Source organism: Capra hircus, chromosome 12, assembly GCF_001704415.2.
Source record: "Capra hircus breed San Clemente chromosome 12, ASM170441v1, whole genome shotgun sequence".
Classification (NCBI taxonomy): Eukaryota; Metazoa; Chordata; class Mammalia; order Artiodactyla; family Bovidae; genus Capra; species Capra hircus.
The window spans coordinates 20,454,733-20,526,821 of NC_030819.1; the positions used below are offsets into that span (position 1 = coordinate 20,454,733).

Below are 72,089 nucleotides of genomic sequence, written 5' to 3' on the forward strand. Positions count from 1 at the left end.
GTGTTCTAAGGTGAGATCTAAGACTGTGGTTCAAACAAGTTCCCAGATGCTGCTGGTGCTGCTGGTACCAGAAACACACTTTGATTTAAATCAGGGCCTCATAAACTAAAGGCATAAGCTAAATCTAGTCACCACTTGGGTTTATTTTTATAAATAAAGCTTTATTGAAACACAGCCACAACCACAGCAATTGTGTACAGCTGTTCTTGTGCTTTTGTGTCAGCGTTACATAACTGTGAGTGATTTGTGACCTGCAAAGTCCGAAATATTTACTATCTGACCTTTTACAGGGAAAAAACTGAAAATGCTGAACTCTAATTTAAAGGATCACTGTATTATTGTCTGGGATTCTAATACGACACTATTCCTGTGATTTTTAGTTGAACATTATCTTAATAAGAACAAATCCAAAGCAAGAATTATTTGCTTAAAGATTTTTTATGGTTCATCCTACAAACAGGTTCCAGAAAGTGTGGACTGAAGAGTAAAGTAGAAATTCCTTTCCACTCCCCTAGAGTGTGACTATGCCAGTAAGAAAAAGAGAACAAACTGTAGTAAAAAGAGCAAATTAGTTTGGAGACCAGACCTAATTTTTATTCTAATTTTGGTTCCCATAGTGAATATGTTCATTTTATTTACTAACAAAATTTATTTTATTGTAAATTATGAAAGGAATATCATTTTAAATATAATTTTTAAATGTCACTTTTTGCTTATTTTTTCCGAACAATGAGTTTTTCAGTAGATCATCCACTGGAACATAAATACAAATGTGAAAGCAATAAAATAACAAAAGATAAAAATGGCATCAATAGAATTGATCACTAAAAATTGAAAGAGATGTCAGACTGTCTCTACAGTTCTCCCCAAGGAACCTGTTAGTAAATAGTATCAGAACAGTAGATGAGTCCAATATACACATGCCTATTTGTAGCGTGCCTGCATGCTAAGTCGCTTTAGTCGTGCCTGACTCTCTGTGACCCTACAGACTGTAGCCCGCCAGGCTCCTCGGTCTATTAGATTCTCCAGGCAAGAATACTGGAGTGGGTTGCCATTTCCTTCTCCAGGGGAATCTTCCTGACTCAGGGATCGAACCCACGTCTCTTATGTCTTGAAGCATAACTCTTATTATTTGAGATGAAAATAAGACTAGACTTTATTGCCCTGTTATGAAGGGTGTCACCTCAAAATTTATATGTTGCAGCCTTAACCCCAAATATAATTGCACTTAGATACAGGGGAGATTAAGGTTAAATTAGATCATAAAAGTAGGCTCCTAATCTGACACAGCTGGTATCTTTACAAGCAGAGGAAGAGACACCAAAGATCTCTCTTTCCTTTGAGCTGATGGACATAGAAAAGACCATGTGAAGACACAGTGAGAAGACAGTTATCTGTAAGCCAGTAAGAAGGGTCTCACCAGAAACCAAGCTTGATGTACCTTAATCTTGGACTTCTCACCTTTAGAATTGTGTAAGAACAAATGTCTGCTCAAACCATCAGTCTGTGATATTCTGTTATTTCATACTGAACAGACTAATCCATGTCCCTATTGCAAAAGGACCTCAGCAATAATTAAACGTCACCATTTTTATAAATATATTTGAACCATACATCTTGCAAAGGTATTTGAAAAGAAATTGCAAGTGTTTTCAAGGAAAGGTACTAGAATTTCTATACCAAAATTGAGAAAAACATAGATGAGAAACTTTAGGAGGCGTAGAAGAAATAGACAAATAAGAAACTAAGAAAATGACAAAGATATCCTTTCCTTAAGTGACGGGAATTAACTAGAGGAGACAAGTATAAAGAATTAATTGTAATACAGTAGAATAGTGTAGTGACATTGTGTTGTTGCCATAACAAGTTACCACAAACTTTGCAGCTTAAAACAAAATTTATTATCTCACAGTTTGAAAGGTCAGAAGTCCAGTGTGGAATTCACTAGACTAAAATCAAGACACTGGAAAGCTGCATTCCTTACTGGAGACTCTGGGAAAGAATTTGCTCCCAAACTGATTACAGTTGTTGAGAATATTCAGTTGTACGTGGCCAGAGGACTAACATTCTTTTCCTTGTTGATTAGCAATGGGGGCCATTCTTAGCTTCTAGAGACCATATGCATGCCCTGTCTCACAGCCCCCTTCACTGCAAAAGCCAGGTCAGGTCCTTCTCATACTTTGATTCTCTCTGACCTTTCTGTTTCATCTCTCCTGGTTCTTCTTTTCCGTCCCCCCCCACCCCGCCCACTTTGGCTTTTAAAATCTCAGAAGTGATTATCTTTGGGCTCACTCTGTCTTAAAGTCAGCTGATTAGTAACCTTAATTCCATCTGCAGCATTCCTTCACAGCAGAACCTAGAATAGTGAATGAATAACCTGATGAGGGGAGTCTTGGGAGGGGACATCCTTGGAGACAGTGTCTGTGATCATGTTACCTGTTAAGGTACATTTAGAACTCTTAATACCAGTTTTTTGTTTTTTTTTTTTTGCCACCGCTGCAACGATTAACTTCGGCACCATTACTCCTGTCATAGGAAGGTATTTAGAGAAAGCTAACTTTTGTGTCACTCTTTCCTTTGCAGCCTCTTTGTCCTAGGACACAGGCAGAAGTCTTTGGGCATTTGGCCAGAGAGCAATCTGATGTAAAAACTACTGTGCAGAACCTTTCTTTCTGAAACAGTCTCACACACACCTACCTTTTCTCCCCTAAGAATGAATTCTTCTCCAGAAAGATACTTGGATTCTCATTGAAATAGACTCCCGTTCTTCCTACCTGTTAGGACCTATAGGTTTGCCCAGATATGCCCAAGTCTTAGGATAAAGATAGATTAGGTTAAAACTGAAATTCTTGCTAAATCATGCTTCAAAAATGTACAGTGGAACCTTCATTTTTCTTAGGTTTGGGGTATAATTTGTTCAGACTCCCCAGGTTCATGGTCTGTGAGAATTCAAACCCTTCCCCATGGTTTCCACACACTCCCCTCCGGCATACTTCCTCATGATCCTGTTTCCCGTTTCTCTGTGTGTGTGTGTGTGTGCATGTGTGTGTGCATGTGTGTGTGCATGTGTGTGTGCATGTGTGTGTGTGTGCGTGTGTGCGTGTGTGTGTGTGCATGCTCGGTCACATCTGACTCTTTGTGACCCCATGGACTATAGCCTGCCAGGCTCCTCTGTCCATGGGATTTTCCAAGTAAGAATACTAGAGTGGGTTGCCATTTCCTACTCCAAGGCATCTTCCCAACTCAGGGATCCAACCTGCTACTCTTGAGCCTCCTACATTGGCAGGCAGATTTTTTTCCACTGCACCATCTGGGGAGCCACCTTTTCCTATGTTTGCATAAGTATGAGTTAGGATTTGCTTTTAGAAGCAGTGTAACAGGAATGTAACAACAATGGCTCAAACAAATAGGTGGTTATTTTTCTCAGTCTGGCTTTACAATGTCCTTGTTGCCCTGGGCTCTTTCCTTCTTGCTGTTCCTCCGTGCTCAGTGTAGGGCCGGACTCTTACCCTCCTGGGTGCAAGATGGCTGTTTTACCATCATTCCTCTGAACACACTTCGGGCAGGAAAAAGGAAAATGAGGAGTCAGAGAGTCACCTTCATAAGGAGACATAGCTGTTATCCAGCTGCATTTCAGTGGTGAGAATTGTGTACCTGGACACATTCATCTGAAAAAGAAAAAAAAAAAAGAAGCTCTGTTAATTAATTAAGAAAAACCAGGGTAGGAGTTATTGGACAGGTACTAGCAGTGGCTGCCGCAATGAGTGTGTCCTGTGTGCTAACTTGCTTCAGTTGTATCCGTCTCTGTGCGACCCCATGGAATGTAGCCCGCCAGGCTCCTCTGTATATGGGAATTCTCCAGGCAAGAATACTGGAGTCAGTTGCTATGCCCTCTTCTTGGGGATCTTCCTAGATTAGGGGTTTCTAGATTGTAAATGAGCAACGCTACTCATTCAGTGCCACTTGAAGGATCTTCGATCCTGACCCAGGGATCGAACTTGTATCTCTTATGTCTCCTGCACTGACAGGCAGGTTTTTGTTTTGTTTTGTTTTTACTACTAGCACCACTTGGGAAGCCCTTCTAAAGCAAACAGTCCTGCTCCTCATCAATTCCTACCAAGGATCACTCCACAGCAAGTCTTTTCAGGAGTTTAAGGACTTTCCTGAAGAGCTGAGATGCTGGGAATGGTGCAGTTTCTCAAGTGTCTTGCAGGCTCCACCTGTTACTGCTTTTCGCTCCTCATTTCATATGAACTGGTCTGGCCATCAGTGCAGAATTCCTAAGACACATGCCTATGCCAGCCATTAATATAGTAATTTCCCACTCTGCTGCATACATGATGCTTTGATGGAAAAATACATATTGTAACAAGAAGAAAACTTTCATGCTCTACATTTGTATTGTCAAAATAATTCTGTTTCCCACCTTCACACAATTGCAATCTCCAGGAAGTCAATATCACAGCCCAGGTGGAGAGAAACTGCTGGGAGAAACCAGTGTTTCTAAACTGTTTTTCTGAACTTAAATAAATTGTTAAAATTCAGTAGGGTTGTAGCAGCATGGTTGTACAGAGTCTGAAGCTATTTCATTAGGAGTTGGGAGACTTGAGTCCTGCTTCTTTGCCGTGACACTAAGAATGACTGCTATAAGAGGCTGTAAGAGTCTTTTTTTTTTTGGATCCCGTGTTCCCATCTGTAAAATGGAGCTGGTCAGGATGATCTTTAAGGTCCCAAAGTATTCTGAATTGTCAGGGGGAGCAAAAAGCTTGTAATCAGCCATTGTTTTAACAGAAAGGAGGAATATAAGAAAAAGAAGGTGGGAATGAAAGGAGAAAGCCATAGACAAGAGGCAGGGAAAGGAGGAGAGAAAGGGGGGTGTGGAGAATGTCTAACCTGGTCAGGCAGACAGTTACAACCTAAGAGAAAGTAGAACCCAGGGAACACGTAATTACCGTCCTCCACTCTTGGCTGTGGCAAAGCGGTTAGTTCTGTCTTGTTTTGTAAAGCAACAGTGAAAGGTCAGTTCCCCTGGGAGCCTGGGACACACTGGCTTTCATTTCTGCGACGCGCTGTGTGATGTTCCCTCAGCATGAAGACACTAGTTTGTATCAAAGCACTCCTTTTTCCATCACCATGCTTGGCTTATTTCCAGCCACCCTTCCAAAGTTAACATAGGAAATATCTTTGCTTTTGACCTTTATGCCCATTTCCAAAATTGTGTTGTTTCTATGTGCTCTTATACTTCCTATGTGTTCTATCAGATGTATGTTTATATACAGGTGTAATTATTCATTTTTAAATTTTTTTAAAGAAAATATTTAATTGGTAGTTTTTTAGAAAGAAAGGTTTTCATCTAGTACAAATATTTGCAGTCAGAGCACTGAGAAAACCTAGGCAATACAAGTTGTCTTTCAAATTAACACATAGTTGTTGTTGTTTAACCACTAAGTCATGTCTGACTCTTTCCAACCTCTTGGACTGTAGCCCGCCAGGCTCCTCTGTCCATGGGATTTCCCAGGCAAGAATTATTCATTCATTTTTGTAGAGTGCTTAGTCAACAGGATTTATTGAGTAGATACTATGAAAGAAAGCACTGTGATAGGTAATAGGGTCAAAGATAAGTAAGATAGTGATGCTTTCAAGGACTGAATAAGGGTACCAAGGGAAATCTCTTAAAAGGGAAAGATAAACGTTATAAAATACACACACAAATCCATGGGAGCAGAGAGGAGAGGTATCTAAATAAAACTGAAGGAATTAGAGATGGGTTTCCCGAAAAGACTCCTAAATTCAGACCTAAAGATGAAGAATTATCTAGCAAGAAAGAAGGTACAAACACATATGCCAAGCAGAGGGCACGGTGTAGGCAAAGGAAGAGAGTGGGGCTGTGAGAGATCAGTGTGACTGCAGGAGAGGGCTGTCCTGCAGATGGTGAGCAAAGGATGTTCAGGACTGTCCTGGGCACCGAGTTCAAGTCCAAGCCTATGAAAGCCGTGGAGAGGTTTGAACTAGGGGTTTGACATGATCACTCACACATGCCATTTTATCCATTTCTACCCTCTGCTTGGCATGCGTGCTTGTGCATCTGTTTTGGCTAGGTAATTCTTTGTCTTTAGGTCTGAACTTAGGAGTCTTACCTGGAAAGCCATCTTCAATTCCTTCAGTTTTATTTATATACCTCTCCTCTCTGCTCCCATGGATTTGTGTGCATATTTTATAACATTTATCTTTCCCTTTGAAGTGATTTCCCCTGGTATCCTTATTCAGTCCTAGAAAGCATCACTGTCTTACTCATCTTTGACTCTATTACCTATCACAGTGCTTTCTTCTGAACTGTTAATAAAAAAAAAAAATACTGAATTTTGAATTGTAACCAAGTATTTCTTCTGTTTTGCCTAGTAGACTATGGATTTTTTTGAGGGCAGGAGTGCTGTTTCATTGGCATCTCATCACTTAGCAAAGCTTTCGCGTAGTAGATAGGCATTTAGTAGAAATCTGTTGGATGATGAATAAGTGAATGAAAAAAGTGAACAGGGGAAGTTGTACTGAAAGAAAAGTGAGCTTGTTAAATGCATCCTGAGACACTGTTAAATCACAAACTGAATAGAAAAGACTTCAGTCTCTCTAAAAGCTAGGCTAATGCCTCCTGACCTTGAGGCTGCAGTAACTTGAGACCCAGAGTTATTTTTCAGTGTCTTAAATTTTGAAAATAAAAATACCTTTACATATGATAGATTGATAGTGTTAACAGATTTAGAGACAGATATGAATTGTTAAAAGGTATTTACTTCCTCATGCCAGTATAATATGTAAATAGTAAGTAAGCAGTATTTAACAGTAAGCTGTAATGTTAATGACATGATTTTTAATGAAGAAAAAAAATCCTTGGCTAGGTCACATGCATGTTTTGATATACATTTTATGCCTACCTTTAATTTTACATTTAGATTTCTAGATTGTAAACCAGCAGCACTACTCATCCAGTGCCACTTGTAGGATGGTGTCTAGGATTAAGTATTAATAGTAACCAGCTTTGATATTTATAGTTCCAACCACATTTCAGAACGAGTAAATGCATACAAAAATAGTGAGAAATTACCGTTGTCTTTCTTAAATAACCACATCAATGAGAAGCCTAGTTATTCAAGACCATGAATCTATAAGATCAAACCACATATTTGGTGTCATAGAATCTTAAACTATAGCTGATTCTTCGAAAATAAATTCTTTCAAGATAACTGGTCTTGCAAACTCACACCTATAAAATACAACAATTTTATATACGGTTTTAATCTTTATTGCAAGGACCTTCAAATGCTTTATGGACAGATTAATCCTCATAACCTTTGTTTGGGAGATAGGAAGTACTGTCTTCATCTTATAGAGTGAAAAATTGAGTCATCTAATGATCCTGGCTTGTATCCAGTAAGCAAACTGGAACGTGAAGGGGAAGAAAAAAAGCACCTTAAGTCGGCTGCCTCTTGGTTTAGAGCTTCAGTCACTGAAGGTTGGCAGCCATGGAGATGGTAAATTACAACATTTATTTCCTAGTGAAATTCATTTTTGGCAGGTGTTTCCTCATTGATAGATTTCAAAATGTATACTGCCTATGGAAGAAGCACATTTTCTCCCAAGATTTGGCCTAGTAGACTTTGAAAATGCTGTTGGTTAAAGAGCAACTTTGTTGTTTTTTTTAAGTTAAATAAGTCTATCATTTAATAAAGATTACATTTTAAAACCCCACTTTTCCTGTTGAAAACTAATATTTTTTAAGTTAAAAATTAACTACATTTGTTGAAATGTCCAATAAATTTATCATTCATTCATGTAAAACTACATGTATGATATATGTGTGATGTAAAGATAAATGTATGGCATAACAAAATAATAAAACTAACACCAGTGTACCCACAACCCAGTTTAAGGAACACACTACCAATATTTTTGAAGCTCTCTTTCTTCATCACCAGGAGTAGCCACTGAATGATGTATTTATCATTCCTTTGACTTCATTTATAGCCTTACCAGATATGAATATTTTTTTATCCAAAAACAAAATATTGTTGAGTTCTGTCTGCTTTTAAGCTCTATATAAATGGAATTATACTGTGTATTCTTTTGTGGCTTATATCGTTTTGACTCTAGTATTCAATTCCATTCTGAATGTACCACAATTTATTATTCCATTCATGTGTCAATTGACTTTTCTGATTTATACACACACACACGCATATATAAAACACTTTTTTTTGCCCTTACAGATAATGCTGCTGTGGAAATTCCTAGTGGCAATTCTTAGCTTGAGATCCTCTGAGAGCAGAACTTGATTTACAGTATACAGATTGTTTATTTGAAAAGTTATCTTGAGAGGCAAGAATAGAGATAAGTTTGTGAAGGATGATCATTAATTCTTACTTAAAGATTTGGTAGAATGTGAATTGTGAACACATCTCATTTGGAAGTCTCTGTCTTTTTATAATTCAGTTGTGATTGTGTATAGTAAGTGTGGGTCTTGGAGTTTATCCTCCTGTGGATTTGTTGAGGTTCTTATAAATAATGTACTTATTTACAAGTATATTTTCTCCACCAAAATGTGAGCTCTTAAGAGAAGGGATATGGCCGTATCACTTATCTCTAGCATTTGCTGTCTAGAACGTAGTAAGTATTTTGTTACATTTGAATCAATTAATATGAAGAAGGTTCATATCCCAATACTGTGTAGCCACAGCTAGACAAAGTAGATCCTCTAGGAGATTTTTATGCCATTTAAAGAAATGGATACTTTTTGTTATATGGAATTAGTTTTAGAATAAACGAAAATATCATGAATTTCTTGATTTATTGTACAATAAATCTTATCCTGTAAGACAGCCTAGTGTAGTGGTCAGAGTACCAGCTTCTGAATGTGCCAGCCTGAGTTCAAATTGTTGCTCTGCCTCTTGTTACTTGTGTAGCTTTGGACCAGTGGTCACCTATAGGCTTATATTTCATCTTGTATAAATGAGAAGGAGTTGCTATGAGTATGAAATGACATACAGTGGATAGAAAACAATTGGCATAGTCAATATAGCAAACACTCAATAAATTATATCATTAATAAAATATTAGGATTCCACTATAGAGAAAACCAGGCTTCCCTGGTGGCCAGATGGTAGAGTCCGCCTGCAATGCTAGAGACCTGGGTTCAATCCCTGAGTTGAGAAGATCCCCTGGAGGAGGGCATGGCAACTCACTCCAGTATTCTTGCTGGAGAATCCCTATGGACAGAGGGCCTGGCGGGTTATAGTCCATGGAGTCTCAAAAAGTTGGACACAGTTGAGGGACTAAGCATAGCACAGCACATAGAGAAAACCATAGATGAATCTCATCAATATACATAGACATAAGATATTTTAAATAAAATGCCACTTCATATGATTTAGTAAGTAAAAATATTTTCTTATGACCAAATAAAATGTTCCCAGAACTAAATAATGCCTCAACATATGGGATTCTAATAATAGAACAAATTTTTTTGCTTCTGATCTTTCCTCTATATTTGATACGCTGTTGGTAGAACTACCAGATTACTTCTCCTAAAACATAGTACTTATTTGTTTCATTAATCTGTAAGGATTTTTTTCCCCCAGTGGATTTGCATTATCTGTAGAATAAAATGCTTAACTTGTATTCAAGCCTTAAATCTATCTAAAGTCTGGTCCTCATCATTTAAGGTTTTCTTCTGATATATCCCCTTGCTAACATTAGGCTAGAAATAGAGTCACCCTTATCTTTCCAAATGTCTCATACTTTTCTGTCTCTGCTTTTGTTCATGTCATACTGTGCGTGTGTGCATCTTAAGTCACTTCAGCCATGTCTGACTCTTTGTGACCCTATGCACTGTAGCTCACCAGGCTCCCCTGTCCATGGAATTCTCCAGGCAAGAATACTGAAATGGCTTGTCTTGCCCTCCTCCAGGGGATCTTCCTGACACAGGGATCAAACCAGAAACTCTTGGATTGGTGCCACCGGTTAAGTCCCTCAGGCCATTAATACCATCCACCCCCAAAACTGTAACTCATACTGTTTCCCTTGGATCATTGTTCTAGATCTGTGAACAGTCCTATAACAATCATATATTTTGTGTGAATTTTTCTTACTTTCGTAGTCATGAGTTGAATGCTATTGTTAAAGGACCTTTTTTTAAAACTAGACTTCAGTCTTCTGTAGAAGAGTCTAGTTACTTTTGTGTAGACTCTTATGTGTGATGCTTTTGGTTACTAAGGAAGTATGTGTTGACTTTAAAACCTTCTTTCCAAATCACACTTTGTAAAAGTTAAGTCTTAGCTTGTAATCTTTTCCAATTATGGAGAAACCACTTCAAGTTACTTTTCAGGAAACTTGATGAGCTCTGATCAAACGCATCTGTTTGATGTTCTATTCTAACATCAATTTAAAAATTTAAACTGTATGTTGGTTCACAAGGTGAGTTTATCGGGGAACAGATATGTCTGTTTCACAGTGTGATGGTTGCCGTAGAAACAAATGGATGGGGCTAAATTATTAATTTGGTGATTTTTAAGGTGAAAAAATGAAGACCTTTAGAGTGAGAATATTCTATATAATGTAAATATAGAACAGCGCTTCCGCAAGGGAAAATTTGATTGGAGGAGAACAATTGTTGAGATTCATGATCTTTATCTTCTGGCCAGTGGAGGCAGGCTGGAGAGAGGGGCCTGAAGATGAGGTTCTGTTTTTGGTATCAACTAACCGTTCTCCATGAGGAACTGTTTTTGTTTGTATTATGCAGGACTGGGAAAGAAAAAGGAAATGGGAAAACATTGGCTATCGCTTTTGAGAAGGGAAAAAAAAAAAAACACAAAACTACTGCTTTTGTAGCCAGAGTTCTCTATGTAACCTGATAACAGAGAGAGGATAGAAAAAACTGTCCTGTCTTTAGCAAGGATAAAACAAGAATTCAGTAAAGCATCAATAATAATCGAGGCTAAGTATAACGGATGGCTAGTGTTACCTTCTGTTTCTTTTAAAATTACTTCTTTAAAATATACTTCGCTCAGTAATGGCTACATTTCTCTGACATTATAAAGAATTATTGAACGTAGACATATATCACTTTCACCCTCTCTCAGTTACCTTATGTTTCAGAAATATGGATATTAGATCCTGAAGATTTTAGAAGCTACCACTTATCTCATGGCATTATATTTTAAACAGAGGCAAAGTAGCTAAAAAAAATAAACAGCTTCTTGCATATTGAATTCATGTGTCCATATTTATTAAGTCATAATGTCGACGCTGAGCAACCATGTCAGGAAGTCTATCTTATATTTAACCAGAAGCCTTATATTTCAACTTTCATTTCTCAGTCTGTCGGTAAAGAATGTATCCTTTGTTGCAGTGGGATTTACCATGAAACTAGTCAAGTTTAGCTTCATGGTTTCTTACTTGCATAGATCCCTTCCTAAGTCCTAGAAGGGATTCTAGCATTGTGCCACATGATTATATATATTTTTTGTGAAATTGGAAAAAAGATATTTTAATTGTACTTAGTTAAACTGCTATCACTTTATATTCATATGTACTCTCTGTCCTGCTTGCCTTTGGTGATAAATGGTGGTAGAATGGCCAGGGGCATTTTGGGGATTCAACTGAAGGGAGGTTATGTTGGATACATTATTTTGCATGTAGGGAACATACTTTCTTCGTGGTTCATAGTCATGTCTAAATGTAGTTCAGTTGTTGCTTGTTACCTTTAAGAAGCCTTAACTAGTGCTGAGAAATGAAGATTTAGGACCAGATATTGTAAAATAATATGAGCCTTTTCCCTGGACCTATGTGAGAGCTGAGGAAAATTAAGAATTGACGTGTATGGAGCTAAATCTAATGTGTGGGAAATGCATCTATTTTTCAGGCATGTAAAATTATAAGCAAGAATTGGTTCTCACTATCTAATCAAAATGGAAATTCTCCTTTATCAGGGATACTTGATAATGCTGCGTATAAAATTATCCAACGTTGGAAAGACAGTCTCTTCAACAAAGTGCTGGTGCTGGGAAAACTGGACAGCTACATGTGAGAAAATGAAATTAGGTAATTCTTTAACACCATACACAAAAATAAGCTCAAAATGAGTTAAAGACCTAAACATGAGACCAAACACTATAAAACTTCTAGAGGAAAACATAGGCAGAACACTCTCAGACATAAATCGCAGTAGTATCTGTTTAGACCCATCTCCTAAAATAATGGAAATCAGAAAAATAAACAAATGGAACCGACTTAAACTCAAAAGGTTTTGCACAGCAAAGGGAACAATAAACAAAAGAAAAAGACAATCCACTGGTTGGGAGAAAATATTTGAAAATGATGTGACCCACAAGGGATTTGTCTCCAAAATTTACAAACAGCTCATGATGCTTAACAGCATCAAAACAAACAACCCAATCAACAAATGGTCAGAAGACCAAATAGATATTTCTCCAAAGAAAACATACAGAGGGCCAAGAGGCACATGAAAAAGATGTTCAACGTTGCTAATTATTAGAGAAAGGCAAATCAAAACTACAATGAGATATCACTTCACACCGACCAGAGTGACTTTCATCAAAACATCCACAAATAATAAGAGGGTGTGGAGAGAAGGGAACCCTCCTACACTGTTAGTGGGAATGTAAATTAGTATAGTCACTATGGAGAACAATATGGAGGTTCCTTAAAATGCAGACTCTGCAATCCCACTTCTGGGCATATATCCAGAGAAAAACATGCTCTGAAAGGATATATGCACCTCAATATTCATTGCAGCACTGTTTACAATAGCCAAGACATGGAAGCAGCAACCTAAGTGTCCATTGACAGAGGAATGGATAAAGATGTGGTACATATATGCAGTTGGGATTGAAAGGAACGAAACAATGCCATTTGCGGTAACATCAAGGGAGCTAGAGATTGTCATACTGAGCAAAGCAAGTCAGACGGAAGGAGAAACAGTATATGACATCCCTTATATGTGGAATCTAAAAAGAAGTGATACAAATGAACTTACAAAATAGAAAGAGACTCCCAGATTTAAAAGAATGAACTCATGTTTTCTGCAGATAGGATGGGGGGAACGGGATACTTAGGGAGTTTGGACATGTACACACTGCTATATTTATAATGGATAACAAACCAGGTCCTACTGTATAGCACAGGGAACTCTGTTCAGTGTTATGTGGCAGCCTGGATGGGAGGGGAGTGTGGGTAGAATGGATACACGTATATGTATGGCTGAATCCTTTTGCTGTTCACCTGAAATTATCACAATATTATTAATTGGCTATCAGTTCATTTCAGTTCAGTCGCTCAGTTTTGTCCGACTCTTTGCGACCCCATGAATCGCAGCACGCCAGGCCTCCCTGTCCATCACCATCTCCCGGAGTTCACTCAGATTCAAGTCCACCGAGTCAGTGATGCCATCCAGCCATCTCATCCTCTGTCGCCTCTGCCCCCAATCCCTCCCAGCATCAGAGTCTTTTCCAATGAGTCAACTCTTCGCATGAGGTGGCCAAAGTACTGGAGTTTCAGCTTTAGCATCATTCCTTCCAAAGAACACCCAGGGCTGATCTCCTTCAGAATGGACTGGTTGGATCTCCTTGCAGTCCAAGGGACTCTCAAGAGTCTTCTCCAACACCACAGTTCAAAAGCATCAATTCTTCAGTGCTCAGCCTTCTTCACAGTCCAATTGTCACATCTATACGTGACCACAGGAAAAACCATAGCCTTGATTAGACAGACTGTAGTCGGCAAAGTAATGTCTCTGCTTTTGAATATGCTATCTAGGTTGGTCATAACTTTCCTTCCAAGGAGTAAGCGTCTTTTAATTTCATGGTTGCAGTCACCATCTGCAGTGATTTTGGAGCCCCCAAAAATAAAGTCTGACACTGTTTCCACTGTTTCCCCATCTATTTCCCATGGCGTGATGGGACCGGATGCCATTATCTTCATTTTCTGAATGTTGAGCTTGAAGCCAACTTTTTCACTGTCCTCTCTCACTTTCAAGAGGCTTTTTAGTTCCTCTTCACTTTCTGCCATAAGGGTGATGTCATCTGCATATCTGAGGTTCTTAATATTTCTCCCAGCAATCTTGATTTCCAGCTTGTGTTTCTTCCAGCCCAGCCTTTCTCATGATGTACTCTGCATATAAGTTCAATAAGCAGGGTGACAATATACTGCCTTGACATACTCCTTTTCCTATTTGGAACCAGTCTGTTGTTCCATGTCCAGTTCTAACTATTGCTTCCTGACCTGCATACAGATTTCTCAAGAGGCAGTTCAGGTGGTCTGGTATTCCCATCTCTCTCAGAATTTTCCACAGTTTATTGTGATCCACACAGTCAAAGGCTTTGGCACAGTCAATAAAACAGAAATAGATGTTTTTTTCTGGAACTCTCTTGCTTTTTCCATGATCCAGTGGATGTTGGCAATTTGATCTCTAGTTCCTCTGCCTTTTTGAAAACCAGCTTGAACATCAGGAAGTTCATGGTTCACGTATTGCTGAAGCCTGGCTTGGAGAATTTTGAGCATTACTTTACTAGCATGTGAAGTGAGTGCAATTGTGCAGTTGTTTGAGCATTCTTTGGCATTGCTTTTCTTTGGAATGGGAGTGAAAACTGACCTTTTCCAGTCCTGTGGCCACTGCTGAGTTTTCCAAATCTGCTGGCATATTGAGTGCAGCACTTTCATAGCATCATCTTTCAGAATTTGAAACAGCTCAACTGGAATTCCATCACCTCCACTAGCTCCAATACAAAATATAAAGTAAAAAAAAAAAGAATTATTAATTTATCATCTATAATTTTCCTTTCTATTGAGAATTACACAATGGAGAATTTATAGAATATCTATTTGTAGGGCACAGACTTGCAAATACTAAAGGAAAAAATGTGTGTCTGTGTGAAGTCGCATGTTTTTATGCACCCTAACTTCAGTGATAAAAAAAAAAAATTTTAACTGACAATTAACCACACTATAATTGTCTCTCTATTCTCGCTCTATAAAATGTTATCAGAATATTGTCATATGAAGAAAGAAAATCTAAGGGATATAAAGATGTGCTAGAGAGTCACTAAAAATGCTAGTTTTGAATTTCTATGTTTGTCAGCTTTTAAAAATTATAATTTGTTGTGATTTCTTTTATCTTTCTGTAAAAATGTTCTAAGTAACTATCTTTTTAAAAAGATATGCCCCAAAGTAAATATGGTTAAAATCCATAAAATCTAGTTTTGTTATGTAATGATAGTTGGAACTTCTAATCAATTTAGTTTAAAAAAAGCTGACTCACTCAAATTTTTTAAATGTTTAGAAACAGCAGAAAAATTCTTCGTGTGGTGCAAGTCATCCATTCCTTTTTTTTTTTCTGAGAGCAAAAAATCTGAGTTACTTTCATCCTTCTTTAAGTGTTATATTTTGTACGCTGTCCCTGGCCAATAGAACTTTCTGTGATGCTAGAAACACTCTATATGTTTGCTGTATACTATTACAACCACTAGCCATATGTGGTTATTAAGCATTTGAAATGTGTGGTTGGTGAAACTGAGCAACTGAAGTATTTGTTCTGTTTTACTTAATTTACATTCACATTGACATGGCCACACATGTCTGGTAGCCCTCATATTGGACAACTCACCTGATACTCTTAATCAACTTTGGGATTAACTCTGTGTCTCATATGCATTTCTATCTAGTCATTGAGTATAGATTTTTAGGTCGTTATGCAGTACAGTCCTAAGTCCTGACTAATGTAATATATTATTCAGAAAGTTGGTTTCATTTTTGAGCAATTTCTCAAATATCCTCATATTCTGATGATGCTGTGGGCACTTTTATAGGCAGGTCCTTATTTATTATTACATTTATTGTTGGCAGATGCTAGAAAGTGTAATACTCTTGTGGATATCCTCCTTTCAAACACACTTCTCAATATGGTGAAACAATCAATCAAAGAGTGTTTTATTTGGAGGAAAAGATGCATAGACTCCTGTCAATAAAGCATTCTGCTTTCCTAAAAGTAATGATCACTAGAATGAGCCTGACAAGGGTTTGACATATTCAGCAACTGGAGACGTCCTACTCTATAGAATGAATTTAACAGCGATAGCCAGATTATGCTCTACAGTTGAGAGTGATACCCAAGGCCTGTCCCTGGAAGATGATTGTTTACACCCAAGAGCAATTCCTGGAATGTAACAGGAAGCTGTGCATGACCACAGAGCTGAGCTGGATGTTTCTCCAGGCTTCCTGTTGGAGGGATGACTGTTTTTCATTCCCCTTCAGGAACACATGAAAATCACTCTGAAAACCATACAGAAGAAAATGCTTTTTTAAAACAAGTATGACTTTCCCCAGATATATGATTCTGTGTAGAATAATCTCAAGATAACTATTACAACAAAAGAAGTTGGAAACCTAAATAAAACTTCAGAAAAATCAAGAGCAGTCTAGACATTGAGGAACAGGATACTGCAAAGTTACACTGAAGTTTAATATTAGTATTGAAATGATTTCTCAATCTTTAGGCCCACAAAAATTTACAAAGCCTACAAATTTGATTAAACACCTTTTTCATTCTTACTTTCTCTGTATTTTGATGATATCCTTATGTTTTTGTCCACCCTTTCCTTGTCACTGGATTAAAAGAAAACAGTGAATTTTCTATTGAGTATAGTACTCAGTGTGGTATAGTGCTAGATATAGGATTAAAACTAATATAAACCATAATAAGGATTTCTTTTTATTTAGTTTATTGTGTCCTTAAGGCAAATGGATGATGGCATTTTTTTTGTTGTTGTTGTTTTTTTAGTCTTTATTTAGAATGAATCAGTGCTGGATGTATACGAATTCAATTTGTTTAAAAACAGAAAGCCATAAAAACACAAAATACTAACAGCTTTTTTGGAAGCCTAGTTTTATTTATTCTTATATTTTTAGATTCTTGAGGTATATACATTTGCTAATTTCTGTGGCAGAATTAGGAGTTTATGTAGAAATATAATCACTTTCATTAAACTGATATATCTAGGGGACTTCCCCGGTGGTTCAGTGGTTAAGGCTCTTGTGTTTCCAGGGCAGAGGATGCGGGTTCAATCCCTGGTCAGAGAACTAAGATCCCACATGCCGCACGCACACTCAAAAAAAAAATTGGTAAGTCTGTATATGAAATCCTGGAGATGACAACAGTGTCCATCAACAGGTGAGAATATGAACAATCATGGTATGTTCATACAATGAAACACTACACAAACCAAAGGAATACATACCGCAGTATGGATAAATCTCAGAATACTTAGACCGAGTGAAAGAAACCAGGAAAAAACACATGGACTATTTATATAAATCCATAAATGTATTTACTTGTAAATACAAATATGTAAAGATTATATACATTTCTTTAAATTACATCCTACTGTATAGTGACAGAAAGCAGGTAGTTGTTGCCTGGGTCTGGAGTCGGGAGGGCTGTGGGAAGGGGTGTGTGAAGGAGGGATTACAAAAAGCCAACAGGAAACTTTGAGTGGTTGTGTATATGTTAACTATTTTGCTTGTAGTGATGGTTCACAAGTATACATATGTCAAAGCTTAACATCTTGTATGCTTGAAAAAACATAGTTTATGTCAATTTTATCTCAGTAGAGCTGTCTAAAATTCTTTTTAATTAAAATATAGTGCTCTAATTTTCAACTAGTCTTCCCAGGTGGCTCAGTGGTAAAGAATCCGGCTGCCCATGCAAGAGACACAAGTTTGATGCCTGGTCTGGGAAAATCCCCCGGAGAAGGAAATGGCAACCACTTCAGTATTCTTGCCTGGAAAAATCCCATGGGAAAAGGAGTCTGGTCGACTCACAAAAGGATCGGACACAACTTAGTGACTAAACAACAACAACAATTTTTGACTACTCAAAAATAAAGCCATATACCCAAATAATTTTCACAGTCCAATAAAGGAGAGTAGGTGGGGTCCTAGTAAGTGCTGAATAAAATATGAGACACCTCAAAGAAGCAAGCAATCCATTTCCCAGTGAGTGATAATAGAAATTAAGGGAAAAAAGCCAATCAGAAAGTATCATTTCCCATCTCTGTGAATAGCATCAATTTTCATATGTTGGCTAAAGCAAGATCCCTGTGAGTCCTCCTGGACTGACTCTCTCCACTGCTCTTTCATCCAGTGAGCTACAATTTCTTTTCCATCCTATACTAGATATATTTTAAGTGCATGTTATTTCTGTCTTGTTTTCTCTGGCCCACCTTCCACTGATTTGATCAGATCCCCACTATTTCCTGTCTGCAAGTATTTTCTAGTAATCTCCCCACTTCCCATCTTCTTCCCTTCCAACCCATCCCCCATGCAACAACAGGAGCTGTTACCTGTAGGGGCCAGGGAAAGAGTCATCTCCCAAAAGCAGGAGAAAGAGAGAGAGTCCTAATGGTAGGAAGTCAGATCACAAGAGTTATGGCCTTTGGTAGAGCAACATGAAATTCCCAGGTGGCTCAGTGGTAAAGAATCCGCCTACCAGTGCAGGAGACACAGGTTCAATCCCTGGGTAGGTAAGATCCCCTGGTGAAGCACTGAACAGCAGCAGCTGAGAAATACAGTCGTTGCTGATCCACAGCCTGGAGGGAAACAGATGCTAGCTTCATACCCTCTTCCCTGCAGTGCCTTGCCCATGACTTTTACTGGTCATACTGAAAGTCAGGAAGCCCAGTGGATGTAGTCCATAATGGTTGGCATAGCGGGGCACAGAGCAGTATGGAGAAGGGAAAGAGTAGATCTGGAAACACCAACAGCAACTATATTAGCACATCCTTCTAAAACATGAGATGGATCACACTGTTCCCTTAAGAAAATAGCATTGTCAGGGGCTATTTGTGTTTGGAGGTTGGAAGACCTTTGCCTCTACCTTCAAAGTTGAAAAGTAATATTTTGCTCATGTATTTGCTGAATAAAAGATACTGTAATTTATTACATGTGATTGGCACGTCCCTAAGTGCTTTACATATATTATCTCATTTGCATGCATGTGTGCTAAGTCACTTCAGTCATGTCCGACTCTTTGTGACCCTGTGAACCACGCTTCTCTGTCCATGGGATTCTCCAGGCAAGCATACTGAGGTGCGTAGCCATTGCCTGCCCCAGGGAGTCTTTCCAACCCAGAGGTCAGAACCCGCATCTCCTGAGGCTCCTGCATTGCAAGAGAAGCCTGTAATCTCATTTACTTCCCTCATTATCTCTGAGAAAGAGATGTTAGTTTCATTGTCTTAATAATATTGAAGCATATCAATGTTTATAATGCCATCACATTACATATGCATACTAAAAAATTTTATGTGAATTCCCTAATACTTGTACGGAAGAAGATAGGAAGCAAAATGACAATTTAAATAATATGGATGAACCCACCTGCTAGTCCAGTTAACGTTAGCGAGAGTCTAGAGTTTACTTGGAGAAGGAAATAGCAACCCACTCAAGTACTCTTGCCTGGAAAATCCCGTGGATGGAGGAGCCTGGTAGGCTACGGTCCATGGGGTCATGAAGATTCGGACAAGACTGAGTGAATTCACTTTCACTTTTCAATTTCATGCATTGGAGAAGGAAATGGTAACCCACTCCAGTGTTCTTGCCTGCAGGATCCCAGGGATGGGGGAGTCTGGTGGGCTGCCGTCTATGGGGTCGCACAGAGTCGGACACAACTGAAGCGACTTAGCAGCAGCAGTAGCAGCAGAGTTTACTTATTTTGTACAGTGTGATCCTTAAACATACACTGGCTAGTTTATCGGATACTTAATGAAAGAACTAGGGGAATACTCAATGCAAAGAAATAGAGGAAAACAATAGAATGGGAAAGACTAGAGATCTCTTCAAAAAACTTAGAGATACCAAGGGAATATTTCACTGGACACAGTAAAGGACAGAAACAGTATGGACCTAACAGAAGCAGAAGATATTAAGAAGAGGTGGCAAGAATACACAGAAGAACTATACAAAAAAAATCTTAATGACCTATATAACCATGATGGTGTGATCACTTACCTAGACCAGACATCCTGGACTGTGAAGTCAAGTGATCCTGGCCTTAGGAAGCAGCACTATGAACAAAGCTAGTGGAGGTGATGGAATTCCAGCTGAGCTATTTCAAGTCCTAAAAGATGATGCTGTGAAAGTGCTGCACTCAATATGCCAGCAGATTTGGAAAACTCAGCAGTGGCCACAGGACTGGAAAAGGTCAGTTTTCATTCCAATTCCAAAGAAAGGCAATGCCAAAAATTGTTAAAAATATTGCACAATTGGACTCATCTCACATGCTAGGAAAGTAATGCTCAAAATTCTCCAAGCTAGGCTTCAACAGTACATGAACCGTGAACTTCCAGATGTTCAAGCTGGATTTAGAAAAGGCAGAGGAACCAGAGATCAAATTGCCAATATCCGCTGGATCATGGAAAAAGAAAGAGAGTTCCAGAAAAGCATCTATTTCTGTTTTATTGACTATGCCAAAGCCTTTGACTGTGTGGATCACAATAAACTGTGGAAAATTCTTAAAGATATCCTTACCTGCCTCTTGAGAAATCTGTGTGCAGGTCAAGAAGCAACAGTTAAAACTGGACATGGAACAACAGACTGGTTCCAAATTGAGAAAGGAGTATGTCAAGGCTGTATATTGTCACCCTGCTAATTTAACCTATGAGAAGAGCATGTTATGCAAAATGCTGGCCTGGATGAAGAACAAGCTGGAATCACAATTGCCAGGAGAAATATCATAACCTCAGATATGCAGATGACACCACCCCTATGGCAGAAAGTGAAGAGGAACTAAAGTGCCTCTTGATGAAAGTGAAAGAGGAGAGTGAAAAAGCTGACTTAAAACTCAATATTCAAAAAACGAAGATCATGGCATTGGATTCCATCACTGCATGGCAAATAGATAGGGAAACAATGGAAACAGTGACAGACTTTATTTTCTGGGGCTCCAAAATCACTGCAGATGGTGACTGCAGCCATTAAAGTAAAAGATGCTTGTTCCTTAGAAAAAAAGCTATGACCAACCTAGACAGCATATTAAAAAGCATATTAAAATGCCAACAAATTAGTTTGCCAACAAAGGTCCATCTAGTCAAAGCTATGGTTTTCCCAGTAGTCATGTATGGCTGTAAGAGTTGGATCATAAAGAAAGCCGAGTGCCAAAGTATTGATGCTTTTGAACTGTGGTGTTGGAGAAGACTCTTGAGAGTTCCTTGGATTGCAAGGAGATCAAAACAATCAATCCTAAAGGAAATCGGTCCTGAATATCCTTTGGAAGGACTGATGCTGAAGCTGAAGCTCCAATACTTTGGCTACCTGATGCGAAGAACTGACTCTTTAGAAAAGACCCTGATGCTGAAGGCAGGATAAGAAGGGGATGACAGAGGATGAGATGGTTGGATGGCATCACTGACTAGATGGACATGAATTTGAATAAGCTCTGGGAGTTGGTGATGGACAGGGAAGCCTGGCGTGCTGCAGTCCATGGGGTTGCAAAGAGTCAGCCATGACTGAGCGACTCAACTGAAGTGAATGGAAAGATCAAAGCACAAAGAAAGCTGGTGATTATGACTTACAAAGAGATGATATGTTGTTTTGCAAGGCGGCCCAATTCTCAAAGGATTTTCAAAGGTAAATTTTGTGTACCTTATTTTCATCTCCTTGATTGACTTGAAGACCTAACCCTTAGATAAAATTAAACCCTGGATTGAGACTTGAGAATTAAACCCTGGATTAAAACACAGCCAGCTTATAAAATGTCTGTCTGATTATAAACTCTTTGCTCTTAAGCATTATCATGTCATGTATAGTCTCAAAAAAAGATAAACATTGCCAGTTCTTTCTTTCTCTCTGCAAAATTGAAAGCTTGAGATTATTTTTCTTTTTCTCAATTTGCTGTTACTGAATATTTTGGGGTGCCTGCAGCTTGAAAGGCAATGGACATTTTATATATGCTACCATTGTCTTTTATTAGCCTGGTTTTTTAATGAAAGGGTATGGCTTATAAAGTAGGATTCATATTTTAGTGTATAAAAAATGTCAGATTTTCTATTGGATATAAAAAGTTTATTTCCATAGCTTATAAAATACATGTTAGAAAAATTTTAAATGTTTTTACAACTCAAAGAATTGTCTTCTCTTACTATTAGAGTTCTTTGTGTAAATATTGTGCATTGAATATTCATTGTTCATAATCTAACATTGTTGGAGATCCAAATACATCCAATTTTAGAGCAGATGTTAATATTTTTTTAAAGAAAAATATTATTTATTTGGCTACTTTGTATCTTAGTGCCACGTGCAGGCTCAGTAGTTGTGGGTGTGGTGTTAATTGTACCATGTCCCCTGTATTAAAAGGCAGATTCTTAACCGCTGGACCACCAGGGAAGTCCCCAGAAGAATCTTTTAATGAATAATATATACTGATTGAAGCAATCGTATATTTTTCTTTGAGTCCACACTCTTGCTTTAAAATGTCTTTCTAACTCCCAGTGTGCATTCATTTACATCATTGTTACACATTTGCAGGCTTTATCTTAATATTAACTTGAAGCGAAGTGAAGTGAAAATCGCTCGGTCATGTCCGACTCTTTGCGACCCCATGGACTATACAGTCCATGGAATTCTTCAGGCCAGAATACTGGAGTGGGTAGCCTTTCCCTTCTCCAGGGTATCTTCCCAACCCAGGGATCGAACCCAGGTCTCCCGCATTGCAGGCAAATTCTTTACCAGCTGAGCCACCAGGGAAGCCAGATATTAACTTGGAAGTGCATTTTTCTTAGTTGTATTTTGAGGATACCTAAAATGTACCTGCAAATAACAGACATTCAGTGAATGTCTGGTTAATAAAATGAATGAATGTCCTCAATGTCAGCTGCCAAGATTTATTCAGAATTTTCATTAATTCTGTTTATAATTGACCTACAAAATTAAACTTTTTATTAAGAGGTAATGTGTGTGTGCATGCTCAGTTGCTTAGTCATGTCCAACTCTTCGCGGTTCCATGGACGTAGCCCACCAGGCTCTTCCGTCCGTGGAATTTCCCAGGCAAGAATACTGGAGTGGGTTGCCATTTCCTCCTCCAGGAGATCATCCCTACCCAGGGATCAAACCCTTGTCTCCCATGTCCCTTGCATTGCAGATGGATTCTTTACCCTCTGAACCAAATGGAAAGTCAAGTTCACAATAACCCAGGTTACTGGAATACCTTCTCACCCAAAGCTAACCATGGAGTAATGCTCTGGGACATAAAACCCAGGGCGCTTGAAACAAAATACAAGGCCCCCTTAATGATTAACCACAGCACTACAAGACCTCAAGGGCTGCCTCTCTTACCTTCTTATACATATTCAAGTTCCCAGTGAAGCTTGTCTTCAGAAACAGGGTCTGTTTGTGATGCTTGAAATTCAGATAAATTCTAGAAGAGGATAGTGATAATAATGACCATTTTAATTTCAATTATTTGTCTGTTAATTTAATTAATTGAACAAGTGGGTAGCTCTTGAGGGAAAATCTCTTTATTATGCAGCTAGGGAGATTTTATAAGAAACACTGAATATTTTTTTTTTTTAGAAAAAGCTTTTTATTTATTGAGATTTTTGGATTTAAATGTAAAACTATTTTGAGTCAACTTCTCATCTTATTTCATACTGCTACATGGGACCGATTTTAGCAAAATAAACAGAAGGCAAATTAATCATAAAGTCCAACAAAATCGATCGCTTGAGTTCTGATTTTGCTAGTTAGTTCTTATTTTTAATTATTCTCCAGAACTGAACACCACAGTTCGGTGTATATATACCCACATATTAATTCCCTGGAGAAGGAAATGGCAGCCCACTCCAGTATTCTTGCCTGGAGAATCCCATGGACAGAGGAGCCTGCTGGGCTACAGTCCACGGGGTCGCAGAGTCGGACACGACTGAGCGACTTAATTAGAGAAATACCAAATAATGATTGTGAAGTTCTTCCTATACAGATAGTAAGGTAAAAATTAGATAATGACCCACATAGTTGACAAAAGCCCCCTTTTTCTTTAAGGGCATATTTGGAGTTTGAGTTGCCTCTATTCTTCATTCACTAATTCCTAGCCTGGTGAATATTTTTTTAAATCAAGTTATTTTCTTAATTAACTATACAAGAGCCCAGTCTCACACAATAGGATACAGTATTAAAAAGGATTACAGCCTAAAATTTCAGAATAGAAAATTAAAAGTAACTTAAGTATATTATTTTTGCAAGTTGTTAATAACCAGTTTGTGTAAACTATTGACAATGAAAAAAAATTCCATTGTATAACAGATTTTTAAAATATTTTGTCTTTTCTGTCCTTTTTCTCTTTTACAACATAAACTGCTTAAAAAATAAAACTTGTTTGTCATGTTAAAATAGCTGTTGATTAAAAAAAACTTTTTTGTCCTGACTGTCAGAATATCCAGTGGAAATGGCTGGCATGTTAGAGTGTGAATAACACAGTAATCCGTAACTGTCTGCCCTTTCAGTCCAAGACGAGAGTCATTGATTAGAAATAGAATTCATGATTTTGAGTTCAGACAAACTGCTTCCAAAATCTCTGCAAAAAGAACATTTTTAGTGATCCAAGAAGTCTTATGAATTTCTTTGAGAGTACTATCTAGCAAGCAAAGTCCTAAAATTAATCACAAATTACCTCATATTTATTTAGCTCCATTCTCAACTACAATCACTTTTTTGGAGGTTACCTTAAAAAAAGAAAAAAGCATGCCCAGCATTTCCATGAACAGCTACTCATCTCAGCCTCATCATCTTTTTTTCCCACTCTGGAGTTTTTAATTTTTCTCAAATGAACAAACTCTATTCCCTTAGTCAACCTGTCTTGAAATTTTTCCTTTATGCCTTTTTTCTCCATCTTCTCCAAATCCAGTAATAAGAAGCTGACAATTATTTCTTCTTGTCATTGATACCTCATTTTAATTCCCACTGTCATTATCTTGGTCCCAGAACTCATTACTTCACAGTGAGACTGTTTTAATAATTTCTTAGCTGATCTTTCTTGATCGTATTTCTGGCCTCTTCAGTATTTTTTATATACCACTGCTTTCTTTATGCAGTTTATCTTTGATGCTCAGAATCCTTCAAGACTTCCCCTTCACCAACAAAATAAATTTAAAATTCCCTTGTCTATGATCTCAGACCCTTCACTACTGACTCCAATCTATTTATCTAACCTCATGTACTCATTTGGGCTTCCCTGGTGACTCAGATGGTAAAGAATCTCCCTACAATGCAGGAGACTCAGGTTCCATCCCTGGATTGGGAAGATCCCCTGGAGAAGGGAATGGTTACCCACCCCCATATTCTGGCCTGGAGAATTCCATGGACAGAGGAGCCTGGAGGGCCACAGTCCATGGGATCACAGAGAGTCAGTCACGACTGAGTGAATAACATGGACTCATTCAACAGACATTTTTGAGAGTTGCTCTGTGCCAAGGACTGTGCTTAGGAGGTTGACACATAAAGATGAACAAGGTATATCAGGACTTCCTGCCAGTCCAGTGGTGAAGACTGCTTGCTTCCACTCTAGGGTTGTGGGTTTGATCCCTGGTCAGAGAACTAAGGTTTCGTATACCGCGAAGTGTGGCCTAAGTAAACAAACTTAAAAAAAATAATAAAAGGATAAATAAGGTATGTATGGTTCTTGGTCTTCACAAGTGCACAGTGCCTCTCAGTAACGCTTTCCATGGCCTCCTCCACAATTCCAAGTGCTATATTCTCATCTAGTGACATTTTATTTCCTCCATGAAAACTTCTTTAACCGTCCCAGTCCATTTTGGTTTCTTTCTCCTCTGTGCCATCAGATTTGTCTGATGACACCATCAGGAACGTCTGTGCCATAAGATTTGTTTATGATAATGTAGAGGACTTGCTGTTCCCTCTACCTCAGCTTTATTGAGAGATAATTGACATGTAACATTACATAAGTCTAAGGTGTACAGTGTGATGACTTGACACTTGGCAAAATGATTTAGTAAGGTTGCTAATAACAAGGTTAGTTAAGATATCCATCTCCTCACATAATTATGTTTTTTCTTATATGTGCGGCGAGAATATTTAAGATCTACTTTCTTAGAAACTTTCAAGTAAACAATATACTGTTAACTACAGTCACCATTCTGAATAACAGATGCCCAGACCATACTCATCTGATGACTAGAAGTCTGTACCCTTGACATCTTCTGTTTACCTCTAACCTCCAGCACTGGCAATCACCATTCTGCTCTGTTTCTATGAATTTGGCTTTTTTTTTTTTTTGGTAGATTCCCAATGCAAGTGAGATCATACAGCATTTGTCTTTCTCTGTCTGACTTAATTCACTTAGCTTAATGCTCTCAAGGTCTGTCTGTGTTGTTGCAAATGGTAGGATTTCATTTCTCTCCTGTCTGAATAATATTCCATTGTATTTATAGCCACATTTTCTTTATCCATTCATCCGCTGAGGTTGTTTGTGTTTCTTGGCTACTGTGAATTGTGCTGCAGTAAACATAGGGGTACAGATAGATCTTCAAGATAATGACTTCATTCCCTTCAGATGTACACCCTGTACAGACTGGTGGCCGTTTGTGTATCTCCTCTGGAAAAAGACGTCTATTCAGGTTCTCTGTCCATTTTTTGGTTAGATTATTTGTTTTATTGCTGTTGATTGTATGAGTTCTGCATATGTTTTGAATATCAACCCTGAATCTGATATATACTTTGCAAATATTTTTCCATCCCTGTGTTGGGAAGATCTCCTACAGGAGGAAGTGGCAACCTACTCCAGTATTCTTGGCTGGGAAATCCCACGGACAGAGGAGCCTGGCAGGCTATGGCCCATAGCTTACAAGGCGTCATACACAACTGAGCGACTGAGCATGGAAGCACGTGTGGCATGCAGGATCTTAATTCCCCAATCAGGACTGAACACAGACCCTGGCCGTGAAAGTGCCAAGTCCTAATCACTGAACTTCCAGGGAATTCCCTAGATGACTTGCTCTTAACCAGGGCTGTTTCACTCCACACAGAGCACTTAGCAATGTCTGGAGACAATGTCCATTTATAGTAGTCATGACTAAGACGGTGCTACTGGCATCTAATGGGTAGAAGCTAGGAATGCGAAACATTTGAAAAATGCGTTGGACAGCCCCCCACAACAAATAGTTATCTAGTCCCAAATGTCAATACTGAGAAGCCCTGATCTGGGAGATTGTTTATCTATGCACACAAGCTTTTTACTGATTGTGCTATAAGCTTATTGAAGTAGAAGCCATTTACCTCTCCATTTCCTTTCCTTTCTTTAAAAGACATAGTATATTGGATTGAATGATGGTTCCCCCAAAGATATATCAAATGTCTGGAATGTGTGAATGTTTCCTTATTTGGAAAAAAAGGGGACCTCTGGAGATGGAGATTAAAGTCTTGAGATGAGGGGACCACCCTGGATTGTTGAAATGAGCCCTAAATCCAATGAGAAGTGCCCTTAAAATAGACCCACAGGAGAAACAACAGAGAGAAGACACACAGACAGAACAGCAGGCGGAAATGTGAATCCCGAAGCAGAGACTGGAGAGATTGGAGTGCTGAGGCCACAGCAAGACACACAAAGGAGAAGGTGATGGGAAGATGAAGGCAGAAGTTGTAGTGATGTTGCCGCAAGCCAAGGAATCCAGGGAGTACTGACAGCTCCCCGAAGCTTAGAGGCAAGGAAGGTTGCTTCCCTAGAGCTCCAGAGGGAGCACAGCCTCCCTACACCTTGATTTCAAACTTCTGGCCTTTAAAACTGTGATAGAATTCATTTCTGTAATTTTAAGCCACAGTTGGAAAAGACTCTGATTCTGGGAAAGATTGAGGGCAGGAGGAAAAAGGGGCGACAGAGGATGGATGAGATGGTTGGATGGCATCACCGACTCAATGGACATGAGTTTCTGCAAATTCTGGGAAATAATGAAGCACAAGGGAAGCCGGGCATGCTGCATCCGTGGGGTCACAAAGAGTGGGATGCAACTGAGCGACTGAACAACAACAAGCCATCAAATGTGTGGTAATTTGCTATAGCAGCCTCAGGAAATTTATACATATAGTAAATGCAATGCCTGACCCATAGTAAATACTTAATACAATTTCATATTTATGGTAGAACTGTCTTGCTTCCATGAAGAAATGCAATTATGTTTTCTTACAGAAAAGAGAAAGAAAGTGAAGTCACTCAGTCATGTCTGACTCTTTGAGACCCCCTGGACTGTCGCCTACCAGGCTCCTCCCTCCATCCATGGGATTTTCCAGGCAAGAGTACTGGAGTGGGTTGCCATTTCCTTCTCCAGGGGATCTTCTCGACCCAGGGATTGAACCCAGGTCTCCCGCGTTTTATGCAGTCGTGAGCCACCAGGGAGACCTCTAATCAAATGCATATTCTTATAGCCCCATGTAACTTTCCTCAGTGCTACAGTGTGTCAAAAGCTAGACACATTAGACATATTAGCACATGAATGGACTATCACCCAGAGAGGCCACTCAATGCAATTAGCAGATGTCAGTGTACCAGCTAAAAATTTGTTTGTGTATGCATGCCTGGGTGCTAAGTCACTTCGGTAGTGTCTTACTCTGTGACCCTATGGACTGTAGCCTGCCAGGCTCCTCTGTCCATGGAATTGTCCAGGCAAAAATACTGGAGTGGGTTGCCATGCCCTCCTCCAGGGCATCTTCCTGACCCAGGGATCAAATCTGCGTCTCTTATGTCTCCTGCATTGGCAGGCAGAGTCTTTACCACTAGCACCATTTGAGAAGCCCTCGTTTGTGTATATGCTCATTAATTTATTTCAAATGTATACCGTATCGATGTACTGTACTGAACTTATCAGCTATAAAATGTAATGTCGTTCATTAATAGAAGCTAGCTGTGGTTAATGTAGCTTGTAGCAACGTCAGCTTTAATCTCTAGATGGCACTATGTTATAAGGAATCAGCCTAAGGTCTGCTACTGCAATTTTCATATAACTGTTTCTAGAAATGAAGAATGTCTTCCTACTAAAATCTTCCAAGAAATTTTATATAACACTATGAAAGTTCTATTTTACTAAATGTGGCTAAGCTTCTGATTTTCATATTACTTTATGATAAAGAAAGATAATAGAGGAATTGAGTTCTAAAGCATGCTAGCCAAAAGAATCTATCAGAAAAGGTTGTTTTCATTAAAGTTTTTTTGATTATTCTGCAGACATTTTGTTGGAAAATGTACAAATAAAAACTGAGATAGCTCTGTTTTCTCATGTGAGAACATTCACATAGCCTGGAACTTTATCTTTGATTTTTATAGATGAGGATTAACAACCTATTCTTCAGTTTAGCTTAAAATATAAATAAGATGACATATATGTATTCTTTATCCTTATTGAAATTCCACCTTCAGCTTCAGAAGGGATGAGATAAACCACTGGTATCATCTTTTCCTTAATTCTTCTTTACATTCATGACTTTCATTTTTGAAGAATATTTTTTTGCCTTGAGTCTCCAGTGACTTCTAGGAATTAAAGAATTTCTATATTCCTGAAGTCTTTAGTAATTAGACCTTGCTCCGTTTGCATAGGTGGTAAATTCATTTAGTCGGGGAGGGAGGAGGGAGGGGGGTTCAGGATGGGGAACACGTGTATACCTGTGGCGGATTCATGTTGATGTATGACAAAACCATTACAATATTGTAAAGTAATTAACCTCCAGTTTAAATAAATGAATTTATATTAAAAAAATAACCCCCACACACACAAATAATCTCTTATCTTTGTCTTCTCCACTTTCAAAGCATCTTGAACCACTATTAAGGTTCCTTTTTCATTTATTGTTCTGTATTTTAATTATTTGCACGCAGATATTATTTTCTTTGTATGCCTACAGGGAAGGCATCCTGACTTATTTACCGTTATGCAGATGATATATGCTTAGTTCCTGTCTTTTAAATTAAACGGGTATGATCTTATTCAAAGAAAAAAATAACACATTTGTTATTGCCACTTGTGGCTACATGGATGGACCTAGACATTATCACACCAAATGAAGTAAGCCAGACAGAGAAAGACAAATATCGTATAATATCACTAATAGGTGGAATCTAAAAAAAATGGTACAAATTAAATTACTTTCAAAACAGAAATAGTCTCATAGAAAATGAACTAATATTTACCAAAGGGGAGGGGGAGGGATAAATTAGGAGTTTAGGATTACTAGATACAAATATATATATTTGTAGATATATTTGTAGCATATGTATAGTATATATATACTATATATAAAATAGATGAATAGAAGGTCCTACTGTATAGCACATATCATATCACAGAACTATATTTAAAATCATATTTGTATATGAATCACTTTGCTGTACACACAACATTGTAAAATCAATTACATTTCAATTAAAAAAATGGCTATTTATAAATTGCTTCCTTTTCTGAACATTAAAAAAAACTCTAGTTGTCTTTGATTTGAAGTACAAAATGAGGTTACCACGTAAAAACAGATTTTCTAGATCAGATAAATGATGTGGGATTAAATTTGTTATTGAGTAAAATTTAAGGGTATTCCAAACCAATATTGAATTTATTTGAATTTTTCATTTCCCACATGCAAATGGTAAGCAAGTCTATCACCCGCCCTACCAACTCCAACCCTTAGTTTTTACTCTTTCTTCAGATCTCAACTTATCTCCCAAATCTTGCAGACATAGTTATTTGATTTTTAGAGAGAAATTACTCTTTTATGTTCCTAGACCACACTGCCCTTTCTATATTATAGCTGCTACCTTGGATTTTCACTGTTCATTTGTCTATGTCTTTTTTTTAAATATAAATTTATTTATTTTAATTGGAGGTTAATTACTTTACAATATTGTATTGGTTTTGCCATACATCAACATGAATCTGCCACAGGTATACACGTGTTCTCTATCCTGAATCCCCCTCCCTCCTCCCTCCCCATACCATCCCTCTGGATCATCCCAGTGCACCAGCCCCAAGCATCCAGTATCATGCATCGAACCTTGACTGGAGATTTGTTTCATATATGATATTATACATGTTTCAATGCCATTCTCCCAAATCATCCCACCCTCGCCCTCTCCCACAGAGTCCAAAAGACTGTTCTATGCATCTGTGTCTCTTTTGCTGTCTCACATACAGGGTTATTGTTACCATCTTTCTAAATTCCATATATATGCGTTAGTATACTATATTGGTATTTTTCTTTCTGGCTTACTTCACTCTGTATAATCGGCTCCAGTTTCATCTACCTCATTAGAACTGATTCAAATGTATCCTTTTTAATGGCTGAGTAATACTCCATTGTGTATATGTACCACAGCTTTCTTATCCATTCATCTGCTGATGGACATCTAGGTTGCTTCCATGTCCTAGCTATTATAAACAGTGCTGTGATGAACATTGGGGTACACGTGTCTCTTTCAATTCTGGTTTCCTCGGTGTGTATGCCCAGTAGTGGAATTGCTGGGTCATAAGGCAGTTCTTTTTTTTTTAATATAAATTTATTTGTTTTAATTGGAGGCTAATTACTTTATTGTATTGGTTTTGCCATACATCAACATAAATCTGCCATGGGTGTAAATGTGTTCCCCATCCTGAACCCCCCTCCCACCTCCCTCTCCATACCATCCCTCTGGGTCATCCCAGTGCACCAGCCCTGAGCATCCTGTATCATGCATCGAACCTGGACTGGCTTTTATCATTCTTTAAATTTCAAAGGGGCAAGAACCATGTATACCTAATTGACCCTTACATACCCAGTGCCCAGCACAGAGCCTGTTGCACCATGACCATAGTGCTCTCCATGTGAACAAGAACTGAAAAACTGATTTAAGGATGAAAGGGAAACCTTTACATCATTAACTTTATAAATGTTAGATACATGTTAATGTGTCAAGAACTATGCTAAACCCAGTAGATAAAACAGTAAGTGTAGTAGATGAATCCTCCTGCCTTCGTGGAGCTGCATTTTCATGGCTTGAAGACAGGCAAGTCAGTAAATAAATACATAAGCACACAAGCATGTAGACAAGTGAATACAAAGCAAAAGATAGTTAAAAATAGCTATGGCTATTAATAAATGCATATTGATCTATAACATATAAAATGAGGCAGGCAAATGCATTAAAGAATGTTTGAGGTGGTTCGAGGAAGGCTTTTCTAAGGAGATACAATGAGGTGAAGTGGGGGAGGTATCTGTGTGTATTTATGGCAGAACATGTTTCTCAGAGGACAGTTAATGCAAAGAGCATGATGCAGAAACTGGCTTCACACTTTCCAGGAACACGGAGATTGGTGTGAGTGAGCTAGAGAGAGATGTGGTTGGAGATGTAACTGAAGAGGAAACCTGGCGTCAGATAATAAAAGATCTTGTAAAACCCAACAAGGTCTTTGGATTTCATTGAGAGATGTCTTTGCGGGGGATGGTGGGGCTGAGGGTAGAAAGACGTGGTCAGATTTGATTTCTATTTGAGTTAGAGTTCTCAGACTTGGCTGAGAGAATAGACTTTGCTGTGGGTTATGAGGGGAAGGGGGACATCCATGGTGGCTCAGTGGTAAGGAATTCACCTTCCATCACAGATGTGGGTTCAATTCCTGAGTTGGGAAGATCCCCAGGAGAAGGCAATGGCAACTCATTCCAGTATTCTTTCCTGGGAAATCCCATGGGCAGCAGAGGCTGGTGGGCTGCAGTCCATGGGGTTGCAAACAGTCGGGCACAACTGAGCGACTAACACTTACCTCCTTTTTTTGTTTTGTTTTGTTCCTATGAAATAAGAAGTGAGATTATCAGTGGAGAAGATAAATGTTTGAGGTTGGAAAAGTTATAGATGGTAGATTTTTAATATGAGATGAATAATGTATCATATGTATTACTCCAAATGGCTAAAAAGACTCAATAGTGTTACAGCCTTCGTGATGTGGTTACATCTCAAATTCATATTTTTATTTATTTATTTTCATTATTTTGACTGTGCTGAGTCTTTGTTGTGGTGCTCAAGGTTCCTCTCATTGTGGCACACAGACATCTTTTGTTGTGGTGCATGGTCTCTAGGGCGCACAGGCTCAGTCGATTCAGCAGGTTTAGTTGCCCCATAACAGGTAGGATCTTAGCTCCCAGACCAGGGATGGAGCCAGTGTCTCCTGCATTGGATGACCACTGGACCGCCAAGGAAGTCCCTCAAGTCTATATTTTTAAACTAACAGAATCCAATGGAACAACAAATAGTTTACCAAGAACTATCATGGTTCTATATTTAACTGCAGTAGAAACCAGATGATTTAAATATAATACTAAACATGTTTGGGAACGCATGTAAGAATTAAAGATTTTAAAATTTAACAAATAAAAAAAATTAAAAAATTTAAAAAAAATAAAAAAAATAAAAATAAAATAAATATAATACTAAAAATGAAAGTGAAAGTCACTCAATCGTGCCCAACTCTTGGCAACTGCATGGACTAACAGTCATTAAAATTCTTCACGGGAGAATGCTGGAATGGGTAACCTTTCCCTCCTCCAGGGGATCTTCCCAACTCAGGGATCAAACCCAGGTCTCCTGCATTGCAGATGGATTCTGTACCAGGTGAGCCACAAGGGAAGCCCAAGAATACTGGAGTGGGTAGCCTATACCTTCTTCAGTGCCTCTTTCCAACCCAGGAATTTAACCAGGGTCTCCTGCATTGCAGGTGGATTCTTTATCAACTGAGCTATCAGGGAAGCCCACTCACAAAGTCACTAGAAACTGCAGGTATTTTGAATAGCATAGGAATATGGTAGGCTGAATTTGGGTCTGCCTCTTTTTCCCACCTGTGCTCCTTTGACTAAGCTGCTTCAGTTACCCAGATGTCACGCTACTAAAGTAATGCTTAAACTTTTCCAAGCCAGGCTTCAGCAATATGTGAACCATGAACTTCCAGATGTTCAAGCTGATTTTAGAAAAGGCAGAGAAACCAGAGATCAAATTGCTAATATCCACTGGATCATTGAAAAAACAAGAGAGTTCCAGAAAAACATCTATTTCTGCTTTATTGACTATGCCAAAGCCTTTGACTGTGTGCATCACAATAAACTGTGGAAAATTCTGAAAGAGGTGGGAATACCAGACCACCTGACCTGCCTCTTGAGAAACCTATATGCAGGTCAGGAAGCAACAGTTAGAACTGGACATGGAACAACAGACTGGTTCCAAATAGGAAAAGGAGTATGTCAAGGCTGTATATTGTCACCCTGCTTATTGAACTTATATGCAGAGTACATCATGAGAAAGGCTGGGCTGGAAGAAGCACAAGCTGGAATCAAGATTGCCTAGAGAAATATCAATAACATCAGGTATGCAGATTACACCACCCTTATGGCAGGAAGTGAAGAAGAACTAAAGGGCCTCTTGAAGAAAGTGAAAGGGGAGAGTGAAAAACTTAAAGCTCAACGTTCAGAAAACGAAGATCATGGCATCTGATCCCATCACTTCATGGGAAATAGATGGGGAAACAGTGGAAACAGTGTCAGACTTTTTTTTTGGACTCCAAAATCACTGCAGATGGTTATTGCAGCCATGAAATTAAAAGATGTTTACTCCTGGGAAGGAAAGTTATGACCAACCTAGACAGCATAAAAAGCAGAGAGTTTACTCTGTCAACAAAGGTCTGTCTAGTCAAGCTATGGTTTTTCCAGTGGTCATGTATGGGTGTGAGAGTTGGACTATAAGGAAAGCTGAGTGCCAAAGAATTGGTGCTTTTGAAGTGTGGTGTTGGAGAAGACTCTTGAGGGTCTCTTGGACTGCAAGGAGATCCAACCAGTCCATCTCTAAAGGAGATCAGTCCTGGATGTTCATTGGAAGGACTGATGTTGAAGCTGAAACTCCAATACTTTGGCCACCTGATGCAAAGAGCTGACTCATTTGAAAAGACCCTGATGTTGGAAAAGATTGAGGGCAGGAGAAGGGGACGACAGAGGATGAGATGGTTGGATGGCATCACCGTCTCAATGGACACGGGTTTGGGTGGACTCTGGGAGTTGGTGATGGACAGGGAGGCCTGGCTTGTTGCGATTCATGGAGTTGCAAAGAGTCGGACACAACTCAGTGACTGAGAGTGGACCGAACTAGAGGTCAGAGGCAAAATCAGAGGAGTTGAAAGCTGGAGAGAGATTGGATGGGCTCTAGTGGTAAAAACCCGCCTGCCAATGCAGGAGACATAAAAGATTCAGGTTCAGTCCCTGAGTGGGGAAGGTCTCCTTGAGGAGGGCATGGCACCCCACTCCAGTTTTCTTGTCTGGAGGATCCCATGAGCAGAGAAGCCTGGCAGGCCATAGTCCATGGGATCGCAGAGTCGGATATGGCTGAGCAACTGAGCATGCACAGGTAAACTAAAGTCATTTTCTTGGTACAGCCTTTTCAGTCAGATTGTAATAACTTGAGAAGGGAGGATTGATATAAGAAAAAAAGACTCAAAACAACAAGTGGTATGGGAAGCTGAACCACTCTGGAAGAAGGCCAGCTGTAATTAACACAGGAAAGTGTGTTAGTTGCTCAGTCATATCTGACTCTTTGAGACCGCATGGACTGTAGCCCACCAGGCTTCTCTGTCCATGGGATTTCCCAGGCATGAATCCTGGAGTGGGTTGCCATTCCCTTCTCCAGGGGATCTTCACAACCCAGGGATCAAACCAGAGTCTTCCCGCATTGTGGGCAGATTCTTTACTATCTGAGTCACCGAGGAAGCCCTAATCAACACAGAAGGAAGCACTCAAATGAGCTGGGAGATCTAGGAGTGGATATTGAAGGGTCCTTAGCAAGTTCAAGTTCTAGGATTCCTTGCCGTAGAAATTAAGGATGAAACCAAACAGCAATTCCTGCAGTGGACTGGAGGTATTTAGGGCAGACAGGACCCAAACAAAGTTGTATTTGATTTTTCTCACATTGATTTTGCCCTTAATATAGATTTATTTTAATTAGACTCTAATATCTGACACCTCAATTCAAAATAATGACATTATTTTCGAGTCAGTGCTTCTTACAGGTCATCAAGTCTGGCTGATACTGTCTTCTAAGTTTCCCCTATATTTCTATTTCTTTTGCTAGCCCCTTATTCCAGAGCTTCACTCTCTGGTGACTGTTTCCTACTACAAACCTTTACTCAGCCATCTGCAAGGCTGTTTCTGTATTTCTCTGGGCAAGACACACCCTGCCCAAACCTTTCTTTCCTCATGTCCTTCCCTGCGCTCCTGACTTCTCAGAATTCTATCTTGCCAAGACCTTTGGTTTTTCGGCTTCCTTCACTTTATGCAGGAGGAAACTGAAGCCAGAGTCTTTACTCAATGTAAGAGCAATCAGGGGGTGAGATAACCTAGACACTATCTCCTGATCTAGTTCAGTGCTTTTTCCATGACACTTTTCAACTTCTCAGAAAGGCTTCAGGGCTTTTCACCTGTTATTTCCAACCTCACTTCTCCACTCTTACTCTTTTTAGTTCTCACTGTGAATCAACCACTCCACACAGCCTGTTTCCCAACTGCCCTTGGAATATGTAACTCACCACATTCCACCTAATCGATGCCCCCTCTTTTCTTCTTTGCTTTTCATAGTTAGGGTGTTTGTGCTTGCTGGTCACTCAGACTTACACAAATTTCTCCTTTCTGAATTTCGTCAGCATCCACTGTGTATATCACTCACTAACACATGAAGTTCACAAGCCACCTTATTTAGATGTTGATGATTCTAAACAACTGGATAACTGTCTTCACGTTCAAAGAAGATTATACATTCCTGGATAATGCCTATAGTTTCTCTTTCATTTGTAGGCTGCTTCATGTACAGCATAAATAAGTAATATGTTGAATTAAATTAGTCTTAGTGCTCTTCTGTACCATTTACATTCTAAATCAACTAATATCTGTTGAGGGCTATTTACTATTAGGCAGGGGGCTGGCAGCAAGGTGTGGTAGGCTAAACTTCTGTCTCAAATGAGTTCACATTCTTTAATCATTTTTTTAAAGTATAGTTGATATACAGTGCTGTCTTAATTTCTACGATATAACAAAGTGACTCAGTTATACATATATATATATATATATATATTCTTTTTTTGTATTCTTTTCCATTATGGCTTATCACAGGGTATTGAATGTAGTTCTCTATGCTATACAGTAGGACTTAGGTGTTTATCTATTCTATATATAAAAGCTTACATCTGCTAACTCCAGCCTCCCACCATCCCCCCCAAAACCCTCTTCCTTGGCAACCATCAGTCTGGTCTTTATGAAATAAACTCACATTCTGGGGAATTTGGGCAAGTGAATTGCTCTGAGATATTATGATAAATACATTGTATAGTAAGTTTGGAGGTTTCACTATTCCTATTACCAATCCATTGATTACAGGAAGTAGGGTCTCATGGTTGGTTTTGATCATGGTGTGGCTTTTCTCAGATGAGGCTATTGGCTAATGCAGGTATTTTGCCATGATACATGTTACACTGGTGCCATGCATTAGCCAGTCCACTATACTCAGTTAACTAGAAAATACTACAGCAAAGCCACATTTTAAAGGGCTTGCTACAGCATGGATCTAATTATTCTGAGTAAATAACCTATCTGCTTAGATGCCCTATTGTATTTTCATTTGAAAGATGCTCTGGTCCAGAGCCAGTTAATTAAAAAATCTATTTTCAAAATTCCAAACACATATGCCTTTACCTTATTGTGAGCAATGTAAAGTTTAGACTATTGGCCCTTCAGAAACATGCTGTAATTTAATTATAATAAATTCTGTTTATGATGATAAATTATAATAAATTATGTTGCTTTGACAATGGCTGCAAATGAAAGCAAATCTTTTCTGCACAATACTTTCTAAAAAGGCAAAAAAAAAAAAAAAAGAGAGAGAGAGAGAGAGAGAAAGACTGCAGAGTCCAGTTGACAAATTGCAATCACTCTGAACTAGGGTACTTTAGTACATCATTCAGTATCACTGAAATGTAAAGGCGCTTTGTTAGGATTTGAAAATCAAGGCCTTGGATTTCTACCCAGTTGCAATAACACAGTGTAGCATTGTTAGCTCTGATTCAAGTGCAACTGATCAAAAGGTTATTGAATATTCCTTGTCTCTCGGCCAACCCTGAATGTCTTCTCCCTGACTGGAATATTTGGATCCTGTTGTTCATGAATGCTTATCTTACATTCCATTCACTATCATTATCTACCTTTCTCAGTAATTAGCTAATTACATTTCAAGATAATTAGTTTAATGAAAGTGTGGGAAGTATGCAGTAAGACTAGGTGATATTGTCATGACCTCTACATGTTGATTAAGTGAAAAATAAGCAACACCAAAAAAAAAAATTTTAAAGAAGGAGGATTTACAATATTATGTATGTTCAAAACATACTGTTTGTTTTACTGAATTATTTCAAATTAGTGCTAGCCTCCTTAGGGTACCATTGCTCCTTGTGGGTATGTTGGGTGTCACAAATGTGAATAATTCAAGCCACTGGGGCAGCTTTTTGGCTCTTACAGATATAATGCTTGCTGCTGCTTGTCCTGTTTATGGATTTCTCAAGTACAAATAGAAAAATATAGATATGCTTAGATTAGTAAAGCAACTATTTAAATAGAGGGACTAGAGCCATATTTGTAGTATATGTGCATTTTAAGACCATACAAATACATTGGACCTAAATGCTTATATATTATCTGATGCTTTATTTCTTTCAACATAGAGATGTATCTATGTGTGCCTTCATTGACCATAGCACTCTGTTAATTTCTGTATAAGAAAAAAAACTATGTTGAAGATCCTTTCTATCTATAAAGAGATTGCATGTGTGTATGCTAAGTCACTTCAGTCATGTCTCATTCTTTGCAATCCTATGGTCCATAGCCCTCCAGGCTCCTCTGTTCATGAGATTCTTCAGGCAAGAATACTGGAGTGGGCTGTCATGCCCTGCTCCAGGGGATTTTTCTGATTCAGGGACTGAACCCACATCTTTTGCATTTCTTGCATTGACAGGTGGGTTCCTTACCACTAGCACCGCTGCAAAGCCCATAAAGATGCTATTATGCCCTTAATGGCAGTCACAAGCATGTACCTCTCAGGTTCTCCGACTACACAGAGCATCGTTGACCGAGGACTACTGCTTATTTGCACTGAGTCCATGCTTCCTAGAGGCTGCTCCCAGCCAAGGAGCAGAGAGGCTGAGCCTCTGAGTGAGAGACCTAGTCATGCTGAGATTCTGAGGCAGGTCTGTTCCTGGGAGACATGGGACTGCTGGACCAGCTCTACCTTTGGTTTATAACCTTCTCCTGAGTATTTCTGAACCTTCCTTTGACAGCACAGCCATCTGGGATGATCTCACCCAAACTTTCTTCCCATTTTCCTTCGGGATCAGCTTTTGGATGGTTCTCCCAGCCTTCTCCAGTTTTCTTCCTGTTCTCTTTCTCGGGCATTTCTCCCAATAAAAAATCTTTGCACATTTAATCTAGTCTTGACATCTTATTCTTGGAGGACACAACCTAGTAATTAAATCAGATACTTGGGGGAAAATTAAAAGCTATGTTTTCAGGCAGTACAAAATAAGAGGCAACAAGCAGTACAGTTGAAAAGGTCACAGAAATGATAAAGTACTTGATTCAGGTAGGTAAAGGGAAGCTGATATGGAAATGAGGTTGCATAATATATTTGAATGCAGTGAGCATTCTAATTGAGTGGAGTACAGAAGAATTGAAGATGGGTTTGAAAGATTTATTGAAATCCAATTATAGAGGACCTCAAATATCTTACTGAAGGATTTGGCTTGTCTTTTTCCTCTATATTCCTTCTCCTGAAAATATGACAGCAGAAGGACTTCAAAGGTTTGAGGATGCTGGGGACCAGCTGATGTTTCTCTTTCCAGCTCTTAGAACAGAGGCATGGAGTTCAGTAGCCCATGTCCAAGAGGAAAACTATGAAGAGGAACCCTAAACCATCTGGGATTTGAAATTCTGACACCCCGGTAGTTTCCTGCTGGAGAGCTTAAGTATTGCACACATATGGGCAACAAAGACTGTTTTTTAAGCTTAAGTCTTAGTTCTGTATCACGAACAGGCTAATTGACTTCTATCTCTTCCTCCTTCTAAAAATCGGGTTACCCTTGGCAGTGTGTGAATCAGAGTTGAAGAGTTTTGTTTGGCACCCCAACACAGGCTTTGTTTGGCAACGAGGCAACAATTGTGCTTATGGGGAACCAGAAATTTAACACCAAAATCAAAATATATGACTGTTTTTGAATAATCGGTTTACTTGGCTGGATTTTCATTCCTATATGACTACAAAGCTGGAGTTGAGTAGCAGCTGCTCCATTTGGAGAGGGCAGGGGTTCTTCAGCGTGCCGTGGCACCCACTCCAGCCCAGAGTGCAGCATCTGCTCCAGGCTGTTCATCTGCAGTCCTGTCTAGTGTTTGTAGCCTTTTGACAGTGTGACCCCACCCACGTTTCAGCCTCACTTTCTAGATCTTGTCACACTAGTGTTGAAAAGCTCTATCATCTCAGCCACATGGGCAGCATGTTTTTGCTTTCGGGCAATAGTTTTGTGCATATGAAAGAAAACAGCTGAAATGCATTGAATCTCAGAGAACTTTGCTCTGAGATCCTTCTTACCTGACTAAGACCTAGAAAGGGTTCAACTGGGCACCAAGAAGATTAAGTTGACAATAGAGGCAACTGGGTGTTCATGCAGTTGACATTGAGACCAATGGTTGCAGACGTTTGCTTTGAAGAGTGAGCCAGGTCCTGTCCTCCTCTACAGATGATGAGGAAGATCAAGGCTTATTTGAGGATGTATGTAATAGAAAGTACTGTGCAGTATATCATCACGATTTTTAAAAAGTTATCGTGTGAGTTTCAGGTATACAACAAAGTGATTCAGTTATATGCATATATATTTTTTCTTTTTCAGATTCTTTTTTCGTTATAGCTTATTGCAAGATATTGAATATAGTCCCCTGTTCTATATAGTAAATCCTTGTTGCTTATCTATTTAATGTATAGTAGCTTGTATCTGTTAATCTCATATTCCCAATTTATCCCTTCCCTCCTCTCTCTTTTGGTAACCATAGTTTGCTTTCTGTGTTTGTGGGTCTGTTTCTGTTTCATATATAGATGCATTTGTATTATATTTTAGATTCAACATATAAGTGATGTCCTATAGTACTTGTTTTTCTCTCTCTGGCTTATTTCACTAAGCATAATGTTCTCTAGGTTCATCCATGTTGCTACAAATGGCAATATTTCATTCTTTTTGTGGTTGAGTAATATTCCGTTTTATATATGCATTACACCTTCTTAAGCCAATCTTCCATTGATGGGCACTTAGGTTGTTTCTTGACTATGGTTATCATCATGTTATATGAGGTTTTGTCTTGGTTATATGAGTACGTGCATAATCTTCCTTCAAAAGTTCAAAAGCATGCCTCAAAAAGCCATAGGAGCCACCTCCTCTGCATCCCAGACCACAAGGCTTATATTTTATTTCCTTGGTCATTGGTCCTATGCTACAGCCCCATAGATTAGAAATCAGAAAACCTTTTCCATAAAGTGCTGGATAATAAATATTTCAAATCTATAAATTTGACTTTGTGGGCCAGATGATCTTTGTCAAAACTATTCACCTTTGCTATGGGAGTGCAAAAGCAGCCATAGGCATTATGTCAACAAAGAGGGATGATCATGCTGCAATGATTTTATTTATTAAAACAAGTGGTGGGTAGGATGTGACCAGCAAGTGTAACTTGCTGACCCTGCCAAATAAGAAAAGGATGCACTTGTTAACAGCCTTCAAAGCTGCAGCTAAATTCTCTAGGAATTTAAGGAAGTGTCAAAACTCCAACCACCACTCTCCATATTCCAGATTTTCTCATTCTTTGTTTAAATTTCAAGCTTCTCCATATTTCTATAATCAGCTTTTTTTTTCTTCAACTCTCTCACTGAACTCTCCATCAGTTTTGTCCTTCCTGAGTCGCTGCAGTTTTTGGTCTTAAACTCTTGACTATCCCTGGAGCATGCTGGCTCTACAGTCTGCGCAAGTGATAAGAATACTCAAAACATGGCCTCTTATTTCACTGACACATTCATGTCCTCAAAACTCAGCATCACTTAAGCTTCCCACTCTTCTTGCTATTCTCATCACCTCCTCTGACATTTCTATGCCCATTATTTCCAAATCTTCTTTCCTGACAAGAATTTCAACTTGCGTGTCCTCTTGCATAACTAATATCCATTCAAAGCCCTAATGAATAGCTCAAACTTACTATTGCCCACACTCAGTTTTTTATTTCTGTCCTTAAACTTGTTTCTTCTTTGCCTTCCATCCTTAGAAAATGATCCCACTTATCCTCTGTTGCTTCCATCCCAAGGTTGTATTCTTTTTTACTTATTCGCCACATTCAAGCCATGGTATGGGGAGGGAGGTGGGAGGGGGTTCAGGACTGGGAACTCATGTACACCCGTGGTGGATTCATGTTGATGTATGGCAAAACCAATACAGTATTGTAAAGTAAAATAAAGTAAAAAAACAAAACAAAACAAACAAAAAAGACTGTAGCTCTTCCCCTTTCATTATAAGACTTTGGACTATTGCACCTTCATTTTCCCCCTGGATTCCTGAAGTAACTACCAACAACATCATCTCCTGACTCTCACTGTTTGTAGTCTACGCATATTCATAGTAGCCATAGTCATCTTTGGAAACAAAGCAGATCACCCTTCCTCCTTAAACATTTGATTTTAAAAAGAACAAGCTCCTTCTCTTTGTTCTGTTAAACTTTAGCCAGAGCGGACTGTATCACTTGGGCTTCATCTTTAGCGTTTTCTCCTGGTTCACTCACCACAGTGTGGTGACCTTCTTTCCACTCAAGCTCATTCCTGTCCTAGTGCATTTGCACTTGCTCTGTCATCTTTTTGGATGGTTCTTTCCCTCCATTATCAAAACTGGATGTTTCTTGTCATAGAGATTCCAGCTTACATGTTGTCTCCCCAGACACCCTGACTATCCAATGTGAAACAGTCACCCTGTCACTCTGTATCACGTCACCATATTATAATTCTCTCCATAGTACTTACCCCTATCATGGCTGCTTTGTTGATCTGTCCTTTTTTTGTGGCTCGTCTGGTAGAATGGAAGGAGCAAGAACTGTTTGCTTTCTCAATGACCTTGGCTCTCTGATCAGCTGATTGTTTTGCATACTCCCTTTTCTCCAGCCTCCTCTAGTTTTCCCTCCGGGGTTTTGGTGGTAAATTACCTTGACTATCATTTTAGCAATGCTCCTGCCAATGGCTCTGGCGTCTGTTCTTTTCATCACACCATCCTGGCAAGTCATCATTCCTGGATGAATCCAACTTCTATGCCATTATTCTGCTTGATAAGACTTGCTGGAGAAAATTACATCACTGAGAAGATTGGTACCATTATAAACTTAGAGTCTTCACCTCGCCCGGGCTGTCAGTACTTCCTGGTAATCTTTGTATATTTCCCAATCAGACTCATGCTCCCGTGTGCCACACAATTATTTCAACTCTCCACCCCCTCACTCATGGCAAATGAGCTCACTCGTGACTCAACAGAAAAAGCGTTTAAGTCCTGAGAGAGACGCTTCCTCAGCTTTCCACCCCCAAACCTACAAACCCTTCTTCCTTCCCTCCCTCCTGCCACACTGTCAGAGTGCTCCTTTACTGGATAAGGCCAGGTCCTCTCTTGTTACATGGAGACTATCCTTTCCCCCTTACCAGGATCTGGCGCTGTCCAGTTATTTTCAACTCTATACCTGATGCTTCTCTCTCCTTCCTGGGTCTCCCTCACTCATTGCTCTTGCTACGTGGAATTTCTTTCAGTTCTTAGCATCCATCTATCTTTTCATGCTCACTCTATTTTCCTCCCTCTTTGGGGATTTTCAGCATCTTCCTCTGTCTGCAGTAGTCCTCCCCACTCCCACCACATCATCTGGTTGATCTGTGTTCCTATCAAAGTTCAACTTAGATATCAGCTCTTCCAAGTGCCCTTTTCTTTCTGAAGACTATGTTATGGCTTCTATCACATTTTGTCTTTCTTCTTTCTTTGTACCATGATAGTTATAATATATTACTTGATATTTTCCTTGATCCACTGAAAGCTTTAGGAGAGAGCGGTAACCACAAGTGTCTTGTGAACCACCTTATGCACCAAGTCGCTTTAGTCATGTACAACTCTTTGAAGTCCTGTGGACCATAGCCCACCAGGCTCCTCTGTCCACGGAATTCTCCAGGCAAGAATACTGGAGTGGGTTTCCATGCCCTCCTCCAGGGGATCTTCCCACCCCAGGGACTGAGCCCATGTCACATGTCTCCTGCATTGATAGGTGAGTTGTTCACCACTAGCGCCACTTGGAATGCCCCGGACCGCCTTACATTTGTACCTAATACAGTGCCTGACACAGCAGTGACATTCACTCATGGATATTTGTTAAATGAATAAATGAATGTGTAAATGAATAGAAGGAGAAACAAGTCAAGGAAGAGAAGTAGGGGTAGAGGAGGAAGAAGGAAGAAGAAAGGACCACCAAGAAAGAAGGATGTGCTGAAGAAGAGCACACCTTAAGCCTGGAGAGGCTTTGGCAACTGTTTATTTCACACCTCCTTTCACTAGGTTGCCCCATGACTTGCAATAAACGGGAGTCCCCTTTCCACCAGGAAGATGCGCCACACTACTCATGGCGTTATCCATAGTGCTTGGGTAACAAGCACTCTGATAAAGCCCATCAAAGATGGAATGACTCCAATGGAGTGAATGTGTCTCACATTTTATTTCCTAGTATAGTTGTCGCCCAGCGACTCTGCTACTGATCCCACCTCCTTGAGGGTGGGTCTGGACGGGAGGAGGAGAGATTGTTGCATTCTTCCTGCTGCTGCTACTGCTGCTAAGTCGCTTCAGTCTGTCCAACTCTGTGCGACCCCAGAGATGGCAGCCCACCAGGCTCCCCCGTCCCTGGGATTCTCCAGGCAAGAACACTGGAGTGGGTTGCCATTGCCTTCTCCAATGCATGAAAGTGAAACGTGAAAGTGAAGTCGCTCAGCCTTGTCTGACTCCTAGAGACCCCGTGGACTGCAGCCTCCCAGGCTCCTCCATCCATGGGATTTGCCAGGCAAGAGTACTGGAGTGGGTTGCCATTGCATTCCTCCTACTGGTCATAATATACCCCTTACAATGAAGTTTGGGTTTGGGTTGGAAAGATTAGAGTTTGAGGGTTGTAGTCTAGGGCAGCAGTTAAGAAGATACTACAATGGATGAACAAAGTGATAGGATCTAAATTACAGTGGTGAGAACTCTAACTTTATATAATTAGATCATGGGTATACTATTGAATATTAACGTACAGCTTAAAAACAACTAGAGACGGAGGACTGATTCAAACAGGTGTGTTCTCATGTGTTTCCACAGAGTGATAGGCCGAGAAATTGGTTATATATATATATATATTTTTTTTTTGAAAAGCTAATTTGAAGACATTAAATTGGGTTGTATGTGTGTGTGCTCAGTTGTGTCTGAGCCTTTGTGGCCCAATGGACTGTAGCCTCCCAGGCTCCTCTGTCCATAGAATTTCCCAGAAAAGAATACTGAAGTGTGTTGCCATTTCCTTCTCCAGGTGATCTTCCTGACCCAGGGATCAAACTCAAATCTCTTTACTACAGTGGATCTTTACTATCGTGCCACCTGGGACGCCCCCAAATTGGATTAATGTGTAACAATTACATTGATTTAAACAAAAGGGAGCATATAAAAAATATCAGTTTACTAGTTTAATTAGTAACTTGAGGTTTGAGAAAAAAAGAGAAAAGAAATTCTTGAATCCTTATTAAGAATTCAATTATAGAAACCTCTTAGATAAATGCTATATGAATTTGATTTTCCTTTTATACTCTTTACTGTGTCATATAAAGAGTAGCAGATGACATAAACAGATGGACTTGTCTTATCTGCTACAGCTTAAAGCCTTCTCTAGCATTTTTTTGGGCCATATTCATAAACATAGGATATGGTAGAACTAACTTGCATCTGCTTAACAATCTTTGGGAACTTCTGTTAAAGTTTATTTTAGTAAGTTATGATATGGCAAGGCTTTTTAAAATTATGGACAATATTATATCCACTTCAGAAATAAGGTCTGAAGTGTATTTCAATACTTCCAAGTAACTTCAAGTTTGAAAAAAGAAAACATGACTTTACTTGAGTTTTCTTATTGGTGAGCATTCTTAAGGGAATGATTTTTCAATGATGATTTCAACTCATGAAGGAAATGGGAGAAAGACATGGAAAGATTCTTTTTCTATGTAATAATTTCTGTAGATTTTTACATTTTTCAAAGCGTTTTAGGACCACCAGTTTCATTCTTTCCCTATGTTTTGCTATTTTGATAAGTAGGAGGTTTTTCAACTGAACCAAAAAGGAAGCTGCTCTGTCTTCGCTAACTTTATGAACTCTGAGAAAAGGAATTACCCACGTCCACTCTACTTGGCAAGATTTTGCCTGATGATTGTCAACAAACCCTCGAATATTGTACTTACATCAGTAAATTGACAGGAAATGTCACATAGGGTCTCAAGGAGTTTTAAAATAATTAACCTTAATTAAAAGAACAGACTTGTATTTAAAAGTTATTGTTTGGGTTATTAAAGAAAATATTTCAAATGTCATGAAATTCATGTCCAGTCCAATTTTTATAGAAAAATATTTTCATAGGCATTTAATAAATTGATACAACTGTGTAAACAGCAGGAAGAAACAAGGTTTCTGAGATAATAGTCATAACTTTCAAATTCTGGTTATTTGTTGACTACTTCATGGTTTTAGAATACATTTAATAACTTAAAAAAAAAGTTTTAAAAAGCTAAATTTAAAAGCTGGAAACTGTAAGCCTCAAAGAAACTAGGTCAGGTAGTTATATACAGGTCAGGTAGTTATAACATTAGTGCAGTTATATACGGAAAAATACACATTCACTTTTCAAGCAACCGTATGTAAAAGACTATCTTTTAAGTAGGCGTCATTGAGTAAGGACATCGTGCTAAGTTATGTCCCGAACATAGAGCTTGAAAAATGTGCCTGTTCTCCATTCCCATAATCCACGGTTGCAGATGTTTAGAACTGGACCTGAGAGAAAAAGTACAAGTTGATGAGCCAAACATAAAAATATAGTTTAAAAGATTTAAAAGTAGGGGTTTCTTAACCAAAAATAGAAAAGAAAGGTTGAGATATGAAAATCATACATTCACGTGTATTAAATGTTTTTGGTTTCTGGGAGCCGAGGGTAGAAAACAGCCTTGATACTCATGGGCATCTCTTCTTATATTCCACACCAATGTATTTACTTTCGGCTCTTAATGATGGGGCTGAAACCCTGGAATTCAGTATTGTCATCAGATTAACACTGTCACCCAGAGAATCCGTTAATGTCAAGTTCTGTTTCTCTGCAGCAAAACCTCCTCGTTCTGAATTCCTTCGAAGCACCTTTCCTCTTTGCAGGGTGCTTGGATTTGAAATATTCAGTTCAGAATGGAAAAAGATAAAAACTTTGACATTCTCCATTTTGTTCAGGCCAAAGAGAAATAAACATGAGTGTCTCTCAAGCCTGTGATAGGTGACCTTTGTTGTCTTGACGGGAAAATGAAAAACCACCCATTTTTATATTTGGCTTAATAAGATACGTGAGGTAGCAATGTTCAATAGCCAAAACTCACTGGTGATTTTCTTTCTAGATGACCCATTAAAATTGGCTGAAGATAATGAATTCATCCATCACTTATGACTAAGTGTACTGTCCCCTGCATGCACTCAGGATAATAGCGTTTTAGAATGAAGGGTATTAAAATCAGCAGATAAATCTGGCATTACTGGGGAAAGTCATTTCACAATGATCATTCAGAGGTCATCATTATGCACATTCGTACCAATTTCCAACTGGTGGAGGCCCAAAATTGGAGAAGAAGACGGCAGGAAAGAAGCAATTTCTTTCAGATGACATTAGTATTTTTTAGCTACTAGGTTGCCCAACCTTCTGCAGGGGAAAAAAATAAAAGAGAAAGAGAGATAGCAATTGAAATGTTTCCAACTTCCAGTTCTCTAGACTTTTTTTCTGCTTTCACAAAATCGAACCTTTATATATCGAATTAATATTAAGCAACATGAGCGAATAATCTTCACGCAAAATAAAACTAAAGGGGGTTTACACAGTTCCAGGAAAATCTGTCTAGAGTAAGGGCTTCCGCAGCTTCATTCCATTTACTGCTGGCATCAACTTTGCACAAGTTATTTAACCATTCTCTGCCTGGTATCCTCAGCCATAAATGGGGATAATGGTTACTGGTGGACTTGAAGTGAAAATTAAGTGTATTTGTATACACAAAATGGGGCTTCCCATGGTGCTAGTTGTAAAGAACCTGCCTGCCAATGCAGGCAGACATAACCCACTCAGGTTCAATCCCTGGGTTGGGACAATCCCCTGGAGGAAGGCACAGCAACCCACTCCAGTATCCTTGCCTGGAGAATCCCATGGACAGAGGAGCCTGTGGGCTACAGTCCATAGGTCGCAAAGAGTTGGACATGACTGAAGTGACTTGGCATGCACGCGTGCACACATAAACATAAAATATTTGTCAGTGTCTGACACATACTTAGCCCTCAACAGAGGTTACTCATTATTATATTATTATTACTATTTTTCTGGTTTTGACTAGAAAGGTGAAAAAAATAAAAGGTGCTGAGCAGATGTATTTTATGTGGTAACTTGTCTTGCTTTTCATCGTTTCTCAACTAATTGCTGTAGAATACTCTCCAAGCCAGTTTGCATTTTTCTCTCAGCAGGTTTTGTAGCCCTCTTGATCAGAAACTACCCTTGTTTAATCCAGTTAACACATACACTTTCTAAAACTTGATGTCTTCAAAGTATAATATTGGACTTAGTATATAGTCAGGATAGGGGAAGGGGAGGGGCAAGTCTGGAATCGTCAGAAACCTCTGGAATATGAATGGTCTGCTTTGTGGTTTTGAGGCTTCCCAAGTGGCACTAGTGTAAGAGGCAAGGGTTCAATCCCTGGGTCTGGAAGATCCCCAGGAGGAGAGCATGGCAACCCACTGCAGTATTCTTGCCTGGAGAATCCCATGGACAGAGGAGTGTGGTGGGCTACAGTCCATAGGGTCGCAAACAGTTGGACATGACTGAAGCGACTTAACGCACAGTACAGGATGGAAGGTCATAAAAAGGATTCTGAGTGTCACTCACCTGAAACTTTCTGTCTACTGTTCATTATGCATGACCCTTGATACGGTAAAGGACCATGGTGAAGGGAAATGGATGTGGGAGAAGATATAGCCAGTTTATAACACAGGAAGTTCCTCCCTGTGAAGTAGATTCTGGCTAGGACACCTGGTTGCATCTTTGGTTAAAGAATACCATGGAAATCAGGCAAAGTGGCTCCTGTGGAGCCTGAGAAACATCCCAAAGTCCCTAAGAGATGTCAAATTTCCTTGATATGCCTTCTCTTTATCCTAGGTCCCTTTAGGAGAGTGCTTTCTGTGTATGGAATATACTCACTTTCCTTATCATTGGATTTAGAAACCATAACTGACCACTGTGTACATGGGAGATACGCTGATTGACAGTTTTGCTTACTTGCAGCCCATCTTTATCAAGAAATCTTTATTTAATGCTAACTGACTCTGTGGTTAGAACCTGGGATGACTAGTACAAGTAAGACATAATCTTTGCCCTCAGGGATTTCATAGCCAACGCGGGAGGAAGACCCTAGGATATCCTCATTCTGGCCATTTGATCATAAACATTGCTCCAGAAACAGAGGAGGAAGAAGCCAGTTACCCAGATAATCCTTGCTGCTGACCATTTCTTTTTTTTTAGCCTTCATTCATTTAAATAAAGCTCATTTAAAGAGACAGATGGTCTCAAAAATGAAAATATCCCAAGACTGTTTCTCAAGTTAACATATCTTGATAGAACTGAATAAAAAATGGAGCTTCCTTAGGCTTTACTGTTTCTTACATTGTAGCACCGAAGGAGGTACTCCTCATTCAACAAGGACTTCTTCCTTCCAGGCATTCTTGGTCTCCATGTTTGCATTTTGATTCTATTAATATTTATGGACAGCCACAGGGTTCTCTGCACAATCACCAGTTATATAAATTTTGTTACATTTCATTGTCAGAAAAGCAACACTGGAGCATCCCACAGGGATAAATATTTATCGGTGGAATTATATATCAGAAGAAATCATTTAAATTCATTACTGATCGTGCCCCTGAGCTACTATGCTGTTGTATGGAAGGCACAACTAAGAATAAGCCCCCAATGCTGCCACTTGGGTTTAGTATTCAAAACAATTAATGCACTTATTTAAATTCTGTATTTCACAAGAAAGATGATTATTCTTTATCATTGTAAATTGAAATGTAAAAGACAGGGAAAACATGTTGTTAAGTCTCCTGACCTGATAGCTAATTTAATTACATGCTGCATGCTTTATAGGTCATTTCTACTAAATTATATATGTTTGAATACTTTTAAAAATCATGAGATTTTGATTGCACACTAAAGCACAGAAGTCTAATAGAAATTTGATGTCATTTAAGTATCTATTTCTTTTAGATACACTTGACCTATGTCTCCTTCTTGCTCACTTATGATCACCTCCCCCTTCTCCCCACACCATCCTTGGAATGGGTTTCAAGTCCCCAACTTAAAAATTCATTCTCAATTGTGTGAATCATCTCTTTTTTTGGTAATAAGATCCACATAACATAAAATTCACTACTTTAGCCATTTTAAACTGTACAATTCAGTGACATTTGTTCTAGAACTTGTTCACCACCTTAAGAAGAAACCTCGTATCCATGAAGCAGTCACTCTTCACTCCCTGCCAGACCCTGGCAACCTCGAATATACTTCTGTGTCTAGGTATTGATAGCTTCTGGATTGTGTAGATAATTCTGACAACCAGTACTATCCAAGACACAAGCACTCTAGGTCAACCTAGAGGTCTGACCTTATTCTTACTTTGGGAAACTCTCAAAATTTCGAGTTACCCAGGTGGCACTAGTGGTAAAGAACCCACCTGCCCATGTAGGAGAACTGAGAGACATGTGTGAGTTCTTTCTGTTAAAAATAGTTACACTGAGACCAACAAAGCTTCGACAGATCCTGTATGCCCTATCTCACTAAATTCTTGGATTTTTCTCATTCTTATCACTGCTGACTTTCTGAAAAGTTTTTCAGAAAAAAAGCTTAGCTGTATTTTTCTCCTTCATTTAATAGAATCTTAAGAGGTTTAGCCTGACTTGGTAAAAGAAATTATTGTATTTTAAATAAAACATTCATCACATTGATAAAAAAAATATTTGGTGTGGGGTGATGTATTATGTTTCCCAGCAAGTTATGGTGGCTCAGATGGTAAAGAATCTGCCTGCAGTGCGGGAGACCTGGGTTCGATCCCTGGGCTGGGAAGATCCCCTGGAGAAGGGAAAGGCTACCCACTCCAGTATACTTGGGCTTCCCTGTAGCTCAGCTGGTAAAGAATCTGCCTGCAGTGTGGGAGATCTGGGTTTGATCCCTGGATTGGGATGATCCCCTGGAGGAGGACATGGCAACCCACTCCAATATTCTTGCCTGGAGAATCCCATGGACAGAGGAGCCTGGTGGGCTACAATCCATGGGGTCACAAAGAGTCAGACACGACTGAGTGACTAAGCACAGCACAAGAGACACAGGTTCCATCCCTGGGTCAGGAAGATCCCCTGGAGGAGGACATGGCTATCCATTCCACTACTCTTGCCTGGAGAATCCCATGGACAGAGGAACCTCGTGGGCTACAGCCCATGTATGCACGACTGAAGCAACTTAGCATAGCACAGCACTCAGATTTTCACCTCTTTTCAGATTTGGCATATATGTCCGAGTACTTACCTATAAGATACTGATGGCCTAAAGTTTGGTCCTGTTTTGCCTTCTCACAAACGTTTTGTTATATTGGACATTCAACTTGTTAAGAATGTCATCTGTAGCTATGGCTGGATGAGTGTAAAGAGCATGGGACTGTGCAATGAGCAATTCATTCAGTGGAAGAGAGCTACTACTTGGGGTTTACTTTACACAGTGATCTTGAAGTCAGCCAGTGTTTATTGATTAGTTTCTAAGTGCAGAGTGCTAAGAGTGTATGCAGGTAATGTTTTTAGAGATCATGCCGCTCCAGGAGTTTGGGCAAAAGTATTGTCTCTTCCAAATGACTTATTGGATTCCTTGGTTACTGGCCCACACTTGGATATTCTCCTTGTTCCTTTAAATCAGCTACTTGGTACAGAGGCATCCTTTGAGTAGGGCCTGAATCAACAGTTATCCCTGGAAGCTACAAAAAGCTTTGACTGATGTCAGTCTATGTAAATGACAGTTTTCTCTATTGGAGTCTCTGGCTAAGGGAGACAGCCTCCATTTGGAGGCTATTTTTTAAAATTAATTAATTTTTTTATTGAGGGATAATTGCTTTACAGAATTTTTCTGTCAAACCTCAACATGAATCAGCCATGGGTATACGTATATCCCCTCCCTTTTGAAACTCCCTCCCTTCTCTCTTCCCATCCCACCCCTCTAGGTTGGGACAGAGCAGTTGAGGCTATTTGATAGACCTTCTATGCTCCAAACCATCCACCACCTTCCAGTATTTTGAGCATTGGAATGGCCACCTCAAATATTAACTCAAGAACAACTCTTTTCCCTCACCATCTCTTGATCCACACACCTTAGTAAAAAAAGTTTGATTGTAGAATACACCATCTTTGGAAAGGGATTATCTCTTCTCAACTGCTTCCTGGGTTATGATGAAAGGAAAAGTGTCAAATAGGAGAATTAGACTCATTTGGCAAATTCTAGATTCTGTCCTGACCATCCTGGGTGTGATGCTTCTTTCTTCTCTTTAATGACATCCTCAGTCTCCTCTGGTTTATACACACTTTGGGTGGCAGACTAGCCTAGGAGAATCAAGCTTCTCTTGCTTCAGTCACATGGATTTTCTTGGCTTGACATGGTTAAAGGTCACATGGCTAGTGACCACTTGGCTGAATACACTAATCACTGAGTTTCCCCAAATAGCTCATATGACCAAAAAAGGGAACTTAATAGGTCTCTTGACAATTTATAAAAATGCAGTTGTCCCTCTTCTGCCTGATATTTTTTGGTCACACTGCACAGCATGCAGGATCTTAGTTCCCTGACCGGGGATCTAACTTGTGTCCTCTGCAGTGGAAGCTTGAAGTCTTAACCACTGGACCTCCAAGGAAGATCTTGCCTGATTCTTCTTGATGAAAGATCTGGATGTAGGAAGTGGATGATTAGAAAAAAGTTGAAGTTACAGCTACTGAAATAGGACACGCTCCTTTTTCTTGGGCAGGTGCTGCAGTAGAAGAAGAGCAGAAGCCTTGGGAAGGAACATGGTAGACTTTGAAATGTACAGAGGAACAAGGGACACTATTGATCCCTGCTTTTCAGAATCAGTCCTGGAGCTTTCCTCACCCAGGAAAACATTATGGTGTGTTTCTCGCCAGCTGTTGTGAATACTTTAAAACAAACCAACTGCTGAATCTTTTCATCTCTTGCTGCTGATACAGCAAAGAAAGGAAAGAAAGAAAGTGAAGTTGCTTAGTTGTGTCCGACTCTTTGTGACCCCGTGGACTGTAGCCTACCAAGCTCCTCCGTCCATGGGATTCTCCAGGCAAGAATACTGGAGTGGGTTCCCATTTCCTTCTCCAGGGTATCTTCCCAACCGAAGGATCGAACCCGGGTCCCCCACGTTGCAGGCAGACACTCTACCCTCTGAGCCACCAGGGTAGACCGCTAATACATGACTGGTTATAATTTGATCTCTGTTCCCTAAAGGCTTATCTGGGATTTTGTTAGAAGCACCAAAGATGACCCAAGATCCTGAACCTCCCATGCAAAATACCTGTCAATACCTTGTGATGTCTTTTCAAGCCCCATTCCTATAACCATTACGGTGATGTGGAGAAACAGGCAGGTTGGACTAATAGCCCTCAGGCAGCTCCGTGGACTGAATGTTGGTGTCTGATCAAAATTCATGTGTTGAAGCTCTACTTCGTAATTTGAGAAGGTAATTAGGTCATGAGAGTGGCTACCTCATGAATGGGATTAGTGCCTTTATAAGAAGAGATGGGAGAGAGATCTCTACATCATGTGAGAATACAGCAAAGAGACTGCTGTCTCCAGACTCTGAAGAGGAATCCTGATATCAGGTGATCCTGATTCTAGGACTATGAGAAATATTTTTCCTTTGTTTAAGTTGCCCAGTATGTGGTATTTTATTAAAGCAGTCTGAGCAGACTAAGACAGTGTCTCCAAAAATAATAGATTGAATTATTTGAATTGAGCTGTGAACACTGAGGCTTACCAGTCACCACTGTCACCTTGCGTTCCCTGTTAGATGTAGATCCCATTTGGAGACACCAGTAATTGATTTGGTCCCAGTCTCTGTGGATTAGATTAATTACTGTGGCCGACAAAATGGTGGGCTTGAGAAAATTCCCCAGAAGACAAGATAGTACAGAAATGAGAAATCAGTGTTGGGAGACAATTCACCATAGAATTTTTTCTCTTTTTACACATCTTGTGACTGGAAGGACTAACTGCTTTTGATCAGGACTATCTCTTAAAGGATGTTCTTATAGCAACTATTGTCTCTCTCTGGAGCAATGGGCAGTTCTTCTTCCTGCCTGTTTTAAAAGATTTGGAACCTCAGGGTTGCTTCCATTTGCAAGGCAATCCTCTTGGTATACAGCTCTCACCTGGTCCTCTTTTCATTATCTTATGAGAGTTGAGGTTTAGGAGCCAGCATAAGAAAATTGAAACCCTGACTAGTGCTCTTTCTGTGAGTAATAAACAGCTTTGTCTCTGATCCAGGAGTGTTTGGGATTTTTTGCCAGCATACAAGAAACTGGCAAGATCTTAACTTGCAAGAAGGGTAAAAATTTCAGAGTCTTCACAGTTCTTGACAAGCCTAGCCTGGAACTGGGTCTAAACTGTGATGTGGATGGAGAAGTTGTTTGTGAAAACATAAATTTCAAGGACTGAAGCCAGAACCACCAGCCAGAACTGCTAATGGAAGTGAAGATCATGCCAATATGCTCTGAGAAATCAAAGGCGTGAAGTTGAGGTTCTGTGATAGGTTTTGCTTAGAACGTATAGATTTTGGGTGGGCTAATGAAGTGACTTTCTAATTTAGCTAAATTGATTGAATAATCTGAACCCATAGGAGTTATTTCTTAACTGCACATTAAATTTTTCTCGATTATAGCAACAAAGCAAGGCTATCTGCTTATCCCTAGATAACTTAGGCAAGTAACTGGAACACAGTTCTCATAATAAGAACCAAGAAAGAAGTTCAGTTTTGCAAACTGGGTTACAGTTTTGAAAGTGAAGGAAGGTCGAGATCAGATCCCCCATTATCAAAAAGGGATCACCATTGTACGAGTCAATTGCTTGGGGAAATAATACTGAAAGTCAGTGAGTGTAATGAAACACTGTGTCTCGGTCTGGGTGATTAAATAAATTATTCAGGGTAAAAATGATGGGGGTGGGGCTTGGGTCAAAGAAAGACAACATTTCGTGGTGAATAGTTAATATAGAGGGTGACTTAAAACTAAAGCCCACCTTCGGTAGATGCCAGACAACTTCCACATATCCTGTCCAGCTCCTGCTGGAAGGGTGTGTGGCTAAATCTGAAGATGTGGTGACTCAGAGCTGGAGGTGAGGTGTCTTCTGCAGTCAATGGTCTGTGGAATCACCAGTGAAGTCAGGGCAAAGGGAAGGGAGGCAGGGAGCTATGGTGCCTGGAGTTTACTGTCTGTGAGAATGATGTACCCTAAGAAGCTGAGGGAGCTGGAAATGGGAAACTGTGCTCCTGGAACCAGGAATGATTACTTAAAGAGGGATCAAGATGGTGTCCTCAGTGTGCTTACTTTGACTTTATAATTTTTTTTTCCTAGAGCTTCCAGCAGGTGTAGTTAGGAGACTTATCTCCACATGCAAAGGACAGACACTTACTGTTATTATTGTTACCATTGTTCCATGAATATTTATGATTATGTCATAGTAAAATATATCTTTGAATCAGAAACTTACAAAACTGTCTTATGTTATTACCTTACTTATTGTGTTGAAAGTGACATAAATTAGTTTTATTTCCATTTAGCTCTGATGAATAATTTGTATGCTTTGTTTTAGTAAAAATACTACTTTTAGTCTTTCCATCCAAAGATGGGAGAAAAGATCATGTTGGAAGAATGGATTTAACTAAATATATAGCTTTATTTTCAAAATCTACAATCTGCATTTGCTTTATCAAAATATGAATAGGTAGAAAACATGGTTGTAACTCCGTAAATTACACTAACCTGGGGTAGGGAGATGAAGATGAAATGTGGGTAGCATTCATAGTGTGGTCCCTCAGCTCAAACCTTCAATTTTGTATTGTGTACTTTATTATTCCTCTTATTTTGGAGGTTGGCGGGGGAAACACTTTATAGAGAAAAGTGTAACAAATACTGCATCAGTGCGTCAGTGCCAAAGAACTGATGCCTTCAAATTGTGCTGCTGGAAAAGACTCTTGAGAGTCCCTTGGACTGCAGGAAGATAAAATCAGTCAATTCTAAAGGAATCCAACCTTGAATATTCATTGGAAGGACTGATGCTGAAGCTGAAGCTCCAATACTTTGGCCATCTGATGTGAAGAGCTGACTCATTGGGAAAGACCTTGATGCTGGGAAAGATTGAAGGCAGGAGGAAGAGGGGACAACAGAGGATGAGATGGTTGGATGGCATCATTAACTCAATGGACATGAGTTTGAGCAAGCTCTGGGAGATGGTGAAGGACAGGGAAGTCTAGTGTGCTGCAGTCCATGAGATCACAGAGTCAGACAAGACTTAGCAACTGAACAACAACAATCCTGAATCAAACTCAAACTGGGAATTGATTAGAAAAGAGCAAGGATCAGGAGTTCTGTCACCAGAATAAAAGCCAAACTGGGTCTTGGCTCCTCCCACTTTCATGTCTCCATGATTCACACCTTATACATGCAGTGTACATCCAACAAAGATAACAGCTTGAAGGCAATGCGATAATCTCCAAATGAGGTATCATCCCTTAAAAATTTCAGATATAATGACTCAGTCATTGCAAGAATGACTTCCTTTCCTTCTTTGGGATTCTCCTATCATATTAATAGTAGTGCTAAGACCCAAAACTGTGCAAAAAAGAAGAGTCAGTCTGTATGACTGCTACTAATGAGGAGGTGGCCAGGGGAAACAAAAACAGGAAAACTGGCTCAGTCATCCAAGATCAAGGCTAAAGAGTTTTTTATTTCTTTCTAATTTATATATCTGCCATATTTGAGAAATCTCTCACATTGCGGTGCATCAAAGGCAGCATGAGCGTCTAGAAAAGGGTGATCAAGCAGCACCAGGAGCAGAATTTCTGGCCACCAGCCTGGTGCCGGTTGGGATAGTGATGTTTGAGGTCTTGATGTACACGGCATCTCAGGTTAGGAAAGGACCACAGGTTTGACATTGAGCTTTCTCTCTTTGGATCTTGAGCATCATTTTCTCTTTAATAACCCAATATGAAGTTTTAAATATACCTTCAGGTAATGCTTAGCATAAGAGAATAACAGTCTCAAGGCTGCCATGGTCCCTGAGGGAAAATAGGGAAATTATTCTCACAATAAGAGGAACATTTTTTGTCTCATATCTCTTACTGCCTTATTTGTTAGCATTGACTTGTTTGTATTCCTTAAGGAATTCTTAGCTAGCATCTTAATAAAGATCATCAGAAGAAGGAGTGTGATCATTAAAGGGAGAAGAGAAAGCTTTCAATACAAACTTGGCCTGCTTCTCAGTTTTGCCTAAGGTTGGGTCAGCTCCAAGGATTGGAGAGGGTCTTGGTTCCTTCCCACCCCCAGATCTCCACTAGTCGCATCTCTTGCACTGTTTGTGCCCCCGACAGGGATACACAGCAGTCACAGGGCTATTCTGCCCAAGTCTCCTATGGAGCTTATTTTTATTATGCCAAGAACTTCCTGCTTTCTATGAAGGTAATTCTTTTGGCGAACACTTTGTCTATTCCTTCTAAATTCTTAGCATCAAGTGAAAACTTGCTTTGGAAACTACAGAAAGTCTATGCAGAGAACAGGACTGAGATAAGAACAGACACAGTAGCCATCTGTTGATTTGGCTACCCTAATGCAAATTGGAAATGCTTCCTTTTTTCTTTTTAAAAAGGATTTGTTTAATTTTGAAATTATATAAATGCATAAAGTGGTTAAAAAGCCCAAGATTAAACTAATAATTTCTATCCCTAAATTTAGAAAGTGATGTGGTTGACTTTATTCATCTTCTAGTATATAAAATGCAAATAAACTTTTTCCTTCTTTCTTTCTGCCATGCCACGTGGCATCTTATTTCCCCGACCAGGGATCCAACCTGTGCCCTCCGCAGTGGAAGTGCAGTCTTAACCACTGGACCACTAGGGAAGTTCCCCAAATAAATATTTTCAAAATCAGAATACATAATAGGAAGCTTTATTCTTATTCAGTTGATAGTACCATTTTCTAAAACTTTAAAAATGTATGCTTTTGCAGGTGTCTTCAGAAATGAATTAAGACTAGACCAGAAATGACCTTCACTACATAGCATATTTTCTTGCCTTTTTTCAACTTTTAATCAGAGTTGGAGCCACATATCTCCTGGCTGTTTTCAAAATTCAAATCTGTTATCAACACAGACACAGTTTGTCATCTCCGCACTTTTCAAGTTATTTTCTTTTAGTTTTTAATATGACCTTAGGGTATAGTGGCAACAATGGGAAAATGTCAAAAGTCTTCAATGAAAACAAGGATTGTAAAAAGACAACACTCATTTAGATTTTTGGAATGTGGCAGGTTTGTTTTTAAAAAGTCACTTTGCTGATTGTCCAACCCCATGTATTTATCTGTTTTCAAAGCCAGTGGGATTGATGGATATTAACTTTGGATGTTAGAAGAACCTCATGACTTTTTGTTTGTTTGCTTGTTTATTGTGAGTTTATCACTTGCAATGAACCATCTCCCTCCCCTCCTATGAAGACGCCCGTGCTGGGAGCTTGGCAGAAAGGCAGTCAGCAGTTGTTGAGAGTCTTAACTGAGAGAAATAGACTCATATTCCTCTTCTAACATCTCTGCAGCTATTTTGAAAATGGATTTCTAGGTTATTTTTGTAAGGGGATGGTGTACAACTGTCACATCGGTTAAGGATTTGGAATCTATGGTAAGCTCTCAGGAATCTGAAAACAAAATCGCAAGTGGGTCCTTATAATGAAATTGTTACTAATAGTCAATATATAATGGAAGATAGCCAACTGAAGAAATAACACACTGACATAGAAAGAATGCTATTAAATTAACCCATTTAAGTGGGCATTTGTAAATATATTAATAATACAAATTATGTTGTTGTTATATTAATATTCAAACCCTAGCAAGCTGATCACAGTGGTTGAAGGCAGAAGGTCCCAATGCCAGTCCTGGATATGCTGCGTCAGAATGATCTGTGGAATTTTAAAATTGCTATTTAAAATGTTTAATGTAGTCCCTGCATGCAGGCATGCTAAGTCACTTCAGTCCTGTCCAACTCTGTGAGACCCCATGGACTGTAGCCCACCAGATTTCTCTGTCCGTGGGATTCTCCAGACAAGAATACTGGAAAGGGTTGCCATTTTCCTTCTTCAGGGGATCTTCTCCACCAACGGATCTATCCTGCATCTCTTGCATTGGCAGGCACGTTCTTTACCACTAGTAGGAATAGTAGGAAGCCCCAGTGTATTCCCTAGAGACTCTTAATTAATAACAATTGAATCAAAATTGCAGAGACCAAAAACAATCTTTAAATTTAAAAAATATTCCAGGTGATTCTGATGCAGTTAGGCTACAGACTACTTTTGAGACTTCCTGGTGCAAAGTAAGGTATCCTTAACAATTGTCTCAGAAAAACTACAGAACAGAATAGACTTTAGAGAACAGAAATGAACAGCACCCCATCCTGGCTTTATGGAGCTCTGTGTAAGGGAACAGGGTTGTGGTTGGGGGTTACCAAGAATGAGTGCTCTGCAGGCATCAAAGAGAGAGGAACATGAACAATTCTGGAGCATCCAGAATGAACTTTGACAATTGATGTTTGAACTAAGTTGTTTTTTTTTTTTTTTTTTTTAGGTCATGGTGCGATATTTATTATGCAGCTGGTATCTCAGTAGACAGAGACAGCATGTCTCTTTGCATGTGGGTTCCACCTTCAAGTTACTTGTACAATTCATTGTTATCATTCTATTTTCCTATTTATCTTTTGTGAACTTCCCGAATATGTGACAAAATGAATATGTGAACTTCCCGAATATGTGAACTAAGTATTATAGGATGTTGGGCTTCCCAGATGGCTCGTGGTAAAGAATCTGCCTGCCAGTGTAGCAGATGCAGGAGCTGTGGGTTGAAAAGATCCCTTGGTGGAGGAAAAGACAACCCACTATAGTATTCTTGCCTGGAGAATCCCATGGACAGAGAAGCCTGGTGGGCCCCAGTTGGTGGGGTCACAGAGTCAGACACAATTGAACGACTGAGCATGTATGTGCCAACGATTATAGGATGTTAGACTCATCAGGTGAATGGAAGAAACAGGGGAGACACTTGAGGTGCAGACTCTCCTATCTGTGAGAAAGCATGGAGTTAGCGACCTGCCAGTAATTCCTGGGATGAAGAAAAGAGGAAAAAGCTGAGAACACTGAGGAGGCAGGGGCCAGATCTGAAGAGCATCAGATGTCATACTAAGGAGCTTTCATTTTATTCTGCATGAAGTAGGTGCCATTGAATGATTTCACAGAGACAAAGGATGAGGTCAATTCAACATTTGCATGTACCTTTCTGAGGACAGTGTGAGGAGTAATCTGGAGCTGAGTGAGGTGAGAGCTGGAGCAATCAGGAGGCTATCACAGTAGCCCCGATGAGAAAAGAGAGACTGTGGCAGCATGAAAGGAGAGGAGGAAACATCCTGATCCAGTAGTGAGCAGTCCTTAAGGATATAAGAACTACTTCTGCCAAAACATACCAGTAACCCAGGGGAGCGAGGGCATGACCTTTGAGGCTGTAGTGACTGAGCTCTGAGATCCTACCATAGCCCTGCATTTCTTTGAACTGTTAGAGTCATTAAAATACATGCTTATTTTGTATTCCACATACTTCACGCATTTCTTTTCATAAAATGTGATGTGTTACATTACTGATTATGATGAAGATGACAGAAAGAGAAGGGTAGTCCCAGAAGATTCATTATATTTATTCTGCACCTTCATGTATTACCCTGTGTAATGTTACTGTCCATGCATGCTCAGTTGCTGTCGTGTTCGACTCCTTGTGATCTCATGGGACAAGCATTATAAAGAAGATTTGAGTGTGAAAGCTGGGGGGATGGAAGCAGCATAGGACGATATCCAAGTTTCTGACCTGGGTCTTTGTTTAGATGACAATGTCACTGGTCCCTACTGGATGGCCAGGGGCATGCAAAGAGTTCTGTTTCTTTAGGAGAAAGGGGAGCAAGGTGGAACAATTTTCTCTGGAGTGGTGAGGGGATGATGGGCTCCATCTTGGCGTGGTGATTTTGTGCTGTTTGTAGGAGTGAAAGTGGGGATAAACAGGTAGATTCATTGCTCTGGGTGCTGGAGAGACTCGATCCAGAGATACAGGCCATTAGTTGAAGCATCATTATGCTTTGATATCATCTTTCCTGATACTAGAGATGGATTTAATGTTTGCCTGCTGAGTGTGTGTTTTAACCTCACCAGTTTCCAAATTTAGTACTCGAAAAATTAAACAGTTCTGCTTTGAGACACTAGGGGTCAGAGGAGGTGACTACAGGGTTAATCGGAAGGGAAAACATTCAGTCTCCTTGGTGAAGTCAAGCAATTCTTGAGGAAGCAATCCTCTGCTTTGGTCTCGCCATATTCAGTAAAAGATAGGAAATGCAAAATACAAGTGATGATGATGAAAAGTTCAACAAATGGTGATGACACAAATGACAAGATAAGAGGACTCAAAAGAAAATGAAGATCAAAAGCAGTAAGAGAAATAGATGAAATAAATAAAAGAAAGTGAAAATGAAGTAAAGGTAGATTGAAACAGAAAGAAAAGCAATTAAAATTCATCACATTTTTTATGTATAAAAGATAAAACAGACCGAACTAATATGAGCTATACATTTTAATCAGAAAATTGTTTGTGACTTTTTTATTCTAAGGAAACTTATTTTCAAAGGAAACACCTGAAAAACAGAAATAAGCAAAAAAGAAAATTAAGTCATTCATGATTTCATCTTTCAGGAGATAAACATTGTTAACATTTTGTTTTTTTCCATATATGCCTCCCACCCACATGTTATAGGATGCATACATACGGTTCTATAGTATATATTTGCATCTTTAGAACAAATGTATACATGGTAAAATATATCTTAGCCAAACAGTATATATTACAGATATTCATATATGCATTAAATATAAACCATTTTAAATTCTAGCATAGAGGATAAAATTAAATTAATTAAAAGTAATATAAAATAAGTAAAATAAGTTTGAATTCAACACTAACGCCCTCAAGGAGGTTAGGATCCCTTGAAATAGTCCCTGAACCTCCCTCCTTGGAGTTGTATTTCCCTGTAGGGGATCTTTAGCAGATGGCCTTTGAGCTGAAAGCAGGAGGGCAAAGGGCATGCCCTTTGCCCTCTCACTGGGTCCCAGTATTCTCTTCTGCAGCTGTTGGAGATGCTTATCAGCCTTCAAAGGCCGCCTGGAGGGAATCCCTGCTGGGTGCCTACTGGCATGTAGAAATCCCCTTTCTTTGGAGAGTCTCTCTCCCTCCAGAAGCCTATCTAACCAACCTGTGTTTAGCCCAGGACAGTCTGTAAAACCCTTTTAAATGCACCATCTCATCTGATCTTCACAACAATCCTGTGAGGCAGGTATTATTTTTTTAACCTTTTTTTGTGGGGATGGAAGGGATTAGGTCACTTTGCTTAAGAACACAAATAGCTAATAAGAAGTGCAGCCAAGGTGCAAACCTACATCTCTGACTCCAAATTCTGTGATTTTTGCTCTTCATTTACAGAGTGCTCTGCTTCTGAGTAAATGGGTAAAATCGTGATTCTGGGTTTTTAAGACTGAAAGCCATGCCTGCACCAGTGAGGCCTCTACCTTGAGATTTTGAGTCTCCTTGGAATGTTACTTAAAAGACCTATGTGGCTGTCTTCTCAGGAGGCTCAGTGATAAAGAATGAGCCTGCTGATGTGGGAGACATGAGTTTGATCCCTGGGTCAGGAAGATCTCCTGGAGGAGGAAATGGTAACCTGCTCCAGTATTCTTGCCTGGAGAATTCCATGGACAGAGGAGCCTGGCAGGCCACAGTCCATTGGGTCACAAAGAGTCAGGACACAACTGAGTGACTGAGCCCAGCACCGCACTGGTGGATCTCAGTCAAGGCACAATAAATATTTGTTGGAAAATAAGCAGATATACTTTGAGAGTCTTTGCAAAGTTTATCAGAGTCCATCTTTCTTAGACATTTGATTCTCTTTTAGATCTCAAAATCATGATCTAATGATTTTAATTAATGAGACAATATATTTTTAAAAAGGTTTTCCCAATGCAAACAGCAACTTACCAACTTAAACTGAAATGAAGTAAGCTATCGAGATAAGGGTACAAATGTTGACATGGAAAGAGAAAATGCCAGATACTGGGCATCAAAAGGCATGTGAATAACAGAAGAATAAACATACAAAAGTGAGACTGGGGCGATTCCTTTTATAGTTATGCCCAGGGCTTCTCCCATCTCCACCTGCTATTTGGGGGCTTTCTTTATGGAATGATTAAGTGGAGTTACTTAGCTTTCTAAAGACTACCAGACTCTTTCATTTGGTCTCTTGCCTTCTGCTGACCATCTATCATCTACTCTTTCCCTTGGTATATTAATATATATAGCAATGAGGCATCCAACCAAAGGAGTTTAAATGTAGACACCAAAGTCTCTAGCATAGTGTCATTTATTTCTTTATTATTTTTATTTTGGCTGTCCTCTGGGTCTTTGTTGCAGTGTGCCAGCTGCTCTAGTTTTGGAGCGTGGTCCCAGTATTTGTGACCCTCAGACTTAGTTGTCCTGCGGCATGTGGGATCTTAGTTCCCCAACCAGGGATCGAACCCAGGTCCTTTACATTGGAGGGGGGATTCTTCACCCCAGACCACCGGGGAAGTCCCAGACAGTGCCTTTTAAATTTGTGAAGCAGCTGAATCCCATCTTTACACAAGCACTCGTGTGAAAGCCCAATAAATAAAACAAAAACAGAGCTGGTGCCGTGGGAGTCGGGGCAGGAGAGAAGTTGTCTTCTCCTCACGCCCTTACATCCTTTGTGGCAACCTCTGTTGAGGGGTCTGACTCCTAGGATTTGAAGCAGGTTGAAGCCTCCGATTTTATTCTCTATCATATGATAAAACATTGAGAAGGAAGGCATTCTGTGTGTCTCACTTGGCTTTGATAAAAAGCAGAGCTTGGGGCGGTAGGGATTTGGGTGGTACATAAACTCAGTGCCATAAAACTGGGAAGCGGTAAAATCAACCTGTGTCTAGTAACATTTCTCTCTATTTTTCTTAGGAAGGTGTTCATTGTGAACATAATTTTATGAGAGAATAAATGTTCTGTCATTTTCAAAATTTAAAGAATGGGATTTTAAAAATGCTGAAAATTGCATTGTATCTCTTTGATTTGTGGTTTAGCTCTACCATCCATCATAATGTTGGGAGATAGAAGGAGACTCTTGATCATCAATCTAGCCTCCCATTCTTGTCAATGTTTGTGTCCTCAGAAAAACATAATCTGTTTTCATTATTTGTTTTTCTGAAAAGGTTTGAATATATCAAAATATATTTAGTACTAAGATGCTTTTATTTTATGCACATACTTTGTAGAATTGCATGATTTTGGAACTTCTTGTGGTTAAAGTTTAGCCAATCAGAAATGAAGAAAACAAATTATACATATATACATATGTTACAAGATAACCCCTGAGGCTGTTTGCTTTCTACTGGACTGGAGAATATTGGATTCTTTTGTAGTTTCATAAATCACATTGTGAGATATTTATGAAGCTTTTGTGAAAATTATGTAATTTCTAAAGTGCTCTTTCTATTAAGAATATAGTTTTTTTTCCCCCCCATTGAGTAATGTTTCATACTCAGCATTCTTCTGCCTATGTGTAATAACTAGAAATCTTGCAAGGTGTTTTAATCAAACTTGAGCCTGGCATTGCATTCTGTTTGTCATTTATAAATAGTTTTTAGATTTACCCTCATATATTTCACAGGTTCTCTCTATACCCAATCACATCCTTCATTCACCTTATGGTGTTTCCCCAATCTTGACCTTTTAGGTACACAAGTTTTCCAAAACTTGATGTCAGTGAAACATCTCAACATATTCATAGATACACAGCCACCATCCCTGCCTGCATCCTAGAGAAACTTGGGAGGTGCTGACCTCATTCTTTCTCCATCATGATCTCATTGGAAATCAGAAGTATCCTTAAATTATTTTTATCCCAAACTGTATTAAAAGACCTTTATATGCACAAGAGAAGGTGGAGGTAGAGGTATACAAAATAAAATGTCTAGTTTTTGAGTTTTTAAACAATATTATGAGAGAAATTTGTTTAGAGAGATTGTGGGTTGGAACACTACAGATGAGAGCATGGATTCAGAAGCAAACAATTCCTGTGGACCAGGCAACTTCTTTGAAGAAGCTTATCCTCTAAAGAATATACAGAGTTTTAAACTGATCATATAAGAAAGAGTTTCCATGTTTCTAATATACATGGTGACAAGATTAGTTTTACCATGAATTTTTATTCTCCAGTATATTCCTTTGCCATTAGAGGGCCTGAGTGATCTTGTGGCGAAGACTACATTGAAGGAGTCTTGTTTCCACTTTTTTTTATTTTTTGAAAATCATTTGGCCACACCACAATGCATGAGGGGTCTAAATTCCCTGACCATGGATCAAACCTCCTTGCACTGGAGGAGTGAAGTCTTAACCACTGGACCACCAGGGAAGTCCCAAGGAGTCTTGTTAAAATAAGTTTAAAAATGGATATGAAAGCTTACAAAAAGAGGGGAAAAAAAGGAACAAAAATTATGAGTTTATTCCATGGGAAGGCATTAATCAAGTTTGCTATTCCTTTCCAAGTACAGGTGAGTATGACATTAGCACACACATTCTGAGATGCTTGGACATTTGAAACACCAGGCTTTTTAAGGTTTTTAAAGTTCTGGCTTCTCGGAGCAAGATTTAAGAGAGGAACTGATTTGACACCATTGAAAAAAGGAATAGATTCAAACTTGAACTCAAAAGTTCTGTTTTCAGTGGAGGAGGTCTTTGCTAAAGTTTGGTTCTGTTCACAAGCTGGACACACTGATCAAGCCCACTTCTTTTGTAACTTCTTATAACTGAACATGTGTAGATAATCATGTGTAACCCTTTATAATGCTTCTGTTTTGCATGCAATCAGATGGCTATGGGTTTTTGTACAAGAATTTCCGTTTGAGGCTAACCTTTATGCCTGGTGTCATATATAGTTCCTCTTAAGATATTTATTGCAATTACTTATGATTCTTTAATGAGAAGTTTTGCAGAGCAGTAACTGCCATTTCTTGCTTTGTCCCAACTATACTTTTTTTTTTTTTTAACAGACTTTACTTTTTAGAACAGTTTCCAGTTCACAGCAAGTTGGAGTTGAAAGTACAAAGAGTTTCCATAGACACTGGTCCCCACAAATGCACAGTTTCCCCCACTATCAATATCCTGCACCTGAGTGGTATTGGTTTATTGCAGCTGATAAACCTACGTGGACCCACTGTCTCACTCTAAGTCTCCAATTTACATTAGGGTTCACTTTCGGTGTTGTACATTCTATGGATTTGACAAATATAAAATGGCATTAATTTACCATTAAAATATCATATAATACTGCTCTATAATTCCTCTGTGCACCACTTATTCATGCTTCCCTTTTCCAAAATCCCTTAGAACCACTGATCATTTTATTGTCTCCATAGTTTTGCCTTTCCCCAAACATCATATACTCAGAATCATACAGTATGTAGCCTTTTCAGAGCAACTGTACTTTTTAAAACAGAAAATATTTATTTGCAAGCCATGGGATTCATTTCTGGATTGATGGTTATTTTTTAGGATTAGAAAAATTGTAAAGATTGCAAAAAAAAAAGCCTATACTTTTCAAGAACTGTGAAGATTGTATTTTTGCATGGTGACTGCATCCACGTTCAGGGACCATTTTTAGGACCTGGAAGAGGTGATTTTTTGTCTTAACTCTTTGCATATGGTGTTTGCCTACCTCCTGTTTCTATATTCCTGGATAAGACACCTGAGGAAAAAAGAGAGAAATAAAATGAAAATACTCCTATTTTCATCCATTTTTCTGTCCAGAAAGGAAATCCTGCATTATACCAGGGCCATAACTCACATAAATCCTGCTTTACTGGAATTTAGAACACTTAAAAATTTCAAAATGGGTTGCTTTGGGCTGAATTTTTAATTACTTATTTTAGGCAAGCCTTTCTGTTCTTCCAGCCTAAATCTTGAATAGTTTGCGGCTATGACTACTCTGGTGGTTGTGAAATAAGGTGACAGGCGGGTCTTGCTTTTTGTCAGAAGTAACTATTACAGACCTTGTTAGGGTGTGGTAATCTCTCCCTTTCTATATGGATGGTATTTAAGGCTGTACATAGCCTTAAAATCTCATAAGAAAACCATTTTCCTTTGAGCCACCAACCAAGCTTCTATGTCACAATTTGTAAACATCATTACATCGAAAAACTGCTATGAAGAGTCCTAGAGAACGAGGGCAGAAAATAGTTATATGTGTGAGTTTTGCTAGCTGTCATTCCCAAGTGTTAAGTCCAGAAGCCTCAGGCAAGGCAGTGAAAATATTTAAAGAGGGGTGAGATCCTGAAGCAACAAGAGCATTCATTTCAACATCATTGTTGAGAGTCAAATTCGGCTCTACTTTAACACTAAAAGTGCCTTGCATTTTGTTCTGAGTATTTATAATGCTCATATTTTAAAATTTTGATTGAAGTGTATTGTGTGTGCTTCTTTGTGTCAATGGGATGTCATTTGGTTTTGAGAATAATTTTAAGTGTGTGTGGAATGAGGAAGTCACAGGACCAAGGGACATTATTACCTGAAGAGGAAGTGGTTTAGGAAACTTGTCAATCACAGTCATGACTAAGGGACCACTTTGGTCACCACTTCCGATCCTTACCAGCCGTTATCTGGAGGAGGGCAGATGGTGGCACCCAAGCTAGATACCACACTGCTGAAAACTGCTTGGGGTTGGGGATGAGGGAGATGGATCAAAGATACGCGTCCATGTAGTGTGTTTAATTTTTAAAAATCAAGTTTAAAATTACTTGTAAAATACCACGGTGATCAGTCTACCCTGAAACGTAGATATTCTTCAATAGGAAAAAAAAAAAAAAGCTTTATAGAGTTCACATAAAAAATCAATAATGTTAAACTATCTTATAAAGAAAAATAGATCTTTAAAATAAGTCACCAAGTCACCTAGAGTAATATGATAAATAGGTACATTGAATTATAAAATTTAACAGAAGGAATAGATAGAACATTAAACACACACACAAGAAAACATGTCTAGATAAATAACAATTTGCCAGAGTATGGTCAAAGGTTTAGGCATGTGGAGATGTAGTCTACCATAGCTTACCTTGCAAATTGATTTCTAACATATTTTGAGTGTTCTCAAATATTTCAAGTACAGAAAATGTAATGTAAAAAATGATTAATGTAATTAAAAGTACTGAATATTACATATAAGAGTTAAGAGAATAAATCCTAGGAGTTCTCATCACAAGGAGAATTTCCATTTCTTTTTCTTTTCTATCTATTTGTGATGATGGTTGTTCACTAAAGTTACTGATAATGATTTCATGACGATGCAAGTCAAATCGTTATGCTGGACTCCTTAAACTTATACAGTGCTGCATGCCAATTGTATCTCAATGAAACTGGAAGAGAAAAAAATTCAAAGTATAGGATATCTTCATAAGGATCATTACTTGCTACAGGTCCTGGTACTGGTTGTGCTTCTTTCTTTTAACTACAGCAGGGAGAAAATATGTTATCTTAACAGCTAGCTTCAGAATTCCTTGTTGGAATGTTTATGCAACTTTTACTGAGGCAGGTAAGACCCTGAGGGTCTGAGTATTGACAGGGGTAAAAATAAAGAAGGAATTGTTTTACTTCTGTGAGTCAAATGCAGAGAGAGAAGGAACAGAAGTGAGGATGGTGGTGGTGAAATAAAAAATCAAAAAATTAGAAAGGTTAGAAGCTGTGGTGGGATAGAACCACTTCAAGTGGAAAACTGCTTCTCAAGACTCACAGACCTCCAGTGAAAGTTCTGCTATGATAAACACCTTTGACTGTGTTACTGCTTTTGAGAAAGGGACTAGTAGAGAGACCTTCATTTCACATTTAAGATGACACCAAGACCAATAAATAAAAAGAGCCATAAGACAGAGAGAATGCTAAGCTAGTAGATCTTAAAAGTTCTTATCACAAGAAAAAAAAAATTAACTGTGTATGTGATCAATGTTAACTAACCTTATTGTAATTATTTCACAACGTATATAAATATCGAATCATGATGTTGTACATTGGAAACTAATATGTTATATGTCAACTACATTTCTTAAAAAAAAAACAAACCATGAGACCGAGAATATGGAAACAATTCAACTGGAGTTAGAAAATCATATCAGAAGAGTTTGTGAGAGTTTAAGACACACCCTTACCTGCTCCATTACTAGAAATTTAGATATTATAATAGAAGATTTTGAATTTCCCCAATTTACAGAATGGGAGTTTGGATAGATCTCATTGAGATTTTTAAGGGGCTGGGAGACTAGATTACATTGTAGTTACATGATAAAGTATGAACTCTTTCATCATTGTGAGTAAAAAGAAGAGGTCTCTTTGTTCATGTTTTTATTGAATTTTCTTTTTCATATTGATACGTAACAGTGTTTTATATATTATGGATATAGATACTAATCCTTGGTCAGTTACATATGCAGCAAATATTTTTCTATTTTTTGGTTCTTTATTGCTTACAGTAACTTTTGATGAACGAAAGTGTGAAAATTTAATGAGGTTCAATTTATCAATATTTTTCTATATAGTTTGAAGTCTTAGAGTTTTAAGAAATCCTCAGTCTAAAGTCATAAAGATGTGTTCCCATACTATTTTCAAAAATAACAAAGTTTAGCTTTTAGTCTACCTAAAATTGATTTCTGTGTATGATGTTAAGTATGGATGCAATTTTGTTTTATCTTACTGGTGATAGAGGTGATAATAAAGTTTATCTTTGCTTTATCTTAAAGAGAATACACTCAACATTTCACCATTATGTGTGATGTTTGTTTTGATCTTTTTTGTAGATGTGTTTTTTTCAGGTTAAGGAAATTCCTCTTTCTGTTTTCTTGTTTGTCAGTTTATATTTCTTATGAAAGACACTGAATTTTATTATATGCTCTTTTTGAATTAATTGAGTTGATAATGTGATTTTCCTTATTTAATTCTATCAGTGAAATGAATAATGTTTATTTTTCTTCATTAATAATTTATTATTATTAACTCGATCCTACATTTCTGGAAAAATTCCAGCTGGGTCAGGAGATGGGCTGCCTGTATTCAAATTGCCTACTTTTAAGACAGAAGAACCTCAGGGAAGTAAATCAATGTTGCTCTGTCTTCGTTTTCTCATCTTGCAAGTAGAGAGAATTTTTTCCCTCATAAGTTTCTTATGAGGGCTGAATGAGTTAGTATATGTAAAATCTTTTAAGTATTTTTCCTATCCATAGTCACCATTCATTGAGCACTAGGTACTATTATTTTTTGTGTATGTCTCTTTAGAGAGATTTTTATTCCAAAATAAGAGTAGGAACACAGATCTAGGAGAGGCATGTAACTCACCCAGACTTTAAATACAATGTTATGACTGAAAGTCTACACTTCTCCCCTGGAAATCATGGCTCCACATCCAATGATTTTTTTTTTTACCAAATTCTGTCTCAATTTCTATTTTTCTGCCATGTTCAGAGATACAAGCTTGTAACGTGACAACTGTTATTTTTCTTCATGTATTTTCTTGCTTGATATCTGTGACTTTATTTAATGCCATCATTAAAAAAACAAGTTTTTTTCATTTAATAATTTAGTGTTTAAGGTGGTTTATGAGATAAATGTCTTCATGCTGTGAGAGTAACTGTCATACTGTTTCAAGTTAGCATTATGGTACTTGAGTACTTGTCAGAAAACAAACACATCTTTGGCTGCCTTTCAGTTTTCACTATAGCCTGAAGGTACTTGTGAAGATGACAATTTTTAGCTGTTTTTTTGTATTTGTTTGTAGTTCTGAACAAAGGAATGTATTTATCCCGGATTTAAAGGCCCAGTCTATTTCTATTCTTTTAAAAAATCTTTGTTTTCTTTGATGTGAAAATATGTCACTATAGTGGATGAAGAAAAATGATAGAAAGTTATATACTATAAACTTATCTAGTTTCTTAATCTGTAGATCTTTGGGGAATAGAGTATATATTTTGAATACAGTTGGTAATTCATAATGTTTTTTTCAATATAAATAATACTCCTGCTGTGCTGTGCTCAGTATGTCTGACTGTGACCCCATGGACTGTAACCCACCAAGCTCCTCTGTCCATGGAATTTTCCCAGTAAGAATACTGGAGTGGGTTGCCATTTCCTCCT

The 72,089-nt window shown here is 38.8% G+C and overlaps 1 long non-coding RNA gene across 1 annotated transcript; it reads right to left on the bottom strand.

Moving 5' to 3' along the window:
* Positions 3,256-43,273, bottom strand: LOC102168837. Its single transcript, XR_310456.3, has 3 exons — positions 43,184-43,273; positions 23,386-23,467; positions 3,256-3,668 (listed from the first exon to the last, which is right to left on the bottom strand). It is a non-coding gene; the product is annotated as an uncharacterized LOC102168837 (long non-coding RNA).